This window comes from Vipera ursinii (assembly GCF_947247035.1).
Source record: "Vipera ursinii genome assembly, chromosome: 6".
Lineage (NCBI taxonomy): Eukaryota > Metazoa > Chordata > Lepidosauria > Squamata > Viperidae > Vipera > Vipera ursinii.
In genome coordinates, this window is record NC_139515.1 from 77,427,337 (window position 1) to 77,499,425 (window position 72,089).

General features: G+C 42.0%; 3 protein-coding genes across 9 annotated transcripts in view; 2 read left to right on the forward strand and 1 right to left on the reverse strand.

Annotated features, from left to right (window-relative positions):
* CALD1 (caldesmon 1) overlaps positions 1-5,875 on the forward strand; it is a 223,128-nt gene extending 217,253 nt beyond the window's left edge. For 6 of the 7 annotated variants that reach the window (XM_083365290.1, XM_083365291.1, XM_083365296.1 and 3 more), the window contains 2 exons: positions 774-807; positions 3,305-5,875. In XM_083365290.1, coding sequence (XP_083221416.1) covers positions 774-807; positions 3,305-3,336 — 66 coding nt within the window. In that variant the 3' untranslated portion in view covers positions 3,337-5,875. The remainder of the gene's footprint in view (positions 1-773; positions 808-3,304) is intronic. The other variant, XM_083365292.1, reaches the window with a different exon arrangement.
* Positions 5,876-13,381: 7,506 nt separating this feature from the next.
* LOC310642016 (perilipin-3-like) lies at positions 13,382-28,735 on the reverse strand (the record flags this gene model as incomplete). Its single annotated transcript, XM_083365393.1, has 6 exons — positions 13,382-13,807; positions 19,963-20,258; positions 22,920-23,184; positions 24,372-24,454; positions 26,823-27,018; positions 28,667-28,735. 6 exons carry the CDS (start codon positions 28,733-28,735, stop codon positions 13,382-13,384), a joined length of 1,335 nt encoding a protein of 444 aa, XP_083221519.1.
* Positions 28,736-50,464: 21,729 nt separating this feature from the next.
* On the forward strand, positions 50,465-55,991 carry LOC310642017 (perilipin-3-like; the record flags this gene model as incomplete). The annotated part of the gene is made up of 7 exons (XM_083365394.1): positions 50,465-50,488; positions 52,412-52,604; positions 53,499-53,581; positions 54,092-54,290; positions 54,499-54,686; positions 55,412-55,474; positions 55,590-55,991. 7 exons carry the CDS (start codon positions 50,465-50,467, stop codon positions 55,989-55,991), a joined length of 1,152 nt encoding a protein of 383 aa, XP_083221520.1.
* Positions 55,992-72,089: the final 16,098 nt, after the last annotated feature.

The following is a 72,089-nucleotide window of genomic DNA, read 5'->3' on the forward strand; positions in this document are numbered from 1 at the left end:
CCGCGCTGCCAATCCTCAACAGAAATGCTCACAACAATGAAATCTCGGATAGGAGGAAGAGTGCCGCCAGGCAGGCAGGCAGGCAGGTGTCTTGCTCGGCTGTGGCTTGGGGGGGGGTGTACCTTTTCAGTGCCATTGTAACTTCGAACAGTCACTAAGCAAACTGTTGTAAGTCGAGGACTTTCTGTACTTCATCACTTTTTTCCTTTTTTTTCCTTTTTTTTTGGTCATCAAGTTTTTGACACCTTGCTAGGCAACTGGTGGTACTCGGATGCTGCCATATCCTAAAAGTGGTACAATGGGTGAAAAGGTTGAAAAGCCCTGATCTAGGTGCCCCATTTTCATCAATTGCAACGTTTTCTTATTTTTCAAAGACAATCCTATGTAAAGTATATTGCAGTAGTCTAGCAAGATGAAATAAAGGCATAACTGTCCTCAGATGTGATAATTCACAAAGACACAGCTGTGCACTAGGTGGAATTGTGCAGACATGCTTCTCATCAGAGATGTCATCTATGAATCTAGTAACAACTGAGGATCCTCCAACTGTTTATTTACAAAGACATCCAGCCCACAAAGGGGAACTGATCAATAGACAGGCCTATTATGGTTTATTTTATCTCTCATTAATTGCATTCTTTGTACACCACATCCACGTCGTTAAGATCTACCAACCAAAAAAATAAAAATTAAAAAATTAAAAACCAGTATTTACTGCTAATAAACACTTTATGTTTCTGTAACCTTTTTTTATTTCTCTTTTTTTGAATCAGGTCACAGCAGCAGGAAGGAAGCTGGAGACCAATGGTAAGCCAAAGTGAGCATTTCAGTGTTTGGGATCAGATGTGGCATGAACACGGGGCCCAAGCCTCAATTTTGGAATAATATTAATAGGATTGTCAGACAGTCTCCCCTCCCCAGTGGCAAATGGGGCTCTTCGGCTGGAATCTGTAAGAGGCAAATAGCAGATAATTCAGTTTCCTGGCTAGTTTCAAAGCCTCTGAAGATGTGAGCTACCCATTGAATATTGTCTTGTTCTTCCTATGGTCCTCTTTATTGTTGCTGTATCTTGGACACATTTCCCCTTTTATGTAGTATTCCTGCTGTCTTTTCTTTCTTGCCCTCCAACATTGGGTAAATTTGCCTGTGAATTGGCTCACCTATCACGTGATCATTAGATGGGTTTGCTCAACAGGATCCAATGTCATAACCATGGTTTGCATACAGCAGTGTCTGGATCCATTTATAAACAAGAATCTAGCCAAGCACTTTATGGGTTAATGTAAGATATATCATGGTCTTTCTGTTCACATTCCTGGCCACTATGAAGAAACAATTACTTTTATTTCCTTCCTGTTTAGCACCTTGTTTGTCTAATTAAGCATCTCCAACTTCAGTAGGAATTAATGAGCCTTTTGAAATCTTTTAAATTTATTTATTTATTTATTTATTAAACTTATATACTGCCCTTCTCCCGTAGGACCCAGGGCGGTTCACAAGGCAATTAAAACAACATTACAATACAAAAATTAATAACAATTAAAATAGATTAAATTTAAATGGTCCTCTGCAGGATCCATTTCTTTTCAGGCATTATACCAGTACTGAGATATACTTACTTAACGAAGAATAAGCTGATTCAAACCCAATTTTGCAGCTCAATATATTAAAAGATTGCATTCCATGTGAATGAGGAGGTAAAATTTGAGCTGGGAGCAGTAAAAAGTATGGACCCTTTAAACACTAGGTTTAACTAATTTGTCTTTTGAAAAGAAGCTATCAGTGGGTATTCTTTTAAAGATAGTTAAGACTGAACCTATTGGAAATCAAAATCACATGAAATATTAGTACTACTTTATAAATCCTTAGTAAGACCACACCTGGAATACTGCATCCAGTTTTGGTCACCACATTACAAAAAGATGTTGAGACTTTGGGAAAAAGTTTAAAGAAGAGCAATTAAGATGACTAAGGTCCTGGAGAAAAAAAAACACATGAAGAACAATTGCAGGAATTAGGTATGTCTAGTCTAGGGAATGCGGTGGCTCAGTGGGTTAGGACGCTGAGCTTGTCGATCAGAAGGTCGGCAGTTTGGCGGGTCGAATCCTGAGTGCCGCGTAGCAGAGTGAGTGCCTGTTACTCGTCCCAGCTTCTGCCAACCTAGCAGTTCGAAAGCACGTAAAAATGCAAGTAGAAAAATAGGGACCACTACGGTGGGAAGGTAACAGCGTTCCGTGCGCCTTTGGCGTCTAGTCATGCCAGCCACATGACCACGGAGACGTCCTCGGACAAGCGCTGGCTCTTCGGCTTTGAAACGGAGATGAGCATCGGCCCCTGGAGTCGGAAACGACTAGCACACATGTGCGGGGGAACCTTTACCTTTACCTTTAGTCTAGGGAAAAGAAGGACTCAGGGTGACATGATAGCAGTATTCCAGTATCTGATGGGCTGCCACAAAGAAGAGAGAGTCAACCTATTCTCCAAAGCACCAGAAGGCAAGACAAGAAACAATGGGTGGAAACTAATCCAGGAGAGAAGCAATCAGGAATTAAGGAGAAACTTCCTAACAGTGAGAACACTTAACCAGTGGAACAGCTTCCCTTCAGACGTTGTGGGTCCTTCATTACTGGAGATTTTTAAGAAAAGACTCAACAGTCACCTGTCTGAAATAGTACAGAGTCTACTGCTTGAGCAGGAGGTTGGACTAAAAAACCCCCAAGGTCCCTTCCAGTTCTATTCTGGTTCTGATTCTTCTAGATTGTGTTTTCTGATTCTTCTAGATCAGACATGTCAAACACAAGGCCCGGGGGCCGGATCCGGCCCGCGAAGTGGTTTCATGTGGCCCGCGAAGCCATCCTGGAAACAGTGAGGGAACGGTCCCCGCTGCCTTGGCCCTGGCCCAGAGATCCTCCTCCTGCCAGAGACCCTCAGACCTGTCCCACTCCTGCCCGGGCCCCCATAGGCACCCTTGAGGCGAACGATGTAGAGCGGGCCACGCCCACCCAGTAGGCCATACGCACTCTAGCCACGCCCACCCAGTAGGCCACACCCACCCTGGCCATACCCACCCGGCCCCCTGAGGGCAACCACAATGCTGATGCGGCTCTCAATGAAATTGAGTTTGACACCCCTGTTCTAGATTGTGGAGAATGAGCAAGAAAGAAAGCTGGTATAGTCCTTAAAATCTGATTTTAGCATTGCAACCTAAGCAAATCCTTGGACAAGTATGTGTTTTCCAACTAACCCCCCAAATGATGACATTTCTGGTGATTTGAGGCAACTCCACCACTTTTCTTTCTTTTAGCAGGTTTGAGACAATTTGAAAAGGAGCCTTAAGGAAGCCGCCAATTACGCTGGACCAATTCGCTTTTCAAAAACAGAAGTGCTAAATTTGTCCTCTTCTTTTTATATATATTTATGTTTGTTTTTGTTGGTTTATTGAGGGGGGCGGGGGGTTGGCTGCATTATCCCAGTTTTTAAGGAAACCATGTATATTAGCACTGTATTTAATATTCAGTCTTAAAACATTTGTCTTAATAGTAGTGCCTTGTAACAAGAGCCTTATTCCTCAAAGAAATCCATGCTGTGAAAGAGAGACACTTCTACTGAAGAAGTCTAACAAACTGTGTCCAGACTAGAAACATTCAACATGTAGGAGAGGGACATATGCTGTGCACACCTTCCACTTGTGAGTCCTATCCCAAACACAGGGCCAGGATAGGCGGAACACAGGCTGGTTCATTCACAAGCAAAGCACCTGATCAGTGGGCCCTCAAGAGTCCAGGCAGAGTCAACCTCTTTGCTACTATTGACTTATTGTTGACTTGAGTGTAGAAAGGTTTGGTATAATTCCCTAAGCCTATCATGGTCCATAGAACACTATATGAAAGGTTCACCATCTTTGATGGTCCACCACCTTTGATAGAATGGTGGCCTTCTCCCCCTTTGCGTTCGGGCATCATATCACAGATTAAGAGGATGCCACATATGTTGTTTGTGGAGTGGCTAATCCATCGCTTACATTTTGCTTGGGACATACCTGTAAGTGGAGAGCATCTTCTCCATCCATAAGGTCATATGCAGAGCCAAGGAGCCTTACTTTCCATGAAAGGAAAGTATGGGAGATGCAAGGAATGGGGCTCTATGGATCCCACACAAATATCCTTCCCATACCTAAGTGAGATGGGCCCCATTTTTTTCCCTTTCAGCACTTTAGAGTAAGGCATGGAAGAAACATGCTGAGTTGGCCATTTCCTTCCGTAACTAGTCCATAATGAGTTAGCATCATCAGTACAACTTTCATAGTTTTAAGTAGCATTCCCCGCCCCCCTGCTCCCTTTGGTAACTTATAGTTAATACCTTGAATTTGGACAATGGCAATCAGCAGTGGTACTGATAATGTATCTCTCTCCTTTTTGTTTGTATTTTTTAAAAAAATAGTTAACAGTTTTAGAATATATACATTTCGCTTTTTCTAAATGTTATGTATAAGGCACTACTAATGATAGAAGGCTTTTAATACTTATTTACTTCATTTAGCTATAAACGTACATAACTAGCCAATATCACAACTTTGTTTTTTTTAAAAAGAATACACACCTTTTATATTAATATTCCATAATTGCCATGAGGGACATGGCAAGAGAAGTATTAGATTTTTTTAAAAAAATAATAATAATAAGATGAGCGAATAAAATTATAGTTTTAAAGAGGGAAGAAAAAAAAGCTTTAGGTCATAGGTCACATGTATAAAACAATATAGCTAATTTATATAGAACTACCATAATTACCACACAAGAAATACATGCACACGCGCTGTTGGGTATCTTTCTTTCCACTTTGTTGCACACTGATTTTGCTTTTTATCAGGTCTGTATACACGTCTCACATTCTCGCTTAAAGGGCACCATCCTTCCTATAGCCATACAATTCTGTGCACAAGTATAGTAGCCCTTGGCCCTAGGTCAGGGGTAGGCAACCTTGGCTCTTTTTTGACTCGTGGACTTCAACTCCCAGAATTCCTCAGCCAGCTGAATTCTAGGAGTTGAAGTCCACGAGTCATAAAAGAGCCAAGGTTGCCTACCCCTGGGATAGGTGCACTAACCAAGGAGGGCAGAGGGTCACTTTCTCTAGCCCAGCTGGTATCTTCCAGATGCATTGGAAATCTGAGGAGTTACAATCCCAACACATCTGGAAAATCTCACGTTGGGAAGGGCTAGATGCCCTTCAGCCTTCTCCCTGCCTTCTCAAGGAGTCCAAAGCTAGAGAACAAGCACTTGCTGAATTCCAGGCAATGAGGAAGAAGGCTTCATTTGAACCCAAAAGCCTTTTCCAGAGAGGACTATCTGTTGTGTCTCAGTCACTTCACCCCAAGTCTTTAACATCCATATTATTTGATCTGTACATAGTAAACCATAAACTTTTTTTTAAGTAAGTTTGAATTTACAAATCACATGATGATTGGGTTTTTTGTTTTTTTTTACACCATACTTTGGGTGGAGTGAAGTGAGCTTTATTTAAAATTTATAGCCCACTCCAAATGCAACAATAGCTTGAGAATGGTTAATTTCTGTATACAGGTTTACATTTTTATTGCAGCTGTTTGTCCTTTTTAGTTGTTTTTTTTTTAAGCGGTTAAGATGGAATAGCGGTATCCAGGCTCCATTGCTTTTTGTGAATCATCAAGTTTACATAATGAATTTCACTGGGGCTTACCGGCTGGATCAGAATCATAAAAGAAGAAGTCTTGGGTCTGTTTGTGGTTTGGCTGTTTATTTTTTTTTAAATACACTTTGGAATCCTTACATCTGAATACCTACCATAAAACCAGTATGCTGAATTTGTAATTCACAATAAATGGAGTTTGTCTGCCAGATGGATGGAGTCATTTTCTTTCTCAACCAGGGCTTTTGCATGCCATTAGGCTCATGACATCACCTTCATGTTTGTCTTGCATCTTCAGTTACTCTGTCTGACAAAACCACCACTTCGGTGCAATTACGCTGTACTGTTCATTCACTTTGTGTTCAATTTTTATTCATTCAGGCCCATTCATACTTGTCTCCGTTCTTGTTTTTACCCACAAACAAGTAATAGCAATAGCACTTAGACTTATATACCGCTTCACAGTGCTTTATGACTGCAATTTCTGCCTGAAGCCCTTGCGGTCATAAGTCGAATCAGACCCAATTCTATGACAATTTTTATGGCATAAGGTCATTAAGTGAATCACAGCTGTTATCAAGCAAATCCAGCTTCCCCAATGGACATTTTTGCTAGAAATTTTTGCAAATCATGATCATACGATCATAGGATGGTACAATCAGTCATAAATGCGAACTGGCTGCCAAGCAACCAAACTACATTAATGTGACTGGGGGAGGGGGGAGGGAGGGTGATGCAACAGTTGTAAGTGCAAATACAGTTTGTAAGTCATTTTTCCCAAGGCCGTTTTAACTTTGAACCATTGTGAAACAAATGGTCACAAGTTGAGGACTACCTCTACCTCTTAAGTAACCCTTTCCTCCTGCATTCGATTTACTATCATGTTTCTCTTGATAGATTTGCCTCTTACTGGTGTACTGTAATGTAGGCCAGGACACTCATATGCAACCATTTTTGCTTCTTTCAGCATTCCTTCCTTCACTGTCTTCTATCAACATTTGCACATGCAGTATTAAACAGTTTCCAGTTCCCTCTTTTAAATTTTCTGCCAGAATACACAAATTCATTTCCTTGTTGTAGTACTTCACCACTTACGTATGCATTCATTGTTCCTATTTTTCTGGTCAAATGAAACTACCTGCGTCTTTAGGGCATTTATTTTCAGATTTACACTCTTTTTGCTATACATTATCTTGGAGGCCCACACAGTTTCCAGCATATCACCAAGTAGATATGCAGCCGCGCGAGTTGTGTTGGGAGTCTCCCAATACTCCCATGTTACACCTTTGCTCCACGAGCTGCATTGGCTGCTGGTTGCCCTCCGGGTGAGATTCAAGGTGTTGGAAATGACTTACAAAGCCCTACATGGCATGGGTCCGGATTACCTACGGCAACACCTGCGGCCGGCGTCAACTTCCCTCCGTCCAGTGTGCTCCCACAGAAAGGGCCTCCTCAGGGTGCCTCCGATCAAGGAATGTCGACTGGTGGCCCCCAGGGGGAGGGCGTTCTCTGTGGGCGCGCCAGACCTGTGGAACCGCTTGCCGGTTGAGCTCCGGATGGCCCCCGACCTTCGCTCCTTCCGGCAGGATCTAAAAACTTATTTATTTGAGCAATCCGGCCTGGTTTGATGGGTTTGGGGGTTGGGGTTTTAACATGGTTTTTAATTATTGTATATATCGGGCATAATATTTGTTTTTTAACTTTTGTATTTTGTTTTTAATATTTATTGCCCTGTACACCGCCCTGAGTCCTTCGGGAGAAGGGCGGTATAAAAATTTAATAAATATAAATATAAATATATAGAAGGCGCATGCACAAGACTAACTAGCGACCTTCTTTTGCCAAGGATGAAATTCTGTATGGGGAAGCAAGCAAGGCTTAAAGTGGCAAAGCTGAGGCCTGCAACCAGTTAGGAACCACACCCCATTTGTAGCAATAAATAGGCATCTAAATCAGCTTGACAAACACATGACTGTTTCCCCAGAGTGAAGGTGGATGGTTCTAGGTCAGGGGCAGGCAACCTTGGCTCTTTTATGACTCATGGCCTTCAACTCCCAGAATTCCTGAGCCAGCATGGCTCAGCTTGGAAACCTCTCCCTTTCCCCTCAGCATGGCTGGCTCAGGAATTCTGGGAGCTGAAGGCCATGAGTCATAAAAGAGCCAAGGTTGCCTACCCCGACCTAGAACCATCCACCTTCACTCTGGGGAAACAGTCATGCGTTTGTCAAGCTGATTTAGATGCCTATTTATTGCTACAAATGGGGTGTGGTTCCATTCTACATGAATGGAATTCCTACATTTTGGGGGCCAATTATCCAATATCTTAGTAACTGAATTTAAATGTGTAATCTTATGTTTGATGGCAACCGCAAGAATAAGACAAGGAAAATGCATTAGAACTTACATTTTTTATTTTTTAAAAATAGCACAATATCCATTTCCAACAGGTACGAATTCAAGCAAGCACATTCAAATAAATTCTGCACCATAAAGCCACCAACCAATGAGAATGACAATTGGATACTTTTAAAATTTCACTGTGGAAAATGTAGATATGACATGGAGTTTCAGGGGGCAATTAAGCGCAGACTTCCATTCATCCCTCTTCCTTATTCTCCCGCAAGTCTAGTTTGGAGAAAATATTTCCTTTTGAATGCACCTAACAAATGATAATAGAAAAAATTTCCTTGTTCCAAAGGCATAGGTCTCCAATGTCCTATTTTATTTACAACTTGGTGCTCTTTCCAGAAACTCAACAGTGTATGTGACTATTCTAGTTCTAATTCTTACATCTCGAAAGTTGTGGGTTACACTTGAATTATTAGCAACTGGTTGGTCTGGCTCTTAAGACGATTATAATCATAACCAAGATATAATCATATATGTTTTATATTAGTGCACGTTAATCATAATATAATCATACTTTTACAGCCTATTTGGAATCCAAATCTTTCTTCTCTATGCATGTAATCTTTCTCCTTGCTGTATCTTTACAAGCTGGTTTCACAGAATCTGGAAGTGCTGTTTAAAATATTATTTAAACATCATTTATTGAAAAAGCACTAGCTGAGTTCTTACACCATACTAAATCAACTGTAATTTATAACCCACGGTGGGTGAGCAAATACAACATGCTAAGCTTCGAACAATCAAGCTACGTTATTACTTAACACAGGGGTGGCCAATCTTGACTGGGAGTAGGTCATGCTTAATGTGTTTTGGGTACGAGGGTTACGATGGATGATGTCATTATACAAAGAAGATGGGGACTATGTTTTCTCCTCCCCCCTTTTGTGTTTTGCATTGGATATGGACTCATTCTCTTTATTTAAAAAATACTATATTAGGTGTACAGTGTTTAAGATTTCCTCTATAGTATATGGTGCTGCAGCACTTAAAATTCAGTTCCAAAAAGATGCACGGGAGATGGTGTAGTTGCAACATAGCTGTGAAGAGCCACAGAAATGGCCCCGGGCAGTGGGCCCTTGCAAGTACCTGCCCCTGACAGCTCCAAGACTGACACCTTACCTTTGCTGACCAGCCACTCTGTGTGTGCTGTCCCTTTCTGCCTCCTAGGAAGATGGTTTAGTCAAGTTTTGCCAAGGCCGCTCCAGCCGCTCTTGGGCCCCGTTGAAGGAACGAACTGAAGTGCCACTCTCCGATTCTCGTTCTCTATGCTGGGCAAACTCCCATCGCCTCTCGTGGAGGCATAGCGGGCGGCTCTGGTGTTCCCCAGCTTGTATTCTTTTGGCTCTGACATGCCTTAACTGGGCTTGTTTCGACGCCCGGATAAGTACAAAAGATGCAGGGCTGCACAACCACGTGAGCGATCGGGTCACTTTGGAAAAGCATGGGCTTGCTGGTTTATGGAAGATAAACCAGTGGAAAGGGCTTCCTTCAAAGGGCTCAGAGCAGAGGCAAGGAAAGCCGGTGCTTGCTAGAAGGGGTTAGACCTGGACAGAGGTAGATTGAGTTCAAGGCCTGGCTTGGCCCCTCTGGCAGTTCACATTGTTTCCGAGGCTAACCTTGGAGGCTTTCCGGGTGGCTCAGAAAAGGCGGCCTATGAATACAATTAACAGAGTGTTCCTCATTCACACAGCGGCTATGGCCATTGGGAGACTTGAGATAACAGGTTAGGGATCAATCTGATGGGGAAAATCGATCTAGTGGGGGCTAGGAGTCGGAAACGTCTTGGTGACTGGACGTCAATCAATCAGTCCTGGTTCACCCATAAGAAGCTAATGAGGTCAGTTAAGGCAGGAGGACTCCCCCGCTGATTGACATGATTTATGGTTAAGTCTCCAGGGGTTCAGTGGCCTCCAAATAATGCTTTTCTGATGGCCACTTAATTGAAGCTTTAAAGATGCATGTGCATTTAAAAAATAGAGCCTCAGTTTTTGGATTGTGCTACAGGTTTTCTGAAGAAAGAAAAAAAAACAAAAGTTGGCTTAGCTGGATCGCCATCCAAGAGATGAATACAGGTAGTCCTCGATTTACAGCCACTCACTTAGTGACTTTTCGAAGTTACAACGGCGTTGGAAAAAGTGACCTACGATGAGTTTTCACACTTAATGACGGTTGCAGCATCCCCATGGTGAGGTGATCAAAATTCAGACGTATAGCAACTGGTGTGTATTTTTGACAGCTGCAGTGTCCTTGGATAATGTGATCACCATTTGCCACCTTCCCAGCCAGCTTCTGACAAGCAAAGCCAACGGGGGAAGTCAGGTTTGCTTAACGGCTGATTCACTTAACAACTATAGAAAGGAAGGTCGTCAAATGGGGCAAAACTCACCTAACAACTATCTTGTTCAGCAACAGAAATTTTGGGCTCAATTGTGGTTGTAAGTTGAGAACTCCCTATAGCAAAAAGGCCATTTATAAAGGTAATTGTGTCATAATCTTGCTCTTCTTAGTAGAGTAATAAATAGGAAGTGCAGAATTCTTTTCAAGCTGTTTGAAGCCTCTCTGTGTGAAGCACCCAGATAATACAGAAGTTCTGACAATAATTATTGATAAATCTTTGCGGTTAGTGCTTGGGTGGTAATTCGCTTTATCCTGATTTCTGAAATTGCTTTGCTCATTAACTCAAATTGCCCATTCATGACAACGTAACAATAAACATTTTAGAGTATGAATGGATGAGTGTGAAAATTCTTTCCAGAGACAGTGGGATGGATAGGAGTCAGGCAAAAAAAACTGCAAAAAAAAATGGGGTCAGCTGAGAAGTGGAAAATCAAAAAAGGCTGCCAAGAAGCCTCCATGGGGTGTTGTGACCTCTAAATGTGTTAAACATAAATGTAAATGTGCTAAGTTTGCTAAAAGTTGCAAGTTTTAACAACCTGCAGGAATCAGGGAGAGATTTGGCACACTTGACTTTTCTTACTGGATTTTTAAATTCCAGTCTCCAGATTTTTGAGAAGTTTCCTCTTTTGAATTAACTGTGACTGTATTAGATCCAGCTGGCATTTTGTGTTTCCCTGTGGAGGTGTCTGAAATTAACATTAATTATGGTCCTTTCCAGTTTCTTCCATAAGAATTACTTCTTGCAATTCATTTTAGTACTATTTAGGATTAAATCTAGGATTAACTCCCTCTGGATGGTTCCAAAATGAACTCTTCTAAGGAGCAATCATTGTAGGTGTTTGGTACCAATGTACAAATGTCAATTATAAATCAAGCATTTTGTATTTGTACCCTGGCATCAAACTTAAGTATGCCAGATGACTTATGTTGTGATGTTCTAGCCATGCATTTCATCGTTTGCCCCATTTAACAATAATCGTTTAGGGTTTCCAGAAATCTGGTTTCGTTGTTGTTGTTGTTGTTGTTGTTGTTGTTATTATTATTATTATTAATTTGGTTTATATACTGCCCTATTCCCGAAGGACTCAGGGCGGTTTACAGGGCAAAATTTAAAAACAATACAGTATAAAATTAAAATAAAATAAAATTAAGTATAGCCCCAAAAAATTAAAATCACAATTTAAAATCATTAAAACCCCTCAGTCCAGGCCAGATAGCTCAAAGAGCCAGGTTTTTAGGTCCCGGCGAAACGAACGAAGGTCAGGGGCAGTCCAGAGTTCCGTTGGCAGTTGATTCCATAGGGCAGGCGCGCCCACAGAGAATGCCCTCTCCCTGGGGATTGCCCGCTGGCAATCCTTGACCGGCGGTACCCCGAGGAGGCCCTCCCTGTGGGAGTGCACAGGACGATGGGAAATTGACGCTGGCAGCAGGTGCTCCCTCAGATAATCCGGACCCATGTTGTGACGTTTGCCTGAATATCCAAGTCAGGATAATTGAAAGCCCCATTATTATATTAAAAAAATTCTTTCCTGATTTTTTTTCTCCATTTGAAGATTACCTTCAAGTCTGCTGATACAAAGGTGTTAAATAGTGGGTTCTTTGGTGCAGGAATGAAGACGCGGAACAGAGTACAGGATAACTCATTGTTTATTTTGTGCTGGAACTGTACTGAGGAAATGTCTGCAACTAGCCGCAATATATAGTCTAGCCCCTAGGCGGCAGCCAATAGGTTTGAATCAACCATTGCTGCCTGGAGATAGCCAACTGCAGCACAGGAGACTTGTAGTCTGGGTTGCTGGAGTACATAAACCCAGTACATAACAAGAGGTATCAGCTGATACAGTTCTACAGATAAATTATTGAGTCTGTCATTTATACTTCAGTAACTGTCTGCTTTGGCACGGCAAACAAACAGGACAGGTACAGACTCCAATGAATAGTAAGGACTGCAGAAAAAAACAATTGCATCCAGCCTGCCTTCCATTGAGGACCGGTATATTGCATGGGTCAGAAAGAGAGCCGAGAAGACAGCTTCAGACCCCTAGCATCCTGGACATAAACTATTTCAACTTCTCCCCTCAGGATGACGCTATAGAGCATTGCATGCCAAAACAACTAGACAGGGACAGTATTTCCTCCTCAGGCCATCAATCTGCTGAACACCTAATTTTCACAGCACCGGCTTATGCGTAAACATAATTATCCATGTAGTAGGATTGTATTGCTTTTATCCTTCTCATCTTCTCATCTTTCCTGCTACCTTCTCCTATCGGTATTTTATGATTTATCACTTGTTTGTATCTTATGATTTATGATTGCCTTATGATTTATGATCTATGGCTGTTTATATGTGCATTGAGAGCTTATGCACCGGAGACAAATTCCTTGTGTGTCCAGTCACACGTGGCCAATAAAGAATATTCCAATTCCAATTCTATTGAGTCAGAGAGGTAGAAATGTATCCTACGTCTAATTTACTTTTGTGGTTTTGCTTTAATTCCTTCATAATTAAGCCTCCACTTTGCAGAGGTTGCCTGGATTCAGTGGGGATTCAGCCTCACAAGATAGCGGTGGATAGGTCAGTTTGCATAACTATAACATCCATGAAAATAACTGAGCATGCTTGCAATGTGCAATTTGGGAAGGATTGGATGGAAACACCCTTCAGCCTTACAGTAATATGAGGACTTTGGGATTCTGGTACTGTTCTCCTATCCCTTTCCATCTTCACCTAGTGGGTTGTATGGGATTTAGAATAAGAAAAACACACATGAGCATATCAGATAGTCAATTTCCTATTTTACTGTAAGCTTGCAGTTGCCCTGGGATTTTGGTTAAGAGCCGACTCCTTAATATGTCCAAACCCCTGCATCTCACTTTTTGCTTCCCCACGGGTGACCAGATGCGGTGTTCAAGTGGCCGCAACTATTGAGGAGATTCCGCTTCCCTCCAGTGCAAGAAGACTGTCCCTAGATGCCTGCACCCTCTGGATGGCCTTTAAAGCTTTTGCTGTGCTGTCCGTGGAGGTCGTACATTTGCAGTGGTTGGCAAAGAAACAGAAGGGAAGCGTTTGCACGATATAGTTCAAGAGAGTGTTGAGGTTTTCTTCCTCCGACATTTTTTCCCAGACACGGGCAAAGATTTTCCAGCAGAGTTCCTGAAGGCAAGTGAGAGCAGACAGGATCAACTTGAGGTCTTCTAGGATGTAAGAAGCTTGGGGAACGTTCTCATTAAATTTGGCAGACAGTTCTTCAACAGTGAAGATGAGGATCAAGTAGACAGTCCTCAGGGGAAGTGTTATGGTGTAGTACAAGGCTATTAGCCAACCTTTCCATTCCTAGGGGTATAAAAAACACACACACTGGGTATTATTAGAATTGGAAATGTCCTATAGTTAAACCACTGTTCCATTGTCTTCAGATTTTCTAAGCTGCTCTTCAAAAGCTGCTTTACAGAGTATCAGACATGAATCTTACTCATCTTGACAAAACAGGCCTTTTGTCACAGAGATACAGCCTCTGTTTAAAAATAGATTTCAGTGTGACATCTCTTGTGACAAGACTGTTGACTTTTTCACTACAGGTAGTCCTCACCTTATGACCATTTATTTCAAAGTTACGTTGAAGCTGAAAACAGTGACATGACCAGTTTATGACTGCCACACTGCTGTCTGCGGTCACGTGATCATGATTTGGGCACTTGGTAACCGGCTCTGATTTGTGATGGTTGCAGCATCCTGCAGTTAACATGATCACGATTTGCAATCTTCCCAGTGCCCTCCAACAAACAAAATCAATAGGGGAAGCTGGGTTTGCTTAATGACTTATGTGATCCGCTTAAGGACTGCGGTAAAAATCATAAAATCAGGGCCAGTAATGTGATGATGATTTGCTTAATGACTGTATTGCTTAGTGATTGAAATTCACGTCCCAACCGTGGTTGTAAGTCAAGGACTACCTGTAGTTCTTACGTTTTTAACAATAGCTTGATATATGCTAATAGTTACCTTCTGTTCTAACCTGAAAGACAATTTAACCCCCTTTTCCCAGGAATTCTTCAGCAAAAGTTAATTAGGACAAACCCAATCTCCTCAGTTTAACTGGGAGGGGGGTGTCTTTAACCCTCCTAGTAAGGAGTTTCTCTTAGGCCCAGTTCTAGAAAAATATATAAAGGAAGGTACTTTGGATCTTCCTACCTGAAGTGAACAATTCAAAACTGAAATTATTCTTGAAACACAAGGGGGCGCTGTACAATCATGCAGTTTTGCATAGGGGCAGGCTTTCGGAAGAACTGCACTTATCTGCCTTTTCTGAACCCGTGAAGCCAAATCTCTAGATTTTTTTTCAAAAAGGGAGTTATTGGGAAAAGTAAAACAAGAGTAGCCAATAATCATTCACACAACATTCCAAATAAGATCAGTTTAGGCAGGCAAATTACATGAGTTCTATAAAGGTTCCCCCGCACATGCGTGCTAGTCGTTTCCAACTCTAGGGGCTGGTGCTCATTTCCGTTTCAAAGCCGAAGAGCCAGCGCTTGTCCGAGGACGTCTCCGTGGTCACGTGGCCGGCATGACTAGACGCCAAAGGTGCACGGAATGCTGTTACCTTCCCACTGTAGTGGTTCCTATTTTTCTACTTGCATTTTTTACGTGCTTTCGAACTGCTAGGTTGGCAGAAGCTGGGACGAGTAACAGGCGCTCACTCTGCTACGTGGCACTCGGGATTTGACTGGCCAAACTGCCAACCTTCTGATCGACAGGCTCAGCATCCTAACCCACTGAGCCACCGCGTCCCTTATGAGTTCTAGAGTAGCTGCTTTAAGGGAATTGCTCAAAGTTTATTATTACTGTATGATGGAGAGAGATTAAATGACTCTCCACTTATTCTGTTTGGATACAGTTAGGCAAGACTTTGGGGGGGTTCCTTCTCCACTCCCATTTCTGCTCCCCTTAGTTTTCTAACTTTGCCCTCCCTTTGGAGCACAATCTTCCCAGTTTGGGAAGGAATAAAATCACTGAGAGACTGGCGGTTGCTTCGTCCATACAAAATATAGTTAAAATTTTCATGCTGCCCCATCTCCCTTACAAGGTGATCTGTCAACATTTTTGCATCTTTCCAACAGATGAAGACAACCATAATGACTGAACCTCCCTTTTTAACAGCCCTGGTTGAAACACTAAAAGGTGCAAGGTTGTGTAAATGTAGTTTACAATAAAGTAGAATTAACTCATCTGGTTGTGATGCCTGATGGTGTAGCCAACAACAATCTTGCAATTCTGAAAGTACAATTCTCCCCTCGACTCCTTTACAGCCTGAGGGAGAGTCTCTTCTGAGTCTTACAACTAGGGCAGCAATCTTCAAACTCGGCCCTTTTATGGGTTGTGGACTTCAACTCCCAGAATTCCCCAGCCAGTCTGCCTGGTTGAAGAATTCTGGGAGTTGAAGTCCACAACTCATAAAAGGGCCGAGTTTGAAGACCCCTTGAACTACGGAGAGTCTCTTCTGAGTTTCTTGTCCCATCCATTATACAGCTGCAGACCATTATACAGCTGCAGTGTCTCTTGGCTCCATCTCACAAGGCCTTTCTCACATACCTTTAGAGGATGTTCCCCTTTAGCCATACACTTCTTTTCAGTTTATGCCCTTAACTGAGTGACTCAATCAAACGAACAAGCACAGTAAAATTATCTGACTAAAAAAATAATTCAGAAGGGGAGAAGTGTGGTTAGAGCATATAACTATCTCCTTCTTTAAGACTGTCCAGAGCAGAAGATGTGTGCTTAGTGGATTTTTACAGGCCTGAAGAACAACTCTGAGCCATGATTGTGGACCTGAGCAAGGGCCCTTTAAGAAAGTGGATAAATCTTCCAAGGGGTGGGATTAAATCTTCCAAGGGACAGGATGGGATTAATAGCAGCTTCAGCCTTTTAGAACACGGGTGTCAAACTCGCCACGTCACGTGACGTGTCGCAACGTATCGCAACTCTTTTTGCATTGCCGGCAATGGGGTGGGCGCGGCTTCGGTATGATGACACTGGTCCGTGGGCCGGCAGTTTGACACCCCTGCTTCAGAAGATCTTCCTCTACTTTCCTTGGGTGAGTTCCAGCTAACCCTGGTTGCAAAGAATACTTCAGCCCCTGACAGAATTGGTTTTATCTTCTTTCCCTGTGATCCTGCAGAACCAGGTGTGACTCTGTCCTTCCGTGAGCTTCCTTAGGGAGTACCTTAGGGAGCACCTGCTGCCAGCATCAACTTCCCTCCGCCCTGTGCGCTTCCACAGAGAGGGCCTCCTCAGGGTGCCACCGATCAGAGAATGTCGATTGGTGGCCCCCAGGGGGAGGTCCTTCTCTGTGGGCGCCCTGGAGCTATGGAATTGGTTGCCGGTTGAGCTCCGGATGGCACCCGACCTTCGCTCCTTCCGTCACGATCTGAAGACATTCTTATTTGAACAAGCCGGCCTGGCCTGAAGAGGGATGGGTTGGGTTTTTATGTCATTTTTAATATCTGTATTTATTGTTTTTAGCTGGGCATATGTTTAATTTTCTTTTAACTTTTGTATTTTTGTATTTTTTATATATCTGCCCTGTTCACCGCCCTGAGTCCTTCGGGAGAAGGGCGGTATATAAATAAAATTATTATTATTATTATTATTATTATTATTATTATTATTATTATTATTATTATTATTATTATTATTATTATTATTATTATTATTCCTGTACTTTAGACAATAACTCCCTTGACTATTGCGGTTGCAAATAGGTCAACAAATTTATCATGTCAGAAGCTACTTGGCTGAGGCTATTACTCAACCTGGTTTAAGCAACCTTGAATGGAGGCAAATATATTTGCTCATGGAAAAATCAGTTTTCAAAGATGAGGAGCCACTGGAATGGAGATCTGGGTCTATATACTTGCTTCTTGTAAGGGGTTCATAGCTCAGTTGTGATAAGATGTCTGTTGTACGTACAGTACATCAGTGGTGGGCAATTAATTTTACCAAGGGGCTACATGAGAAACTGGGATTGTGGAGTGCTGAACCAATGTAATCGTATTTGATTTCCCCAAACATCTCGAGCAGCTCCAGGTGAGGGCCAAGCACTGCAAAGGTGCAGAAAACCACTTTCTCTCCCCCATCCTGCCACAGCCACCAGCTGACTGAAGGAGCCAACTTGGGTTCTTCTTCTTCTGCCCCGTGGCACGGGTCTGTAAAATGCCCCAGTTTAGTATATGGTCCAAGGTTTCAAAACAAATTAATTTCATTAAAACATTTGAACAATCGTCTATAATTTGACACTTTCTGGAGGTTTGGAATGGAGCACCCAGCCTGCAAATTAGGGATCCTGGGAGTTATAGTTTCATATTCAAAGGGCACCAAGTTTTGGAAAATGTTTCTTCTCTAAAAGAAACTGTAGAATCATCTTAGCTTCCAGTCTCATTTCTAGGTTCTTGAGACAGCCCAAATTATACTGCCATTCTCTCTCAGGGTGATTTTTCTTTTTAAAAATCTTTTCATTTAAAGATGAAATATGGAGGCACCTGGTAGGGACTGATGTTAGTTAAAATGGGGGAAGAGAAGCAAGGAAAGAATAAAATCCAAGAATTTTGGTCTTATGTTTTTTTGGTTGATGTCATTGCTATATATACAGATTAGGTCCAGATAATGTTAAACCTGGCTAAAAAAAACCCACAGTTGTGTTCACATAACACTCTCTGCTCCTCCCAAATTTAACCTTATTATGATTTAAAGCAGTGGCCTACATCATACAATATGTTAAGAGAATAGTTGGGTTTCCACATCAATGAATTACAAACTACTAATCCTAGTTAGTCTAATGCAGTATTGTCCAACCTTGATCATTTAAAGATGTGTGCACTTCAATTTCTAATGCTGGCTGGGGAATTCTGGGAGTTGAAGTCCACACATCTTCAAATGACCAAGATTGGAAAATACTGCATTAGTCTATTATGTTGTGTAAATTTAACCATGCTCCATCTTTCTTTCTCACTTTCCGGGTACATCCAGATGGACTCTCTGAAGAGCAACTACCACACATTGAGCCAATAATGAATATGTAAGGGTGAACCATCTCGCTCATAAACGTTCACAAATGTATAATGAAGATAATTCAGTAATTATTTCCATTTTGTTCAAGATTTTTTAAAAACATTCTGGGACATCGAGGGTCTGAACAATCAAGATAGCTGAAGCTGCTCCCTCACGCTTGTGCCTCACAACCATTCAGTATCAGCTGCCATGAATTCAAGGGGGGGGGCTGGATGGGAGGGGGGATGCTTCGAGGGTAACGAAACTTCACTGTATCTCTCTGAGATGGGCTTCAAGGACAACCGTCTGAGAACAGAATGCAGCTGAATGCAAAACCTACATCTGAAGTAACCGTTCTGAAAACATCTTGCTTGAATTTCATTGGACATGGGGGAGGGGGCAATAATGGGAGGTGAGTAAGGGAGGGAAAATTTAGACTTGGGGATTTTGGCATGTGATTCTCACTTCTAGCTATGCATTACTGCAATTCACTTGAATAATAATAATAATAATAATAATAATAATAATAATAATAATAATAATAATAATAAGTTGGAAGGGACCTTGGAGGTCATCTAGTCCAACCCCCTGCTAAGGCAGGAAACCCTATACCATTTCAGACAAATGGCTGTCCAGTCTCTTCTTAAAAACTTCCAGTGTTGGAGCATTCACCACTTCCGGAGGCAGGTTGTTCCATTGATTAATTGTTCTAACTGTCAGGAAATTTCTCCTTAGTTCTAGGTTGCTTCTCTCCTTGACTAGTTTCCATCCATTGCTTCTTGTCCTGCTCTCAGGTGCTCTGGAGAACAGCCTGGCTCCCTCTTCTTTGTGGCAGCCCCTGAGATATTGGAACACTGCTATCATGTCACCCCTCACCCTTCTCTTCATTAAACTACACATACCCAATTCCAGCAACCGTTCCCTATATGTTTTAGCCTCCAGTCCCCCAATCATCTTTGTTGCTCTTCTCTGTACTCTTTCTAGAGTCTCGACATCTTTTTTACATCATCGTGACCAAAACTGGATGCAGTATTCCAGGTGTGGCCTTACCAAGGCATTGTAAAGTGGTATTAGTACTTCACGTGATCTTGATTCTATCCCTCTGTTAATGCAGCCTAGCACTGTGTTGGCTTTTTTGGCAGCTGCAGCACACTGCTGGCTCATATTGAAGTGATTGTCCACTAGGCCTCCGAGATCCCTCTCACAGTTACTACTATCGAGCAAGGTACCACCTACACTATACCTGTATAATAAACTGCACGTTTCTAATAAACTGCACGTTTCTCAATAAAAGGAGTTAAGGATGGTTCTCATTTAAACTTCAAGCTGAGGCAGCTCTGAAAATGGCTGCTCTGAGTTTGCAGGACTGGGTGCCATTTTGGGGTTTTTTGACCCCGCCCCCCTTCCCTCATAGGTGCAGGAATAGGTGTACAAATGCGTTAAACAAATATGGATGTGATTGTTTTCTTCCAAGGACAGGCAAACGTAGAAGTGAGAGGAATCGCACTTACCGAAAAGGTGTTTTCAAGGGCTATTTGGAGACTCTCATTAGCATGCCTAAGATGGCACCAGGATTGCTTGGATATATAACGTTGGAATTTGTTCAAGAGAGAAAGCATGCAGGCCAAATAACCTTTACACTTAATCTGTGTCTGCACTTCCTGCACTGGATCCATCTCTGTCCCTTCAGAACATGTTTTCAGATCCACTGAAAGGAGGAAGGCAGTGTAAATAACAGGCTCTAAAAGTAAGAGGAAAGGATACAGGTAGTCCTCAATTTAGAACCCTTTGTTTAGTGACCATTCAAAGTTACCACAGCACTGAAGAAAGTACACTTATAACTGTTTTTCACACTTGCAACCATTGCACTATCTCCATGGTCACACAATCAAAATTTGGGTGCTTGGCAACTTGCATATGACAGTTGCACCATCCTGGAGTCCCGTGATTCCCCATTTGAAACCTTCCCAATTGGCTTCCGACAAGCAAAGTCAATGGGGAAAGCCAGATTTATTTAATGAAGGTATGATTCATTTAACAAGTGCAGTGATTTGCTTAACATGCAAAAAAAAAGGTCATGGGGGTAAAACGTATTTAACAACTGGCTAGTGTAGCAACAGAAATTTTACGCTCAATTGTGTTCTTAAGTCGAGGACTCCCTCTTTAGTAAGTACCTTACAAAACTCTTCTCATCTTCGCAGTTCTTAAATGAAGGAGAGTTTTGTTGGACTCCATTGTCAGAAGATATGTCCATGTCTTTGGATGGTATTTTATTTATTGTTGCCACTTTATGCTACCTTTGTGGCCCCTGTGTCCAAGCAGGTGTGTCAGTTGTTGGTGTTCACAAAGAGTACATCAAGAGACTTTTTCTTTCTTTTCTTCTTTCCAATTTCATTCTTACATTTGCCTGATTGCCCCAGGGTAGGTTATTATTATCTACACAACAATGTGAAAACACAACTGACAGTTCTTTAGCTGGGGTTAGCCTTCATTTGCACTGAATCCTTCCCAAGAAGCTGGGATGTTGTAATGTATCAGTGTATTATATGTACAGATCCAAGCAGGATGGCTTTTTGTAACTTTTAAAATGTTGTCAACATGCAACTTTTCTAAGTATTATTATTGTCATTAGATGATTAATTAATGACTTTATAAGCTGCCCAAATCCCAGTGATGCTTGGAAGGCATATGAGAAGAATGATAATCATACGAATGAAGGCAAATATATATTCCTTAGAGAGAAGTTCCCTGAGAATGGGCTCCAGCACAACTCTGAAGCTTGGAAGAGTAAGTCTCTGATCCCAGTGACCGATCCAGATTGGATCTTGAATTATCATCATGTCCAAAGAAACAAATACGTTAACAACTACTTTGATAACATCTCTTCAAGTGAAATATCTAAAGCAGGGGTGTCAAACTGCTGGCCCATAGACCGGATGCGTCACACCAAAACTGTGCCCACCTCATTGCCAGCAATGGGGAAAAAGTTGCGATACCTGTCATGTGACGTTGTGAGTTTGACACCCCTGATCTAAAGAATTCTGAAGAAAGTCAAAACAACTTTGACAGGACTATCATTGTTAGGATGTTGATGACTAACAGATGCAAATGAGGGGATTACGTTGAAATTGAGATCTTCATTATTTATGCTGTTCCCAAATAAAAAACAGTAAGTATAATTTAGGAGCTACCTCACTGAACTTTCGTGATATATAAGTTCACCAAACGTAAAATCTGCTTGTTAAATGCTTCGTTTTTCTACCTCATTTCTCCGGGTGCTTGAGAATTTCTTTTAAATCTCTCTTGGTGGCATTTTGACTTATTGTTAGAGATAGCTAACAATGCCCTTTGGTGTTCTAAGGCTTCCCTGGCTATTTAGACTTGCAAAATTAAAAGATTTTAAGGGGAGATGTCCTCTCATAATATCTTCCCTCAGAACTGATTAAGTTTGGAAAACCAGGGAATCTGCCAATCACTAGCAAACTGATTGTACCTTACAAGCAGAACATTCACATGGCTTTGTTGCTCAAGTGCAAGACCCCTTGCATCACAGACAAGCATTTCATCGAAATTCTGTCTTGATATACAGCACAGGTTGTCCTTGACTTATGACAGTTCATTTAGTGACCAATCGAGGTCACAACAGCACTGAAAAAAGTGACTTACGACTATTTTTCACCCTTGTGATTGTTGCAGCCAGCCCATGGTCATATGATTTACATTTGAATGCTTGACAACTGGTTCATATTTATGACGGTTGCAGTGACCCAGGATCATGTAATCACCTTTTGCGACCATCTGATAAGCAAAGTCAATGGGGAAGCCAGATTCACTTTAATAACCATGTTACTAATTCAACAACTGAAGTGATTCACTTTACAAATGTGGCAAGAAAAGTCACAGAATGGGGTAAAGCTCACTTAACAAATTTCTCAGTGAGCAACATGAATTTTGGTCTCAATTGTGGTCATAAACAAATTCTCTTTCTTCTAAGTGGAAAAAAAATGCAAGAGAATTTTTCTGCATAGTGAGAACTTTTGCTGTGATAACATGTTCAGCATTACCATTCAGCCTTTGTTTAGCAACCTCTAAAGCAGGGGCCTTCACACTTGGCCCTTTTATGACTTGTGGACTTCAACTCCCAGAATTCTTCAGCCAGGCACGTTGGCTGAGGAATTCTGGGAGCTGAAGTCCACAAGTCATAAAAGGGCCAGGTTTGAAGACCCCTGCTCTACAGAATGAAAAGAGTGTCTTTCTACAGCATGTGTCCCACCGCTGAAGATCTTGTCCTACCTAACCTTTAATCTGAATTCTCTTTCGGTGGTGCTTCCTCATTTGCCCAAATCATTAACATCCAGAACCATTCTAAGACATATGCTTAGGCTTTCTAGTAGGCGCTTACTCAGGTCTTCATCACTGATAAGAAGGTAGTGATCTATAAATGCATGGGACCGGCCCAGCACGGTTTCCACACTGTTCTTGGCCATCTTTCCCATTCTTGTTCCCATCACTACAGTCATGCTGCTGCTGACAAGGGAGGCCGTGGTTTTGACACCATTCTGAACCACATCTTTGGTCATGCCAACCATCCCTGACAATCTGCGAGTCACGGCGTTCTTGGCATTAGTGACTTTAGAAGTCATCAGTTCTTTTGTCCCAGACACAACCTGTCGAAGACAGAGGAGAGGTCATTTTGGATTAAGCTGTCTTTATTACCTCAGGAGGTAGGACTCACATTTAAGGGTGATTCACAGAATGATGTTCACTTTGACTCTTTTTAAACTGTACAACTCCAATTCCCTGGCATCTGTTGGGGAGAGTGTAAATGTCGGCAAGATGGCAGCTGTGATTTCCCAGTAATGGCTGCCATCTTGATTTAAAACAAAAAAACAAAAAAACAAACATCCTTCTATGGATGCCCTTGGTCCACTTCGTGCAGCAAAGCGGTGGGAGATAAAGCTGCACAGAAGATGAAATTTTAGAACCTATAGCTTAATATGCAAAGATGAGAGCAGATATCCCAATGTTATTTATTTAAAATCCCCATCTCCTTCTACACAAAATATAAAAGGGATGGAATTGTTTTTCTTTGCAATTGGTTACTCTCTTTAAAAAAATCTTTCGTTTTTTTAATATTTCAAAGGTTTTTTTAAAAAATGTTTGTTCAGTACACTGTCCAGAAAATTTAGTGTTAATTGGCAAGATAGACAGATAGATATAGATTTTAAATCTTGTGCCTGTTATTGTCTTAGCCAGCCTACCTCCTGAGTGAAGAAAGCTGAGCTATATGTGCAATAATATTTTTCTTTTAAAGCAGGTAGGTAACAAAGGAAGTGCGTAGCTCAGCAAAGCATAGAATACACTTCCACCATGTCTCTGCTGTTTCTGGTTCGTGCAGTCATTCCAGCTGTAAGTTGCTCTGAACAAACAAAGGATCTGAAACTGTAAATAATCTCCATTGAACTAGTGTTAAATACTAGGCTTCACCTACTGTTATTTAAAATGGTCTTTACAGAAACAGAAGATATTACCTAAAGTAGCCTTCCATACCTTTGTGCTTTCCAGTATGCTGAAGTAAAGCCTATCTGGAAGACTCAGGCGTCTGGCTATGGAAGGCTAATCTAATGTCTCATCCATCCATCCATCCATCCATCCATCCATCCATCCATCCATCCATTATACATACATACATACATACATACATACATACATACATACATACATACGGACCACCTGACTCCAAAGTAACTCTCAGCTCTCATTTAGCATGGCATACTAAAACTAGAGTTGGGCCAAAATTGGTTTATGCTTTCTTCCTTCATACCAGGATATTTTTTAAAGTTAAAAAAGCTACCTGATCAGCTCTCTGTTGAAGAATTGGCACCTTCTGTTCCACTGTATCCAGGCCACGACATACATACTTGTTTGCTGTTGCAACTAATGAAAGACAAGAAAAAGTTAGGGATTTGTGTTAGGGAAAAGGTAGGGGAAGATATATACTAAATATGGGTTCTTACTTTCTTCAATAAAATAATTGACTTAATAAATATATGTAGCTAAATTGTAAAACAGATGAAGTATCTCTTTCTGCATTCCTGGTATCCTTTATAATTTGCCGAGTTACTGCTTGGCTCCTGATTCGAAGCTGCAAATTTTAAAAATTGCCACTTGATTCTAGTTAATCTAGTTAAATTGTGTGCATAAATGCCAAAGGAGCTTAACTGATTATACTGCTGAAAGCAAGATCATTGTACAAAGAAGGATTTGTGGCTGAATTGTTCAGTAACTGTTTTATATTGTGAATTTGAACTAAAGCAAAGACAGAACGTCAAAAGATCCAAATGTTCTAAGTTTCATTTCAAACGTGGCGATAAGGCCTTCATAAGGGGATTTTCCATTTGTACATACATGCTCAAAAGAACAGGAATGGGCTCAAAACAGCTAAGGCAAGCTTTCAAGAACCATTGATTCCTCAAATCTGTGAGTAATGGATTCCTGGAAACTCTGAGGTTTGCACAGGACATGTATTTTAGGGGAAGAAAGAAATTCTACCTCATTCAACTTTCTTAGTAAGCCAGCTTTTATTTCTAGAGGAATTTTACACAGTCAATTATATTGTAGAGCTATACAATTGGACATGCATTGAAAACGATTTGGAAGATTAGCTATGGGTACTGCTGAAGTGGTGCAAACTGGCTGAATCCCACCATTGACTCCAGTGTAATAAATGCCTATTAACTTTTCTTTTTCATTTTTATCTTTTATAATCTTTATGGTTTTAATAATTACTGTTTTTTGCTTTGTTGTACACTCCCAAGAATCCCATTTGTGAGATGGGCAGCCACAGAAATGTGACAAATAAATGCATAAATAAGTAAATTTTGGTCTCTTTTGTGACCATTCAGAAGCTACAATTGAATATTACAGTTTGGATTCTTCCTGAAATTCTTACATTCTGTAGATTTCTTTGTAGAAGAATAGAATAGAATAGAATAGAATAGAATAGAATAGAATAGAATAGAATAGAATAGAATAGAATAGAATAGAATAGAATAGAATAGAATAGAATAGAATAGAAGCTGGAAGGGACTTTGGAGGTCTTCTAGTCCAGCCCCCAGCTCAAGCAGGAGAACCTATACCATTTCAGACAAGTGACTGTCCAGTCTCTTCTTAAAGATCTCCAGTGATGGAGCGCCCATGATTTCTGAGGGCAAGCTGTTCCACTGGTTAATTGTCCTCACTGTGAGGAAGTTTCTCCTTAATTCCAGGTTGCTTCTCTCTCTGATCAGTTTCCAACCATTGTTTCTTGTCCTGCCCTCTGGTACTTTGGAGAATAATTTGACCCCCTCTTCTTTGTGGCAGTCTCTCAAATAGTGGAATACTGCTATCATATTATCCCTTTTTCTTCTTTTCTTTAGACTAGCCAATCCCAAGTCCTGCAGCCATTCTTCATAAATTTTAATCTCCAGGCCTTGGATCATCTTAGTTGCTCTTCTCTGAACCTTTTCCAACATCTCAACATCTTTTTTGTAGTATGACGACCAAAACTGATTGCAGTATTCCAGGTGTGGCCCCCCTAGGGCAGGGGTAGGCAACCTCAGCTCTTTTATGACTCATGGACTTCAACTCCCAGAATTCCTGAGTCAGCATAGCTGTCAGGAATTCTGGGAGTTGAAGTCCATGAGCCATAAAAGAGCCGATGTTGCCTACCCCTGCCCTAGGGTTTTATAAAGCAGTACTAATACTTCATGTGATCTTGATTCTATGCCTCTATATATGCAACCCAGGATTGTGTTAGCTTTTTTGGCTGCTGCTGCACACTGCTGGCTCATAGTCAAATGATCATCCACTAGGACTCCAAGGTCCCTCTCACAGTTACTGTTTCTGAGCCAGGTCTCACCTAATCTGTACTTGATTTTTCCTGCCTAAATGTAAAACTTTGCCTTTCTCCACATTAAAACTTATTGTTGGATAGGATGATAGCCATGCAGAATGGTGATTTGATTTATGCCACCAGAGTTTTTAAAAAACAGCAGTAGGACCCCCCTTTCTTCACCCAAAGCTTCAAGGCAGGATGACAGGAAATTTATTAACCATTTTGTTTTGGTACATCAGTTAAATCTACTGGCAGTTTTATGATATTGCAGAGTGTCTACACTCCATATACCGGCAGGGGTGTTTGACTTTTATGAGAAATTATTGGCTGGCTTGCCCAAAATGATCCCTTTCCATTCTTCAATCAATTCCAAAGTACCCATTTGATACCCATAGAAATGCCAATTTTTCCTGTTATAATTTTACTCACATTGAGGTTCAAAACTGTTCAGAAGCGGTTGTGCCCGGCTAACAGCAGCACCTGTGAGAGTCTTCACACCTTTCTCTGCCCCATCGCACACTGTCTGAAGGTAGGAATTTTTTCGCTTAATGGAGGTGTAGTTTGAGGAAACCAAGTCACAGACGGAGCAAACCAAGGGCAGACTGCTAACTCTCTTCAAGATATTCTGATATTGAAAACCAAGAGAAACCAGATCACTGATGCATTCCTGATCGATTAAGAACCAATGTTGACAAATGGAATAAAAGCCATGCCATTTTCCTGAGTCTTGGTGGCTCAGTGGTTAAGATGCTGGGCTTGGTGGCTGGAAAGCCGGCTGCCTAGGTTAGAGAACTGAGCACCATGAAATGGGGTAAGCCCCTGTCCTTGCACCAGCTCCTGCCAACCTAGCAGTTCAAAAGCATGCAAATGTGAGTAGATAAATAGGTACCACTCTGGTGGGAAAGTAACAGTGCTCCATGACGTCATGCTGACCATATGACCACAGAAATGTCTTTGGATGGCACTGGCTCAATGGCCTTGAAACAGAGATGGGCACCACCCCCTATAGTCAGCAACGACTAGCGGAATAAAATTTGCAGGGACTCCTTTACCTTTTTACCATTTTCCTTACTAAATCCCTCATCCACAGGAATTATGTTTTCTCTTTAAGGAATAAATGTCCAGCTACTGTCTTCCGGGTGAGATTCAAGGTACTGGTAATGGTGTTTAAGGCCCTACATGGCATGGGTCCGGAGTACCTTAGGGAGCACCTGCTGCCAGCATCAACTTCCCTCCGCCCTGTACGCTCCCACAGAGAGGGCCTCCTCAGGGTGCCTCCGGTCAGAGAATGTCAGCTGGTGGCCCCCAGGGGGAGGGCCTTCTCTGTGGGTGCTCCGGCTTTATGGAATCAGTTGCCGGTCGAGCTCTGGATGGCACCTGACCTTCGCTCCTTCCAACGCGGTCTGAAGACCCATCTATTTGAACAAGCCGGCCTGGCCTATGTATTTACTGTTTTTAGCTTGGGCATATGTTTAATTCTTTTTAACTTTTGTATGTTTGTATTTTTTATATGTCTGCCCTGTTCACCGACCTGAGTCCTTCGGGAGAAGGGCGGTATATAAATAAAATTATTATTATTATTATTATTATTATTATTATTATTATTATTATTATTATTATTATTATTATTATTATTATTATTATTATTACTGTACTTTTGTTTCCATAGAAAAAACAACAGACCCATGTGTATGTGTGACTGATCAAAACAGAGACAGAAGTATGTGATATATTCTGGGATATATTTTTTAATGCAAAAATCACATTTATTTCCTCTAATTTGGTCCCAAGTCAATCTTTTCAGAAATTAAAAATTATCTTGTAATTAACACACACAGTTTTTGGACACAGGTTTGTGGGGAAATAAATAAAATCAAATTATTATAAATTATGATATGTATTAATTTCACATCATAGGGATTACTTCTCTTGATCATTTGTTTTTTTTTGTTTGTTGTTGTTTTAAAGATAGAGCTCCTATGCAATCCACTGTTTAAAAAAATACCCGTAAAGTCTGCATGGCCTCAAATCAGATTCTTGTTGAACACTGCCATATCTCCCTATCATTTTTAAAGGAAATGTAGCTGTAGGCTCTATTCTTCCAGCACCCTTTTTTTTCCTGTCACTTTTCTTAAATCTCTTTGCAGCATACGATAACAATTTGAATGAAATGAAAGATGTAAGGTCAAACTTTCCTTCCTTGGACTATGTTGGAAATGTCTCACATATCAAAAAACAAAATATAACTTCTGTCCTTGACAAGAAAAAGCTACCTCCTCTTCAAGGCTTTCGTCAGAGGTGTCCGAAGACATGGTACTATGGTCTGGTTTCATGGAAGACATGGTGGTGGGTTCTCTGTTGACTGGAAAGGAAGATATATTGTTACCTAAAATGACAAGTAAGGATCATATAATAGCAGCCAATTGGTCCAAAGGCAGCAGACAAATGTCACCTTCTCAGGCTAATGATGAAAAATCCATCCATACATTTTCACTCAAACCATGAAATGTCCTGGCTAGACTTTGAATTGTTCGCTACAACTTATCCTGAACCGACTTAGGAGGCCTTTCTAAATACAGAATGAGAAAGCATGCACTGAGTCTCTTGTAGGAATAGTAAGACATAAACGTAGCAAATTAATCAATAAGGAATATTTTTTTAATAGCTGGGCCTTTTCATTTATGGAAATCCTTCCAAAGTTGAAAATAAAACATTTCTGGCACTACTGAAGACATAGACAGATGAAGCTTAGCTCGCTTCTGTGGCCCAGTTCCTAATGGGCTGCAGCCCAGTACCTGACTGTGGCTCAGAGGTTGGGGACCCCTGCTCTAAGTGACCCTTTGTAGGAGAAGAGAAGGCAGAGCTGGGTGGGGGCAAAGTTAAATGTATTAATATCAGGCACAAGAATCAGGATAACCATTAGGCTGCAGCATAGAAAATTTATTCAAGTCTATACACAAACATCTGGTCAACTAAAGTTTAACACTATATTGGTGCCACATAAGGGGTTGAACTTGGAGCACTTGTGGGAATGCAATGACTCTAAGTTGATGATGCCCCTTCTGCAATATAATGTCAATATAACCATAATGACAGCTGTCATAGGCCGCATTTACGCGGCCGCACTGACAGCTGTCAAAGTTAGCACATGCGCAGACGCTCCCGCGGCCTACTAGTACACGCGGCCGTTTGACAGCTGTCAAATGCCGCGCATGCGCATTAAGCCGCGAGCTGTCAAAACCGCGGCTATCCCACAGCGGCAGCCGCGAGCTGTCAAATACTGACGCATGCGCAGTACCGGCGGCTAGCTGTCAAAGCTCCGGCCGCCCGCCAAAATCAGCTGAAGGGATTCCCTCCCTAGCTAAAGCACTCGCACTGTCACTAGGGAGATTCTGACCTAAAAGCTGACCCATTGGCCCTGCTCCTTGGCGGGAAAAACGCCCACTATTGATTCGCTGCCCCGTTTGACAGCTACCTATATAAGGCATGTTTCTCCGTTCTGTGTTTGTCCGGGCTGACTAAATAAACCTGTTAACGAAGACGCGTCTCCCTTGTCCTTCCTGCCAATAATCCACCTGGCGACGAAGGTGGGATCCCGGTACTAGCTGAAGTCACGGGCCAGGAGCGTTGCTGTCCGGTCAACCGCTGAAGTCACTAGCTAAGTCACCGACCGGACAAGCCAACCTTCTAGGTGCCCGAAGTACCGCGGACCCGGAATGGCAAACCTAGGACACATAAGGGAGTTTGACGTCCGGCACCCTGAAGGATGGGAGTCGCATTTGGGCCAGGTCGAGGGGTACCTCCTTGTGAATAAAATCACGGAGGACCGCCACAAGGCCGCCGCGCTCCTATGCCTGAGCGGGCCAGCGGTATACGATGTCGCCGTTGGCCTCTGCAGCCCGGACCCGGTCGCCACCATTCCGTATGCCGAACTCACAGACCGCCTCAGCAAACACTTCATGCCAAGGCGGTCAGAACTGTATTGGCGGCTCTATTTCGCCCGACGGAAGCAGCAGCCTGGTGAAACCTCCACCGCTTTCATCGCAACCGTCAGGCACGCCGCCCGCAAGTGCCATTTCCCCGACCTGGAGGACCGGATCCGCGATCAAGTTATCGCCGGTCTCCAGAACGCGCGTCTGCAGAGGAAGCTTGTGGCAAAGCCCACAATGGACCTCGCAGAGCTCACGCTGGAGATAATGGCGTTCGAAGACAGCCATCGCGACGAAACCGAGACGTTTGGTGAAAACTCAGGCAACTCTGTCCATCAGGCCAGGGAGCTCGACCAAGGGCCGCCGGAGCCCGAATCCGGGGTCGATGCTATCCTCTCCCGTTTCAACCGGATGACCGTCGGCCGGGAAAGGAACCGCAACCAAGACCGACAGACGGGCCCCAACACGAAGAAACTGCAGACCAACGCCAGGGCGAAGTGTGCAAGCTGCGGCGGAAGCCATGCCAGAGCCACCTGCAGGTTTAGGAACGCGAAGTGCCACGGCTGTGGCAAGACCGGCCACATCCGATCAGCTTGTCGCAGCCTAAACCGGGAGACCCTCCACGACCTTGACGAGATCCCCGCAGGTAGGACCGCCCCTCCCCGCCCTCCCCAGGGGGTTGTAGGGTCCGTATGCTCCCTAACAAAAACTCTCGCTAACAACATCCCCAGAGCCAAGGTTAGAACGTGGGTCAAAATACAGGGAATCCCCTGTGAAATGGAGGTTGACTCAGGATCCTCCGTTTCCATCCTGTCAGGGGACACCCTCCAGAAAATAGCCAACAGAACAAATCACCGCATTCCCATCCAACCCTCCAGGGTCATGCTGGCAGATTTTCAAGGGGCGCAGATAGATTTAAAGGGACAGGCCGTCCTGAAAGTCGAATTTAAAAAATTTTCAGGCCACTTAAAAGCCCAAATAACAAAGCAACCAAGAACTAGCCTAATAGGATTAGATTGGTTTGAGGCATTAGGCATTCGCCTCGAAGGGACAAACCGCATCCAAACCAATTCTTTAGAAAATATCTACAAAAAATTTGCGGATGTGTTTGACGGCTCACTGGGCAAATATAACGGCCCCCCCATCGACCTCAAATTCAAACCGGAGGTCGGACCAATTAGAATTAAAGCCAGGAAAGTCCCCTTCGCCCTAAAACCAAAAATAGACAGGGAATTAGACCGCTTGCTCAAACTAGGAGTCCTAGAACCCACTGACAGCGGAACTTGGGAAACCCCCATAGTGACACCTGTCAAACCCAATGGTGAAGTGAGAATCTGCGCGGACTATAAAGCGACCCTCAACCGCGCACTCAATCCCCATGCATACCCAGTCCCATCAGTTAGAGATGTTCTTTCAGAAATAGGGTCTGGCTCCATTTTTGCCAAATTAGACTTGGCACATGCCTTCCTGCAACTCCCTGTAACCAGGGAAACCGCAGAAGCCCAAACCATAGTGACGCACAGAGGGGCGTTCAAAGTGAACCGCCTCCAATTTGGCATCTCCGTGGCACCTGGAATATTCCAGGAAGTCATGGAACGAACTCTCAAAGGCATCCCTGGAGTCTGCCCGTATTTTGATGACGTCCTCATCGCGGGCGACTCCACCCACTCCCTAGCAACCAGGCTGCACAAAGTCCTCTCAAGATTCCGCGCAGCTGGATTAAAATTAAAACGGGAGAAGTGCTCAATCGGAGTACCCTCCGCAGAGTTCCTGGGGTACAAAATAGACGGCAAAGGCATTCACCCCACCAATGCAAAAATACAAGCAATACAAGCCGCACCCCCCAAAAAAAATAAAACGGAGCTCCAGGCATTCCTAGGGCTCCTAAATTTTTACCATTCATTTTTGCCCGGAAAAGCCACAATAGCGGAACCTCTCCATAGACTCCTGGACAAAGGGGCTCCCTGGCAGTGGACCCCACTTCATAATAACAGCTTCAAACAGCTAAAACAATTACTCTCCAGCGATACAACCATATCGCACTACAACGAAACCAAACCACTATGCATCGCCTGCGATGCTTCACCTTATGGCATCGGGGCAGTCCTCAGCCACTCCCTTAACGATGGCACGCAAGCCCCAATCGCATACTACTCTAGGACACTTTCAAAAACCGAGCGCAACTACGCGCAAATAGATAAGGAAGCCCTGGCTATAGTAGCTGGAATTAAGAAATTCCACGATTACCTCTATGGCAGACCTTTTACAATCTATACAGATCACAAACCTCTCCTGGGCATATTCACATGGGACCGCCAAACCCCGCAAATTTTATCCCCACGAATGCTTCGCTGGACGACATTCCTATCTGCTTACTCTTATCAACTAATCTACAAGCCTGGAAAGGAAATGTCCCACGCAGACGGCCTCAGCAGGCTCCCACTGCCTCAAATAGACCCTGACCCAGCCCCAGCCGGCCAAGTCCTGGCCATACAAGAACTCGCGGAATGCCCAGTAACAGCAAAGGACATCGCACACGCCACAACCAGGGATCCCACCCTCAGCAGGGTACTCTCATGGGTCACATCAGGATGGCAATCATCCTGCCCCTCTCCCCCCATCCAACCATATTTTGCAAAACGACACGAGCTTTCAACACATTTAGGCTGCATCCTCTGGGGGTGCAGAGTAATAGTCCCTCCATGCCACAGGGCCAGGGTTCTCCAAACTTACATGAGGGCCACCCTGGCATTTCAAAAATGAAGGCCCTGGCACGCAGTTATGTCTGGTGGCCATCCCTAGACAGGGACATCGAGCAGCATGTAGCCGGCTGCTATCTCTGCCAGCAAACCAGACCCTCCCCTCCACACGCCCCAGTTCACAAATGGGAAACCACTTCCAATCCTTGGTCCCGTATCCACCTCGATTACGCAGGACCATTCCAGGGACAAACCTTTTTAATCATTGTAGATAGTTACTCTAAATGGCTGGAGGTTCTCCCGGTTTCAAGCACCACATCAGAGGCCACCATTCAAGCATTAAGGGGAGTCTTTGCCACCCACGATCTTCCAGATGTCATAATCACTGACAATGGGCCTCAATTTACCTCCCGTGACTTCCAGATCTTCACGAGGAGGAACTGTATTAGACACGCAACATCGGCCCCGTTCCACCCGTCCAGTAATGGCCTCGCAGAGGTCATGGTGAAGACCACCAAGGACTCTCTGCGCAGAATGATCGTCGGAAACTGGCACCGTCGACTCGCCCGCTTCCTCCTCGCACACCACACCACTCCCGTGTCCACCACCGGAAAATCTCCAGCAGAACTAAGATAGGGTCGCCGACTGGTCACTCGACTTGACAGACTGCACCCAGACAGGCCAGCGGCCGAAAAAACCAACAACTTGCCACACAAAACATTCTCTAAGGGACAAAATGTCTGGGCCCGAAATTATGGGGGAAGGGATAAATGGACCCAGGGGGTGGTTCTCGATCAAACCGGCCCCCTGTCATACACCATCAATGCTGGCAGGGGACTCACACTACGGAGACACGCAGATCAACTCCGACCCAGGTCACCCCCCAACACCTCCACGCCAGAAACAGCGGCGGAAACACCTGCACCCCCCAGCACCGTTCACCCAGAGAATGTCCCCGCTCCAGCCGATCTTCCTCCAATCACTCCCGAGGAAGCCCCCGCAACAATAGAAAAACCTTCACCTCGCAGATCCACGCGACAGAAGAGGCCGCCAGCATACTTACTGGACTTCGAATGGGCCGGAAGTGCGCCAACAAGTTCCAACACCAGTTAAAAGTTAATTCAAATTACTTGTTCAGTTCAAGGGGGGGGGAAAGGGGTGCAATATACTGCAAACCATAATGACAGCTGTCATAGGCCGCATTTACGCGGCCGCACTGACAGCTGTCAAAGTTAGCACATGCGCAGACGCTCCCGCGGCCTACTAGTACACGCGGCCGTTTGACAGCTGTCAAACGCCACGCATGCGCATTAAGCCACGAGCTGTCAAAACCGCGGCTATCCCACAGCGGCAGCCGCGAGCTGTCAAATACTGACGCATGCGCAGTACCGGCGGCTAGCTGTCAAAGCTCCGGCCGCCCGCCAAAATCAGCTGAAGGGATTCCCTCCCTAGCTAAAGCACTCGCACTGTCACTAGGGAGATTCTGACCTACAAGCTGACCCATTGGCCCTGCTCCTTGGCGGGAAAAACGCCCACTATTGATTCGCTGCCCCGTTTGATAGCTACCTATATAAGGCATGTTTCTCCGTTCTGTGTTTGTCCGGGCTGACTAAATAAACCTGTTAACGAAGACGCGTCTCCCTTGTCCTTCCTGCCAATAATCCACCTTCCAGCTCTGCCTGCTCCTACACCCTTTTTGACATTAGTGGGTTTGCTTGCTAAGTGGTGAGAGCCCTAGAAATCCATTTCAGTTTCCCACAATGGAGTAGTATAGCGCTCAAGAACCAGCAATGTTTAAACTCAACAATGAAGCTCTTATTCCCCAGTCTAGAATGGGAGATCTTTGAATTACTCCAGTAAGCTTAATCATCACACTTAACAACTCACAGTGTTAACATTTTGGAATGTTTCCCATTGGCGAGGGCTTTATCGGCTCTCAGGATGATACGTCCTGTGACATGTTTCCAAACTTTATCCCCAGAGTGTACTAAGCTGGGTTGAAGTAAGACAACACTATTTTGTCATGGGCTAATCAGTGTCAAGTGGAGAAAACCACCAATAGGACAAGCTAAGGAATTTCCATTGTTTCTTCAGTATGATAAGCACTCATGCAGGACATGTTTTCAACCAATCAGACTGCATATGTAAATTGATATCATTATGAGTTCTTCCCCAAATGGTTAGAGCAGAAGTTCAGTCTATAATTTTACGTCCATTATTTGGGAAATGAACCTCTATGAATCCAATAGAACATGCATAAAATCAGGGCTTGAAAGCTATAAAATCTTGAGTCTGTTAAAGAAGATTTATCGCTATCCTTTCAAGGCAATGACTGCTGGATGAACAGTTTTAGTAGCTCTAAACATTGATGGCCAACATCAAATCCGTAATCACCATTTTAAAGAAAGATGTTAGTGAGCAGATCATTCTAGGCAAAGGAACCTAAATCTTTAACAGTTGTGTTCCATGGTCACAATGGAAATATTAGTGCACATTAATTTCCCGATTTCTTAAAGGATCAAGAATCTCTAAACTTGGTGACTTTAAGACTTGTGGACTTCAGCTCCCAGAATTCCCCAGCATGGCTGGCTGAGGAATTCTGACAGTTGAAGCCCACAAGTCTTAAAGTTGCCAAGTTTGGAGAACCCTGTCCCAAGGTGATACCTTGAACAAAGAGACTCCAGTTATGTAGTTAAAAGTGCATGATACGACCTGGTTGTGTGCAGAGGTATGTTCGCACTCATAAAATTGTAAGTGGGATTGCAAATGAGATGGACTATCCAAAAAAGTTGAATTAAAAAGGGCACAGAGGGCCCTGGAAAACCATATCTACTCAATTGTCTTTAGACATGATAGGATTCACAGCATGATCCCAATGAGCTGAATGCAAGGGAAGCAAAGTGCTTGTTTGAAAAGGCTGGATTACAATTCCAAGAATTTCCACCCAAAGTAATCTATAGGACTGTAAACTATCTTTTTGTTTTGAAAGACAAGGATGTGGTGATTTTCCTTTTCTTAATTCGGGATTTAAATTTCTCGGGGGGGGGGGATAACCTGCTGTGAGTCTTTAGCTCCATCAACCGAACTGATATGTTTTTGCTGCATATGGCAATAGAAACACCGCAAATCCTGCCTTACACATGTTGTACATGGTATTTATGTGTACAGCTTGAAGAAATTTTGAATTGTATATGCATCTCACTTTTGTCTCTTTCTGTGTACAGTATATTAGAGAGGAATATTGTACTTAAGGTCTGTACGACACTAACATTTGCTTATCCTTGATTTATTTGATCCTGCTGTTCTTCTCATGAATTTAGGGTTCTTTACATGTTTTCCTTCTACTTTAAAAAAATGTTTATAAAAAAGATGATAGACTGATTTGTGGGAGATACACTGCCCAGTCCGTAGTGTTTTCCATGGGTAACTAACTGCATCAACCATCACAACAGGTTGAAATTGGAGGCCCAGCTAAGTTGCTGTCCCTAGTTAATCTTGTCTGATATCAAAAAAAGCTAATCAAGTTAGCCATCAGAAGATCCCAAGACTGGAAATTAAAATAGGAACATCCCAGAAGGAGGCAGTGTCTAACCGTGCTTGTCTTGTTGCTAAGAAAATGACATGGATACATCATCAAGAATAAAGCGTGATTCCAGAGAGACTTTACTTTTTAAAATAATAACAGATGTAGCTTCCTGATGCAGGGAAATGTATTCTGCTCGTGTTCACCTTATTCTTATACCCATTTCTGCAAAACAGGCCAAATCTTAGCAAAGTTGGTTTAAAGAAAGTCTTGTTTACAGGAGCAACATTATATTAAGCACTTGACAATGAAATGAGGTTAAACTCTTTTATAACTCTTTCAATGCAGTCTTTGCTTCTAAACCCATTGTAGTCTTTGAGTACAGTCCTTGGATTCTAAGTGATGTGCAGTGTGTGCGTGCGTGTGTGTGTGTGTATACATACACACACATATATATACATGCATATACACACACACACACAAACACACACATGCATATATGTGTGTGTGTGTGTGTGTGTCTTGGTGTATTCAGGTCTTTTCCCGTGTAAGATTGAGGGTGTCTTGGCGATGTTTCGATGAGGTCCCACTTGTCATCTTCAGGCTGGTGTCTTCGGCTTCATGCTTGTGTGAACACGAAGCCGAAGACACCAGCCTGAAGATGATGAGTGGGACCTCATTGAAACGTCGCCAAGACACCCTCAGTCTTACACAGGAAAAGACCCGAATATGCCAAGACCTATATACCTGTACTCATGAAAATCTACGAATATATATATATATGCTTGCCAAACTTATTAAAGGTCACGAACAATGCCATTTGCATAATTATATCATTTCAGAACTAAGAGAACGATGAATCATCTATTTCCCACAGAGACATGAGAAAACAGCTTGATATTCACCTCAGAACCCCTCCATATTAATATGGAAGGTAATGGTGCATCTGTTCAGAAGTCCATCAAGAGGGCTCTGAACATATTTCTTCATTATTGCATTCAAATGACACCACTGACATTTGTCTACCATTTTCCCTCACTTGTTTTGATACCCAATAGTTTACCTAATGTCCTGGGAGGGGTGAGTAATCATGCCTCTGTTAAAAACTGGCAAATGGAAGTAGACAAAACTTTCCATGAATGGGGAATTGGCTTGTTCCTAAGTCTTGTGGAGTTCTAGCATTGCAAATCATAAAATATCTGCAAGAAAATAACCTCAGCCAATGATCTAAGGAAGAGAACATTGTGAAAATGAAACAACACAGAGGGGTGAATGCCACATCAAACACTTCAGGAGTAGAGTCTCCCGGTGGAATTTAAAATGCATCTGAAGGCTTTTGAATTGATTGGGAATCAAGTGGTTTTAGGACCTCATCACAGCTCAATTTCAAAATCATTTTTTTCTACAAGAGTAATTTGGTGCAATCATGAATTCTGGATTGCTTTTTTTAAATGATCCAGCTAGAGTGATGGTACTTAAAATAAATTCCTTTTATTAGTAGATTTTTAATTATTAGATGGTTTCCAGTTCTGCATGACTTGTGAACCTCCTAGAAAGATATAGTTGGCTATGGGTAGAGTGGGGGCATTTGGGAGAGATGAAGTTGCGGGCAGTTCTTATGATATTATTTGTTCATGTAAGCTAGGAGTCATATTTAGGAATCATACTTAGGATCTCAGCCTGATAACACAGGGTGTCATCTCAAAGTTATTTCAATGGGCAAATAATTTTGGAGGATGAGAGGGCACATTTGAAAGACTGAGGCAACACTTGGAACTCTGAGGTTGCACACATTTCTGTCCTCCCTGTAGAAACATAATATATTCCTAAAAAACTTGGGAGTAGACCCAGCTGAATGTAATGTTGGGAAAGGGAGGGGGCAGAACAGTCAGAATCTTATAAATGCAATCCAATGCTGTTAACTCAGAAGTAAATCCTACAATCTCCATTAAGATGTACTCCCAGGGAGATGTGTATAGTAGCCTCCTGTGGGAGTGATTTTGGGATACTGGGCCCAAAAATGCTGCCTAGGGCAGGGGTAGGAAACCTTGGCTCTTTTATGATTCGTCGACTTCAACTCCCAGAATTCCTGAGCCAGCATGGCTCAGCTTGGAAACCTTTCCCTTTCCCCTCAGCATGGCTAGCTCAGGAATTCTGGGAGTTGAAGTCCACAAGTCATAAAAGAGCCAAGGTTGCCTATACCCCTGGCCTAGAGAATGGTTAGATAAGCAACAGCTTAGTCCACAGTTGGATAATGGGCCAGGCAAGAGGCTCAGATGAGACCCTCCCTAATTTTTCAGGGTGTAAAGGAGACAGGGAAGAATTGCACTTCAGATTTGCAAGATCCTGGTAATGTAGCTTTACAATAAAGTAGCATTAACACATCTGGTCTTGTTTCCTATCTGATCTACCTGTTAAGCTTGACAGTTCCAGATCAGCATTTCTCAAACTTGTCAACTTTAAGATGTGTGGACATCAACTCCCAGATTCCCCAGCCAGCATGAGTTGATATAAATAAGTTTTAAAGTTGACAAGTTTGAAAAAAAAACATCGCTGCAAACTGATTGACGTGGCCTCTTCCAGAATTACCAGTCAAGGGGGCTTTGGGCTAAAAATTCAATGAATTACAATCTCAATACATTTGGAGGCAGCAGGGCTAAGAATAATTCACAGTTGCGTCTAAGAATAAACAGGTTAAAAATCCCCAGGAATATTTTCAGTGACATTCGTTTATCATGCATGAGTATGGATATGATTCTTTGAAATATTTTTTACTCAAGCCTCGCAAAGAAAAACCTCTAAGGCATCTAACAAATTCAAAATAATCCTAATGAAAAATACAGAAAAGTAGAACAGTTAAGCAGGTAAGATGTTAAAAACAACAGCAGAATAAGAATGATTAATTTTCCAAGCCTAGTTTTCACCAAGTGCCTTAAGATCAGTCAGTTGGGAATTCACAAAATATTCCACATCATCACAAGTGAGAACACTGATTCTGGGCCATTTGCGACCACAGATGTGATGACATCACAGCTTTTATATCACCTACCTGATGGGGAGCTATTGGAGAAAGCAAACTTCTCAGGTGCAATCATCATAGCAAAGGCCCTACGGAGTTTATATAACGTTGATTCTAGTAATAAAGATTGTAAAAAGGAAAAATAGGTTACACAACTCCTCCCAACTATTTTATACAAAGGCCTTTGCAAATAGCTTGTACCTTTTAAACATCAAAAAAGAACTAAGCTCTTGAGATTTTTTTGTTGGTCCTTCTGACCTTCTTTGGGGAAAAAAGACATTGATGAGAACATCAGAACATCTTCACTTGAAAAAATGCTTTATTGGGCCAGAGCAGAGCGAAAACTGCGATCTAAAAGTTTGATAGTTATTAGGTCAAGTCAATTGATGAATCTGGTCAAAATCTAGTACCCTCATAGTCAGATATGTCAAACACAAGGCCAGATCTGGCCCACAAAGTGGTTTCATGTGGCCCACGAAGCCATCCTGGAAACAGTGAGGGAACGGCCCCCACTGCCTTGGCCCTGGCCCAGAGACCCTCCTTCTGCCAGAGACCCTCAGATCTCTCCCACTCCTGCCCAGGCCCCCATAGGCACCCTTGAGGCGAGCGATGTAGAGCTGGCCACCCAGTAGGCCACGGCCACCCTGGCCATACCCACCCGGCCCCCTGAGGGCAACCGCAATGCTGATGCGGCCCTCAATGAAATTGAGTTTGACACCCCTGCTCATAGTGGTTGACTAATGCAAGTCTTATATTTATTCGGTGGACAAGTGAGAAATTGACATGATTTTCTCACTGGTTATACCATTCCAAAAGAATTAACCTGGAGTTGAGAGCAGTCTTAATGATTGCTTTAACAATAACAGAGGGATAGAATCAAGATCATGTGAAGGGTTAATACTACTTTATAATGCCTTGGTAAGACCACACGTGGAGTATGACATCCAGTTTTAGTCACCACTGTATAAAAAAGACATTGAGATTTAGAGTGCAGAGAGGAGCAACAAAAATGATTAGTTACTGGAGGCTATGCAGAATGGTTGAAGGAACTGGGTTTGTCTAGAAAAGAAGGACAAGGGATGATATGATAGTAGCATTCCAATTTCTAAGGGGTTGCCACAAAGAAGAGGGGATCAACCTATTCTCCAAAGCACCTGAAGACAGAACAAGAAGCAATGGATACTAATCAAGGAGAGAAGCCACCAAGAACTAAGGAGAAATTTCTGGATAGAACAATCAGTGGAATGGCTTGCCTTCAGAAGTTGTAGGTGCTCCATCACTGATAGTTTTTAAGAATAGATTGGACAACCCATTGTCTAAAATAGTATAAGGTCTCCTGCCTGAGCAGGGGCTTGGAATAAAATACCTCCACAGTCCCTTCCAACCCTATTATCCAGTTATTTTGCTTTCAAGGGCAAATTATTAAGGGTCAAAAATAATGAGGCTTACAAGTTATGTAGGATGGGTACCCAGCAACAGAAATACAAATCCCGTCTCACTTTTTTTCCAAAACCTCTGTAACTTCAGGGAGGGGCGTCTCTCCTTTTCTGGCCCCCGAAGTGGCATTTCCCCTGCACAGAGAAGAGGAAGCTCTATGGTCAATAGAATTCTAAGCCCGCCCACCTCTTTCCTACCTCCTCACATGAACGCATCAACAATGCCCTGGTTGCCGTTTAGAATATTGGCAATATTCTCTGGAAGGCCTTCAAAACTTTTCCCTTGAAGGATCCTCCATTGACGTTGCCCTGAAATGCTATTGCCAGCACTTCAAAAACTGACATTTTATGGTTGACTGAAAAAGAAAATTGTAAAGAACTAAGACCATCCACCCAACTCTAAATCAAGTTACAGGGTGGGGCCTTTTATAGATTTAAGCAGAAAATTGACCTTGATGAAAACAGCTAGCAAATCTGAATGAATGTGCATCTGTTTGAATGAAGCTTCTCATTGGTGGTTTCTCTTCATTCACTTAATAGCTTCAGGCACAAAAAAATCAGGAGCACCCAATGAATTTTAGTTAAGCTCATGTAGGCTCATGCCTACATCCAAGAATCTAGTCAACTGAGATCAGCAATGAATTGGTGCTAGGTAAAAGTCAACAGAATTCAAGAGGGGTGGGACTTAGAGCTTTTCTGAGAATGTAATAACTCCAGGCTGATCCCTTTCTTGACTCTGCCCCCAGGCTCTGCTTGTCTTTCTCCTACATTTTCCCATGCAAGTTACTTTAAGTGCTGAATCCATTCCACTTGAATTTTCCAAAGTTTTGGGTGGACATAAAGGTAAAAAAGGGACGCGCTGGCTCAGTGGGTTAGGACGCTGAGCTTGTCGATCAGAAGGTCGGCAGTTTGGCGGGTCGAATCCTGAGTGCCGCGTAACAGAGTGAGCACCTGTTACTCGTCCCAGCTTCTGCCAACCTAGCAGTTCGAAAGCACGTAAAAATGCAAATAGAAAAATAGGGACCACTACAGTGGGAAGGTAACAGCGTTCCGTGCGCCTTTGGCGTCTAGTCATGCCGGCCACATGACCACGGAGACGTCCTCGGACAAGCGCTGGCTCTTCGGCTTTGAAACGGAGATGAGCACCGGCCCCTAGAGTTGGAAATGACTAGCACGCATGTGCGGGGGAAACTTTACCTTTACCTTTAAAGGTAAAAAACAGTGGTGTTGAAATATCACTCTATGTCCTCCAATAAAAGTGTTTGACATTTAGAGACTGAGGAAATGCAAATATTCCATTTACCCACTTATGCTTAGCACACTCTTTCCCATACTCAGTAGATGAGCAGTATTGTTTAGAGATAGCCATAGCTGTTGCGACTGTTATTGCCATTATTAATTCTAAAGCACAGCCCTGATATGAAAACCTGCTCCTTGAAACCTTTACCTGGGATTGGTTTTGACATTCATTGTACATTTTAAAAATGACCCACGAGCTTCTCTCAGATCAATAATGTTTTGAGCCAGAAAAGTATTGATCAGTGCTGCTATCACGACTAGCTGAGACATTTTTGTTTTTTGAGGCTCATTCTTCAACCTACATGGAACTGTGAGTCATCCACTTTAGATTTCCAAGCCAGGGGGGTGGTGGTGGTGGTGTAAAACAGAAAGGGGAAACAAAAGACCTTGAAGGTGTCTCAGCAGAGAAATACAGAGAATCGATTTTTCTTGGGGAGTGAAAATAATAAAAGAAATCAGGCATAATTGCAAGCAGCAATTTCTTCCTCTTTACTCATATCATTTATACAATTGTGTACAGCAAAATGCAGTGAAGATTGTAATCAGATCTTCCAAATAAGCTATTGAACTACATTTTTTCTTCAAAATTATGACAGCATAATTTTGGGGATGAATTTTACATTGTTCTTAGCTTATTCCCCCCCCCCCCCGCTTCTGTTAGTTATCTCTTTTTATTCATTTTGTTCCTACACAGGGATGGGAGTTATTTTTTTATTTATTTAGAGATTTCTGTATCTTGCCGCTGTCTGACTTATTTGAGCTTCTCACAGCTACGTCATAACCTGATAAGCTAACATCCAGAAGATTGTTGTTTGGTTTAGGCAGCTTTAAACACTGACAATCCTCACTCGCTCTCAAAAAAGAAAAAGAAAAAAGAAATGATAATGTTTGACAGTATACTTACTGTTTGACAGTAAGCTATCACATTGTATGAGGATACATTGACAATATATTGGACAACCAGGTCTGGTCCACAAAACTCTGGATGAGCTTTAGATGGCTGAAAAGCTACAAAGCCTTACATCAAAAACATTTTGGAAACAGTAGAACACAGCTTCCGAGATCTGCAATGTCTAGAGCAGGGCTTTTCAACCTTTTCACCCAAGGTAGCACTTTTAGGATATGGCAACATCCAAGTACCACCAGTCGCTTACCAAGGTGTCAAAAACGTGATGACAAAAAAAAAGGAAAAAAGTGATGACGTACAGGTAGTCCTCGACTTACAACAATTTGCTTAGTGACTGATTGAAGTTACAATGGCACTGAAAAAAGTGCCCCCCAAGCCACAGCCGAGCAAGACACCTGCCTGCCCGCCCGGCGGCGCTCTTCCTCCTGTCCGAGATTTTCACTGTTGTGAGCATTTCTGTTGAGGATTGGCAGTGGGGTTGGGGTGGGAGATATTTGGTTTTTATTCCCCTTGTCTGCTGGGTGGTTGCAGCAGCTTTTGGTCACCTCACATGACCCTGGGACACTGTGACCGTCATAAATATGAATCACTTGCCAAGCATCTGAATGTAAATCACAAGACCCTGGAGATGCTGCAAATTCCAGCTGATTGGCACTTCTTCTGGCCTCAGAAGCACCAGGATCAGCGCCAAGCTCCAGCTGGAGCCTGGTGCTGATCCTGGCACTTCCACTGAGCCCTGACAGCCCCAAAGAAGCACTGATCCTGGCGCCTCCGCTGAGCCCTGACAGCCCTGCAGCTCCAGCCATCTCCTCGCTCAGGCTTGTGAGGTGCTGCCAACGGTCCAGCTTATTCACCTCCCCCTGCCAGTTGCCAATGTACCACAGGTGGTACCCATACCACTGGTTGAAAAGCCCTGGTGTAGAGGCTACCATACGAGGACAAATTATGCATTGTAAAGATTGCTTGGAAGTGGGAGATACTTCCAATGTAATCTACCGGATCCCCTGCATGGATTGCCCCCATGACTATGCAGGACAGATGGGGAGGAAGCTAACCACCAGATTGCAAGAACACAAGCGAGCAGTCAAGATGAGGCGATTCAAACTTATTAGTAGCCTCATATTGCAATAAACAAGGACATAATTCAATTTTGCACTTACTAAGATTGTTAGACGAGCAGGCACAAAAACAGCCAGGGAAGTGATTGAAGTCTAGGAAACACGCCCCTTGTCAGCCAACAGGAGTTCTGATTTGCCACCAGCTTTTCAAAGGAGGCAAATCTTGGCAGCAGAAGGAAACAACAGCCAATGCCTTAATAGCTTAATCAACACCTCAATCAACATCTAAAAAGCCACACACAAGAAGCACCATGTAAATACCGCACAAGAATAGCCCAAAGCTCACATTCTGTTAGACGTTCGCTGAGGATAGGCTGCAACATGAGTTCAAAAGCTCAGAAGACAAAGCCTCTGGTCCCGGTGACCGACCCAGATTGAATCCTGCAAGTCTTAGTTCTTTTCCACATCTCTCTATGCCAGGGCTGTCAAATTCATCACATCACATGATGTGTCATAATGCATCATGACTTTTTTCCCCTTCCTGGATCTGGGCACAGCTTCCGCGTGACGCATCCAGCCTGTAGGCCGGCAGTTTGACACCCCTGCTTTATGGATTCTGGATTTTTGCAGACCTACTCTCAGACTGGGATTACTTTATATGTTTCATTGCTGTAAATATGAGGCTGCCTGCACGTTGCAAGTGATCTGATTTACTCTATGAATCAAGTACTTGGAAGTGATATATAATCAGAGACATACATAGAGAGGTAATGAAAGTCAAGCGTTGGTAGCCATGACTGCATAATGGAAACCATGGCCCTTTTTATTGTGCAGTTACATGTAAGATAGGAACAGGATCACCTCATGAGTTGTCTCACCACCTTGACTTTTCTGGCCTTATGAATGCCTGCACTCATATTTTTTTAAAAAAATATGTGTGCAATAAAAAACCTTGTAATTATTTGAGTACAAATCAGCTATTAACAAGCTCTGATGACAGCTGCTAATCCAGCAAAGGCTGAAGTGAGGGATAGTCAAAGTACAGATAGTCCTCAACATACAACTATTCATTTAATGACCATTGGAAGTTACAATGGCACTGAAAAAAGTGACTTTTGTCCATTTACGACAGTTGCAGCATCCTCATGACTATGTGATAAAAATTCAGATGCTTGGCAACTGGCATATATTTATGATAGTTACAGGCTCCCAGGGTCATGTGATCACCTTTTGGGAACTTCTGACAAGTATAGTCAATGGGGAAGCCAGATTCACTTACCAACTGTGTGACAACTTAACAGCTGCATTGATTCACTTAATAATTGTGGCAAGAATGGTTGTAAAATGGGCAAAGTTCAATTAACTGTGTAGGACAGGGGTAGGCAACCTTGGCTCTTTTATGACTCATGGACTATGCTGGCTCTGGAATTCTGGGAGTTGAAGTCCATGAGTCATAAAAGAGCCAAGGTTGCCTACCCCTGGTGTAGGAGACAAAAGAAGAGAATAAGGATAGCCGCTCCCTACATTCTCCCAGAGTATGTCTGTTAAGTTGAGAGTAGTAAAGGTTTAATCTGGCAAGATTCTGTTTATCTGATGTAAGCAAATAGAGAACTGAACATTTGCTTTGGTTTGAAGCTAGTATATGTGGTGAACTCAGGGAGTGTGGTCTATAAACTATACTTTGATTACTTATTACAAAAATCTGTTCATACTGCTCATGCGCACGATCCTGACAGTTTAAAGCAGGGGTGTCAAACTGCTGCCCCACCAGGCGGATGCATCACAGCAAAACCCTGCCCACCCCATTGCCGGCAATGGGGAAAAAGTCGCGATATGTCATGACACATCACGTGACGTTGCGAGTTTGACACCCCTGGTTTAGAGGAAGTGTAGAAGTGTGCCACAGCCCACATATTGACCAGAAAGAGATTTAACCATAGCAAAGATCTTATCACAACATTTTCCATCTTCATATCTTGCCTCATCTGCTCTGAGGTAATAATAATATAATAAACCTTTATTGTCAAAGGTTATCTGGGTGGAGTTCGATCCTGTGACTCCTGAAGACGTGGACAGGATCATGGGGAAGCTGAGCTCCACCACGTGTTTATTGGACCCGTGCCCCTCCTGGCTGGTTTATGCGGCCCGGGATGGGACACGAGGCTGGCTCCAGGCAGTGATAACTGCTTTCTTGAGTGAGGGTAGTTTTCCCGCCGCCTTGAAGGAGGCGGTGGTGAGACCCCTCCTCAAGAAGCCTGCCCTGGACCCAGCTGTATTAAACAACTTTCGTCCGGTTTCCAACCTTCGCTTTCTTACGAAGGTTGTTGAGAGCGTGGTGGCGCATCAGCTCCCTTTGTTCTTGGAGGAAGCTGATTATCTGGACCCGTACCAATCGGGTTTCAGGCCCGGGTACAGCACGGAGACGGCATTGGTCGCACTGGTGAATGATCTCTGGTGGGCGCAGGACAGGGGTTGTTCCTCTGTCCTAGTCCTATTAGACCTCTCAGCGGCTTTCGATACCATCGACCATGGTATCCTGCTGCGGCGTCTCAGGGGGTTGGGAGTGGGAGGCACGGTTTTTCAGTGGTTCTCCTCCTACCTTCTGGGACGTTCGCAGTCGGTGTTGGCAGGGGGGCAGAGGTCGACCTTGTGAACCAACTACACCACACACCGGCCTCCCAAGTCAATTCTGCATAAGTTCACAGAGATTATATCCCGTTTAAAAGCCTAACAGCCCATGGATAAAAGCTATTTTTCAGCCTGTTGGTACGGCTGGCTATACTCCTATATCTCCTACCGGATGGTAGGAGAGTAAAGAGATACCGTCCAGGGTGTGAGTCATCCCTGAGAATCTTCCTCACTCTTCCAAGGCAATGAGCCCTGGCGATGTCATCCAGTGGTGTCAGGGAAGAGCCCACAATGTCTTGTGCTGTGCTCACTACCCTCTGTAATACTTTCCTGTCCGCGGCTGTCAGACCAGCATACCAAACCACAATACCATACGAGAGGACGCTCTCTATAGTAGACCGGTAAAAGAGGGTTCATTAGCCGTTGTTCTACCCTGTTCTTCCGCAAGACCCTAAGAAAGTGAAGCCTCTGTTGGGCCTTTCTAGCCACCTGGTAAGGTAAAGATGGTAAAGGTAAAGATGAGGTCTAGCCAGAGACTGCATATACTGTATGCATCAGGCCCAAGATCACCCAGAAACCAATGGTTGCTATGGAGGCCATGAAACCCTAGTCAGTTTATCCTAAATGAACATAGCAACTAAGAAAACAGAAAACTCAACTTCTATTTCTTCCTTGTGTTTCCCCTTTTAGCCAGCATCAGTTTTGGGTTGCTTCCTTCCTCATTTCTCTAACTGGTTAATAAAGGTGAAATGGAGCACACATGATATGATCTGTGAATGAACTCAGTAGGATTTAATCTTGCACAATTACAAACAGCACTGACCTGGCAAATGTACCCTCAGCAGTAGCACAATATATAAACATGACTAGACAATAATCATTTTTCTCCTTGGTCTGAAGAACCTTGCTTGCTGATGTTGGTGCCAATGCAAGACAGAATGGTGGACCAGATCAGGTTTTTTTCAAACCAAGGAGAAAAATGATTCTTGCCTAGTCATGTTTATATACTGTGCTACTGCTGAAGGTATATTTCCCCCCTTTCTATTCCTTTGGCTTAAACCTACTAAGAAAATCAACTCCATCAATCAAAGACAAAAAATTCTCTGACCGATGCCTAAGTGTTTAAGGGATTAGACCCAAAAATAATCCATCCTTTTCAAAGTAAGCTGCTGTTAACTAAGTTAAATCCGGATTAGTGTACATCACTAGACCCACATGTGGTCTACTTCTCTTTGCTGCAGATTTTGCAGCCCTCGTATGGTAGGCCACAAGATCATGGGAATATCATGTTATTATTCAAAGCATTGGTTTACACCGAATACTAAGTTGTGAGTCCCTGCTGAGATAGCTATGGATGCCATTGTGCAGATATATTGTGGGCACCTGCTGAGCTCCATATCCAGCTGTGTTACCTTTTTGAAAGGATCTTTTATTAAAAATTGGGAAACTAGCATCCTGAAAAACAACGCTCGGTCTTGAATATAATCTTCATTTCCAAGAATAATTTCAGGCTCTGGGGACAATCTTGAAAGTAAAAGTGATAGCAAGCTTTGGAAACATGACTATTACATTAATGAGTGTTTGATGCTGATGGTGCCCACCATGGCATATCCAGAGCATGTATTTAACATCCAAGTGGTTCCAACCACCTCAGAGTTCAAAGATCCTTGTACTAAATCATTGTTTACTTTATTGGAATCTGGCTTAGCACATTGTGTGAAATTAGCTACTATGGTTTCTGAAACATGGTTTATAATTTACCTGAGATGTGGACAGACTAATTGTGACATATTCAACAAACCATGTCCAAACAAACCATGGCTGAAATTATCATGTCACCACATCAGATGAGACATAGTTTAAGCACGGCTTATTCAAACCAACCATTACTATCTGGCCTATATAGCATGTTGTTACAGACCATGTTTTATACACTAGGAAGATTGGCTTCACATAACATGTTAAACCCAAACTAAACAAACTGCATTATAATTAAAACCAATGTATGAACCCAACCCTTACTGCTTTTATTATGAGTTGTTCAGTTGATGGCATTGTCTGGAGAGGTCAGATTTTCTTGAAGAGACCTTCTCACCTTCTTGCTTTTTGCTGACTGATTGGTTATGAGAGAGCAAGCAATGTTCCCATTGGTCCTCTGTTCTGTCAATTGGAGGGCTTGGTCTTCACCTGATGTATAAATAAGCTGAAACTGGAGTTGGCTAATTTACACTACAAGATTTTCTGGGAAGAGCTGAAGACCATCTTGAAATTTCCTACTAAGAAAATGTAAGACTTTTTTAAAAAATATTTTTTAAAATAATTGTATTTATGTTGTTAATGTTGTATAATATTGGCTATGTGAACATGGAATGCTAGTTCCACTTTCTCTTTTATCTCCAGAGTTTCTAAGAGTGAATTCATAGAACATTTATAAGCCAACATGTAGTCTGCTTGTTAGTGTATTGTATGAATTCAACCTGTGAAATATATATACCTAAGTTTATGGGTTAGTAAAGTCAATTTTAATTTATTCAATAAACTTTTTTTTTAAAAAACCCAACTTTTACATGTTTGCATTTTATCATTAAGTTTTACCAGATTACATTTTTATCCTCTAGTGTAACATAAGACTACATGTATTTTAGATAACTTCTATATAGAACAATTAGTCCTATTTTAGCCTTGGGAATGTAAAAGCAATGTTGCTTAATCATAAAGGTTGCAACTCATTAAGGGAATTTCTCCTTAGATTCCTGCCTTGTGATAAGCCATTTTATTTAACCCTATAAAATAAGCCATAATTTCTAGATTCCTACCCAAAGCTAAATTATAAACCATGATTTCCATGGCACAATTGCAGGTTTATATAAGTCAAAACAAATTAAGGCTTAATATTATATTGCTTCCATTGTCTTATCTTGGCAGCTCAGCTCTTTGAGATTTGCTTTTTAACAATGACAAAAACATTAAATTGTTCTAGAAATAAATTCAATGCTTGCATGATGGCAAAACAGGGAAAGTCAGGTTATCTGTTGTACCTTAAAATGCAGCTAAAACCAAGCACAGCTCATCTGGATGTAGAATAACATAAGATTAAGCTGAGTTTGACCCCCTGGGAATTACATGGGCACCCCCATGTATATTCCTTGGTAGCTATCTTTGTTCTTTCCACTCTAGACTCCAAATCTCAACCATTTCTGATATTGCTCAGACTTTCTTCTCAAGAATTTATTTAGTTTCCAAAGTCGCTGAAAAGAAAATTCTCCTAAAAAGTTATGGCAAAAAAGTGTGACGTGCAATAATAAGCTTGTCACTTGTTCTCCTTTAGCAGGTCTCCCATACAGCTGTAAGGTAACCCCACAATCATGGTTTTCCTTTCTCTGCATCTGATGCTTGGGAAAAGCCACACATGAGCTGTTGCCTATTGCAATGGATGCGAAGTGGAAGCAAGAGCTATAGAGAAATGTTCTTCAGCTGCAGGTATCTTGAGAGTTACTAAGGGATATATATATATTTCCTTCTAGGCCAGAATATTCAGTGGCTCCCAGAAATAATGAGGAACAGACTTCAGCTATGGAGAATAATGAAACACCACAGGTAGGCTTGTCCTTGGTGGCTATAAACTAATGAATACCAGTAGACACCTGTATATAATTTTGATAGGATAATAAAATTGCAGGGTCAATTTAGATTTTAATGCCAAGTTAATAGTTAATGTGATAGAAACAGGATGTTTCATGTAGACAGCCCAACTGTGCTATTTGATTTTAATGAAAGATAATTAATTTTCTCAGCCCAGTTAGTTTTTTTAAGCAGCATTCCTCAGTCCATCGTTCAAAAGCCAGGTCTTTTTGCACCAAAGGCTCTACGAACGTGAAGCGCTTCCAAAGCATATGAAACGGCCTATTCCGCTCTTGAAATAATTGAAACGCAATTGATTGCTAAGTTTCTTATGGTTTGAAATGTAGGGCTAGAACCATTTTGGTGTGCTGGTTAAGGCACCAATATAGAAACCAGAATATCAAGAATTTTAGTCCTGATTTATCCACAAAGCAGGGAGGCAGTGGGAGGTGGGGGCGAACCTTGCTTTGCACTTCCAAAATCTTGCCAAGAAAACTCCAGGGAAATTAATCTAGGTCAGGGGTGGGGAACCTGGGCTGTTTTGGGGAGTTGAAGTCCACAAGTCATAAGGTTCCCCAACCCTGATCTAGGTGGTCACCAGGAGTTTATACTGATTCAAATATGCCGTCCCACACACAAGTGGGCTGCAAAAATTAAGGCAACTAGTAGATGGCAATGAAAAGAGATGACTTTTAAGTCTTTTGAAGTCGGTATCTTGGAAACCCTGAAATATGCAAGGCAGAAGAGATGGCCTGTCCTAAGTGTCTTTCTGATCTGGAATGCCAGCAGTTTTTTCCATAAGATTTCTCTGCTATTTCTCTTCCATTCTGCAATGAGAATTTTCCTAAGTGCCAAAACATACTAAACTTAACACTAGCAATCAAGGCTTATTTGAATCCCTGGTATTGCCATTTAATGGGGGCGTTTTCTCCTTGGAACAGGTAGTTCAGCTTGTGGGTTGGGGTCATATTTTAGCATGTTGAGAACAAGGAATGGGGACACTCACAAAAATGGCTGCCACCAGAAGATTGCCTAGTCATTAAATGCCTGTTATGGGGTGGGTGTGACCAGTTGCAAAACATCCATGGTTCAAAAGCTGCATAGTTCCTTCAGGAAACTCATTCCCCTCTGTAGAGTATGTTTATATGATGCAAAAGAGTACTTCATAACAGTAATGGTAGAGTTTTCTTGTGGAATGCCAGCTTTCTATTTTACTCTTATTTTCTGTTTAACTCTCTAAATCTCTTATCTTTTTTTTTTAATCCTGTGGACAAAAAACCTCATAGATACCAAGCATGGTATCTGAAGGCATATTGATTCCAGTGGGTATTATGTGACCTCTCTGTGTCACAGTGTTTTGTGCAGTGTTTTGTGCTAATCTATATTGAGTATTGAGACAACAATTGGTTGGCTGGTTGCGGTTTAATTTACGAATTCCAAAGCATAATACATTAGATAGCTGCTTGCTATAATAATCTACATATTGTATGTTTTTGGTGCCTAGACCAACAAATGCTAAAATGTTGTGAATGACCCAGTGTGGTTGGAGGGAAATATTGTCTAAAGCAGAGATCCCCAACCTTGGCCATTTTATGACTTGTGGACTTCAACTCCTAGAATTCCTCAGCCAGCCATGGCCAAAGTTGGGGATCCCTGGTCTAAAGGAACTGCTAACACAATTGTGTCCAAACCTGTGTGTCAGTTGTGTGCCTTTATGGTTTTCAAATGACAATTTCCAGAATTTTCTGCTAAAAGGGTAACTGATTATACAGGCTGGATGTAATAGTCCCAACACAGGTGGAGGATATTCAAGTAAAACTTGTCTTTATAGATATTAGCCACAGATACAGCTGAGTACTGGATTTATTTTCTAACACTATTTCCTATCATATCCCAAAGGATGTTCTTTCAAGAGCCAGCAACCTACCTCTTGTTAGCTCCACTTATGAAATGGCAGCTTCCGTTTATACCTCAACTAAAGAGAACCACCCCTATGTTAAAGTAGTCCTGGATTTGGCAGAGAGTGTGAAGCAAGTCTCTGAGATGGCTATGAATAGTGCTCAACCTTTTCTGAGTAAACTTGAGCCCCAAGGTAAGATACTGCCCTCATTCTCGAGATTTTTTTTGTACGAAGAGACAGCAAGTCTTTGGGGCACCTCACAGGCTTATTATTACTGTAGATTTTGGGACTGGTTTACTTATGTAATGTGAGGGATTCTATCTATTGGTATATATGCATTGTTGAAATCCTGCATATATCTCAACAGTGAAACCAATAACTCAGAAAAGTGGTTGACTCCTCTTCAGTGGGGCATCCTCCAGGGCAGATTAGATGTTGTTGTTGTTAGCTGCAAATCATGTCTGACCCATCGTGACCCTATGGACAATGTTCCTCCAGGCCTTCCTGTCCTCTACCATCTTCTGGAGATTAGATAGCCCCCTTTAATGTGGATTTCTGCATTGAGCAGAAAGATTTGAGCGATCCTTCCCAACTCCAGGAATTGGTTATCTCTTCCTCTCTTCTCCTACTGAGTATGGGGTTTCCCCAGAGAATCTGTATTTACTCATGGGTGTTGTAATTTCTGTCCTTTCAGTAATGCTTTTGATAGTTTCCGAATTGTAGGAATTGTGTGTCAGGGTACAACATTTCTTGAAAGGATGGAAATAGGGCTCTGAGGTCCACATTAATGTTTGTAAGCCATCCAGAGTCACCTCTTTGTGGGGTGGGCAACATATAAATCTAAAAACAAAGGAATGAATAAATGAATGTACTCCTGGAATCATTCTTCTGTAAAGTGCAACACATTTTAATTTGCAGAAATTTATACCATGAGAAATTTAAGTGGAACATAATAAATAGGGAAAAAGGAAGATTCAGTTGGAGCAAACAATTATTTAGTGATCAGAATTCTAAAAATAGTTAATACTTTTTGGATGTTATGGCAAAAGACTTGCAACCTATAAGCTAAAGTCTGCATCTCTGTAGTTTCAGCAGCGAGCCACTATGCCTCTAAGGGTTTGGATAAACTGGAGGAGAACCTTCCTTTCCTCCACCAAACAGCTGACCAGGTAAACTGACTATCTTATTTTTACTTCCGTCTTTTAAGATCATCTTTGATTGGGTGATAAATCTAGTGCCCTCTAGAGGTTTGGGAGTGCAACTCCAACATGTCTTAAAATTGCCTTACGTTGGGGATTCTGGGTATAGTAATCCAATGTTCTTATTTCCGATCAAGAGCATGAAGAAAAGATTCAAAAATGCACTTGGATATAAAATTAGAAGCCGCTTGCTCAGGGGATGAGAACTTGTGTGAAATCTGATTTCAGCATTGTCTTGATTGATTTGATTGGATCTGATAGCTTGGAACAGAGTAGCAGCTGGTGGAGTTAACTATAAAGTAAATTGAGTCCAAAAAGCAATAGAGGAACATATTGCTTGCTTTCCAGATATAGCATTCTGACAATGATGATTTTTTTTTGCCTACACAGAGTAATTCTTAAGCAAATAATGGTTAGTATTTCATTAGTCCAGTTCCCAAGACACTGAATGTTGCTGTTTGTTTAATGGTATCTCCGTAGGTTATTACTGAGACACAGGAACTTGTGTCCTCCAAAGTAGCGGATGTAAAAGAAGCAGTAGCCAAAGTTGTACAAGATGGCAAAGAGATGATCATAGAGACAAGAATGGGTAAACTCGCCATAAGTGGGGTAGAAGCAGTACTGGAGAAATCGGAAGAGTTGTTGGATCACTATCTACCAATGACCGATGAAGAACTTGGTAAGCCAGGAGTTTTACTCCAACATCTCTAATCTTAGTTCTCTGGGATCAGTTTTGCTCATAGGAAGTCAGCATTTGCAATACTCCCAGCCTCACTCTGTTATCTTTTGTGAATATTGCTCTTTTCAAAAGAAAAGAAAATGGCTTCCGTGTGTTGAAGCCTGAGCAGACGTTTCAGAGAAGTAACGTGTTTAACTCTACTCCGCAGCTAAAATAGCACAATCTACAGCAGAAGGGATAGAGCTACCACCTAAATCCCAAGGTTATTTTGTGCAGCTTGGTTCCCTGTCAACTAAACTCCAGCATCGTGCCTACAAGTATGCTGTCGTGAAAATGGAAGCTGCCAGGCAAAACATCCAAAATACATTCAGCCAATTACATCAAGTCATTGGGCAGGTAGGAGAATTCAGCTCCATACCCCAATTTTTTTTATTGAATATGGAATGAAATGTTCTTCAGCCCCACCCCTCCTTAACTATGTTTCGTTTGTGGTATAAGCTGTTGGGGCACAGGGACAGTAAATACACAAAAAGTACAGGTTTTTCTGCCAGATCAATAGAACGTTGAACTTTGTGTGACACACCTGGAAAGGAGCTTAGACATTTTGGGATGTGCCGAGACATAAACTAGCCTATAAGCTAGCTATAAGACATAAGCTTACCCTGCTATGTACATGGGAATTGATTTATTCAATGGAAATAATAAAACAAAAAAGGAAGCTGTACTAGAAAGATGGTGGAATACGAAGCTTAAGATTAGATATCTAAACTTGACTTTTTGTACAACAAAATGATTCGCCTTTTTTTTTCATTTGGAAAGTAGTGGCCCTGTTTTGTCTTTAACCCCAAAATTGGTATTTTTCTGAATTGTTCAAGGCAAATCATGGCTGCCAGATTCCATTCAAAGAGAAAAAGCAGAAAAATGGCTGAAAAATTATATGTTTGCATTTGTTTAAGTTTGAAGTGGAGACTCCAACTGATAAACATTTGTATTTATTTAGCGCTTTGAGATATTTGCAAGGGGATGGATAGCTTGCTCTGGTCATTATCTTTCTGATGGCAAAGTAAATTGTATTGCTCTAAAGAAAGCTGTATTAAAACAATTCCTTTTTTGTCCACTAGATACAGCATAAAAAGCAAGATATCCTTCAGATACCCCAGGAAGAAAAGGAGAAGCTCCAGCAGGTACAGCTGGATTTAAAGGCATAGTTGAGACCAAGAAAACCTGAGCTCTTGATGTAATAATTGTAAGGCCATCCTTGAGAAGCTAAAATATCTATTGGTTCATTTCTTTTCACAGATGGAATCTCATACCTTGGCCATGAGTTTCCACATCACTGAACAGTTGCAGATGGCATACATGAACTTGATAGGAAGCATCCAAGGTCTGCCTGGTATCTTTCAGCAGAATATTGAGTTGGCTCTCCACAGTATTGAGGAACTCCAAGCTACATTTACTGGTGTTCATTCTTTCAAAGAGCTTTCTAGCAACATTTTGATTCAAAACAAGAAAACGGCCAGCATGGCCCTGAAGTATGTAGATGATATCTTGGACTATGTGCTGCAGAACACTCCATTGTCCTGGCTTGTGGGACCCTTTGTTCCTGCACTCAAGAATACCTCAGATGACCTGGAGCCTGCAAAACCTGATGAAAGGGAACTGGAAACTCTGAAACCAGAAGCTCCAAAGGAAACTCAGTGACTTAAGTATTTAGTACAGATGGTGGCATGCTATTCCTGAAATACAAAGGGAGTGTACAAAACCGGTTGTGGTTTCTGGGGGTGGTGGTGGAGGGGGGTAAAACTGAAGCTAACATGACTGAAATGTTCCTGTCTCCCAAGTTGTATCACAGTGGCGTTGGGAGCTCAATTATTCCAAAGGACAGTTACATGTTAGTTGATTTTCCTAAGGACTTCACTTTGAGAAATAAAACAACTGATTCATGTTGTACTACAACTTGGATTTGAAGCTTCTCGGGTATACTGAATGGGTACCACTGCAGCTTTTTGACTCTTTGATTTGAAATAAACATCACTGCACAAAAATAAAGGTAATTGTTTGAAGTCTGCTTCAAAGTCTTGCTATAGATAATCCATGCTACTGGGTAGTGATTCTTTTGTAGCATTCTACAATCTTGATTTCACAAGGACATTATATATTTATGTGCTGGAAGTGGAAGAGAAGAGACAGGTCCACGTTAATTGCGCTCTCTGTCAGAAAATTTCTCCTTGGTTCTAGGCTGAATTTCTCTTTGATAAATTGTAAAAAAATTTGTTGGAAACTTATCAAATCTCCTGGGAATCTTCAGTTCCCAAATCAGAACTGATTCTAGGCAGTGATTTCCATATCTAGTTGGGTCAAAAGAGCTTCCTTTTCTCATATTTTAATATTAAGTCTCAGTTGAAAGTCCAGCTTGTTTTAGAATCCTACATTCTAAGGTTAAAGGGATTAATTTGGATTAATAAGGAGGGGTGGAGGTTGACTCAACCGAACATTAAATTCAACTTCTGAATTTAAATATCTGGATGCCTGGTAACCATGAGGGAGAAATTACTTTCTGGGCAGGAAGAAATCATCAGTGCTATTGTCTCAAAAGAATTGTAGCCAAATTTCTCAACTGCTCTGCAGATTTTAAGATAATTTCCGTTTTCTTCCAACTGATTGCAAGCTTTGCTTTTACTGCCTTGATATGTAGGTAGGATACATAGGTACGGAGAGGTTTTTCCGAGTCTGTAACCTGTAAATTAAGTGGACTGGTGATTCTGAGACTCTGGCAGATGTTTTAATATATCCAAAGCATCCCACCTTAAGCCATGTGTAAATAACGGGAAAAACGTTTGTGAAGACCTAAGCATTTGCCACCCAAAGGTCAACTGCATGCTGGAATTTTTAAAGTCCATCATTGCCTCTAGTCAAAAAGCCACTTCTAAGTTCTCCAAGCCTTCATTTAACACAGCATGCAGTTTAGCCAAGGCTATGTTAGTTGAGGTTCTTCTAAGCAGTTTCCTTTATTGTTCCTCACCCAACAGTAGGCAAAAATCTTGCCAAACCAAAACAGACTACTAGACCATTAAACATGCATGAGAACTACTGGGGGGGAGCCATCTTAATGCTCTTTTTCCTACACAAATTATCTAGACTTCACTGTTGTTTGCTCCTCTGGAATGCGCTTCTTCCCTCCTGGCAATCTGGACTGCATCACAAAACCATACATACAAACCAAAAAAGAAGAGATTGATATCCCAAAGATGCTTTTTCAAAAGGCAACTGGACTTTGTTTTTCCTTGAAGGTGTTTCACTTCTCCTCCAAGAAGCTTCCTCAGTTCTGAGAAGTTCAGAAGCTTCTTGGATGAGAATTGAAATGTCTGCAAAGAAAAAAAAAATCCAGTTACCTTTTGAAAAAGCACCTTTGGCACAACCATGTTCTGGATGGCTGAGATTTTCCATAGATGAGAAGAGATTGATGTTCCAAATGGCCAATTAGGATAAGCTAATACAAGCAGCCCCAGAGGAAACCTTCCTGCTTCCTGACCTATTGTCACTTAAATTCCAAAAGATCCTTCAAAGATTGGGAGTTTGATTCAGATTGAGGCATGAATCAAGCATTTTTGTGAGGTATTTAACATAGTACCTAGTGAATAGGGTCCATCAAGGATCACAGTTCACTCTCTCCCTAACCATTCTCCTGTCTTTGCATATTTTGGAGACCATTGAGCTCATTGCTTAACTCAAAAAAAAAAAAGGTTAAGTTGCCAAGGAGACTCAATTCCTGTGAAATTCCTAGATTCATACTTTTACAGATGCCTAAAAAGCAGGGAGGCTTTATAACCGTGGTGGTGAACCTATGGCACGTATGCCACAGGTGGCACACAGAGTCCTCTTTGTACGCACGCGTGCCATCACCCCAGTCCTAGCCCTTCAGCTGAGTTTTATAAAACCTTTTCGATTTAGGCCTTCGCTGCCATATGCAAAAAAAAAGGTTCAATCAATCAATCAATTTCAACTTCTCACGGAAAAAAAAGATCTCGCAAAGTTGGAATTGATTGATTAAACCTTTTAGTCCCACCCAGTCTGCTGTTACCACCGCAGCCATGCCTACCCAATGGGCTACACCCACCCAATGGACCATGCCCAGCCAATAGACCACACCTACCCGTCACCTGACGATACATAAGTGGGTTTTGGGTTGCAGTTTGGGCACTCGGTCTCCAAAAGGTTCGCCAACACTGCTCTATAACAATTCCAACCTTTTTCCCCTGCTGGAGTTGGGCTGTGCCTCTTTGGAGAATCATATGAGAATTTTCTTGGTTGGCTTCATGGTCTACTCTTTCCTGAGTCTTCACTTGAAGGAGGCATAACTTTGTCCATAAAGCAATCAGAATGGAAAATTACACTCTCCTTTATAAACCTCCAGTTTGGTCTAGTTTTTAAGGCATCAGGTTAAAAACCAGGAGACTGTAAATCCCGCCTTAGGCATGAAAGCTGACTGGGTGACTTTGGGCCTATCACTCACTCTCAACTTAACCCACCTTACAGGGTGGTGGTTATGAGAAAAATAGAAGGAGGAAGGAGCTAGTTTGAGTTATTTATAAAAAATAGGCAGGATAATAAATAAACGCCCTGAGATAACATGGCCTCAACATTTCAGAAGCCCTCCCTTACCCAAAATTTATAGATAGATATAGAGATATAGATGAAAATCCACTTTAAGAAAGTTGAAACTAGGAAGAACATGGATTATGCCTGCTGTGTCCTCTTATTCTCCATGTGTGATCAAGATATATCTACATTTCAAAACCAGGAGAGACATTTTCTTGGTAAAAAAGAGTGATGCCTTAAAGCAGATGTTCCAGAAAGAATCTTTTATTTATTTCTCTATGTTGAACATGCTTATATCAATGATTTTCTAAACACATACCAAGTCACAGTGGTAGGCTTGGAAAAGAACCATGAGAAAGAATGAAATGTTCCTCAAAGCCTGGTGTGCCAACTCATTCAGGTTGGGTGGAGAGCTGAAGAGAGAGAGATCTCTTGAGGAAACAACACAAGATTACAAACTCTACCCAGGGGCAGTACTTGCTTGTTTATAGGGTTGGGTTTTCCCTGCTTTTCATGAAATGTTTTAGAATCACCAAACCTATCATATTGTAGGGGAAGAAGGGACAGAGCCTGGAGGGAGGGGTGTAATGTATTGGGCCTTTGACTTGAACTATTTTCACGTGTCTTTGAATGCTGCTTGAGATTGCTTAATTAGGGTGTCTGTGTAACGGTCGCTGGCTGCCCAGACCTACAGTCTCCAGGACGATCATTGGTTGGCTCTGGGGTGGAAATAGGTTCCTTTAAATCTATTGGCTGCCACCTAGTGGCCAACCGTATAAGTAGCTGTGTAGAAGCCTCTGTTCTCAGTTCTGTTCCTGTTACTACAATAAAGTAATGTTCCTGTTTGAACCCTCTCGGCTTGCCTCCTGCTTCCAAGAAACCCACTACACAACACAGAGTTAAGAGAGTTATCAGTCTGGGGTCATTATATTGCCACAAGCATTCAAGTCCAGGCCTCCCCCCCACATCCTTGAGAATTCTGTTGACTCTTATCCAGCACTAATTTAGTGCTGACCTTAACTTGTGTTCCTGATTCCTTGTACTTGACACATCAGGTCTCATATACAGAAAATGGTTGAAAGGGGCAGATTTTTATTTTTTCTGTAATCTAACACAGAGTCCCCCAGCGTTTCAGGCTTTGTGGACCAGTGGTGGGGAGAAGGGAGAGGGATGGTTAGGCATGAGGGGTTATAATTATTAGGTTATCATTCCACAAGACACATCTAAAAATGGGAGAGACTTCGGTTGCACAGTCATCGGCTTTATCTTGATGTTTTAGGATCCCCTACTTCAATGTCCCTGCTCAGTCCTAATGTGGACGTAAGAAAAGAAATTGAACGACTTACATAATGGATCTGTAATCCAGGTTTCCCAAACTGTCCTATGCAATAGTTTAACGGCACTTTAATACAGAGTGGGATTGCTGTGGTGCGGAAGGTGTTTTCAAAACTTCATTTACCTCTGCCATTGCCCTAATTTACTGGTAACACTTCCCCAAAACTGCTGGCTTCCTGTCAGGGAAATACAAAGATATACTTTGGTGTGCTTTCTTCTCCAGGAAAGGTGTGGGTGTGTATGTGTAACAAGGTATACAGAGGAATATGATTGAGCGGTAACTAGTATTTAACATTCTGGCATTATTCTTCTCTCCATACTTCTTTTCCCCCCCTCTCTCCACCTGCTTTGAAGTAATAATACCCAGGCACTGTGAGATAAAGAGGTATTTCCAACTTCCTGGAAAGGAGATTTTCGTTCCCATGGAATACAATATAATGAGACGGAGGAGGTTGCTGACAAGAGGTTAAAATGGAAAAGCCAAGGAAACCTTGAGGATGGGGCCAGCAAAGGGTTAATGGCTTCAATCAGAGCTCTCCAAAAGTTGACAAAGTCAAGGGATGAAGGAACCTCCTCTTCTCAAAGACAGAAGGATGATGTCTGTTCTGAACTTATTAATGTGCTGATCAGCAGTCCCGCAGAATGATGTAAAAAAAAAACCACAAACTGACATTTTTAGCTCTTCCTACTCCTGAGGGTGAAGGTTCGTTCTCCAAGCTTGTGGGTTGGTTTCTGAATGTTTCATTACCAGGCTAGGTAACATCTTCAGTGGCGTTTAGGGGATGTCAGCGTCAGTGTTCTTCTGTTTATAAGGGCTTTGTGTTATAAATGGAAATGTTGGGCAAAATTGTGGCCATAAGTCGAGGACTATCTGTAGCTGCAACCTGGCCATAGTTATGGCCCTTTGTAGTGTCCCACAATTACATGACCACATTTTATAACGGTTTTGCTGAAAACCAGCACTTCAGGTTTTCATCAAAACCACTCCAAGGAAATAAATGACTGTGGCATTTGCACTTATAACTGCGGTGTATGATTAACGACTGCTCGAAGAAAGTTGTAAAATATCGATCCATTTTACGACCGTTACAATTTACAACTGTAAAGGGCAATCTCCATTACAGTCATAACTTAAGGACAAACTATATTTTTTCTGCTGCTATTTTTTCAAATTTGCTTGAGCCTTTGCTTGTCGAGGCTCAAGTCCTTTTACTAGTTTGAATAAAAGATCCATCTCTCCCTCCCAAAACAGCATTTGTTAAAATGTGTTGCTTTTTCAAAGGAAGACAACCTGCCTGCTCTGAGCAGAGCTGAATGTACAGTGATGTTACACGGAACATAAGCCTCAGATCCCATGCTGTCAAAAACACAGAGCTGACAACTTCGGAAATAGCATACTGTGAACATCAGATGCTCTGCTCTAAAAAGCATCTGCACTTTTGGAGAACTGCAAAGAGTTACCATATGGATACCGGCTGATGCAGAATTTCCTCAAGCAGTGGATCATTGACAGAATGCATATCTCTGCACGCACACCTACAAACCAGCCATCCATTAAAAGTGCAGTTTTATAGATATCTGTTCAAAAGTAAATTCCACTGAGTTCACTGGGGCCTCTTTTTCATCAAGAGGGCATAGGATACCAGTCTAAACCAGCCCTTTTGGGCTTATTAAATCTAGCTTGCTGTGTTTCTTAGGGCAAGGGCATCATTTATGATTGTTTTTAAAACAAATCGATGGCTTTACTGTTTCTCAAGTTTCCTTTAAAAAAAATTATTAAAGAAATTGTTATGGAATAAAAAAAATTCAAAGGGGAAAGAAATGGAAAAGTGGTGAAAAATAAATGAAAAAAGGAGATAAATAGAAAAAAGAAAAAAAAGACAAAATATGTAACTTCCGATCTTTTTTGTAACAACTATAAATGCATTTGACTTTTATACTTTCTCTCTCTAGGGGTTACATCATAACTCCCATCTTTCCATAGAAAGTTGAAACTGGAGCTCTTTTCTCCTTATATTGAATTTTCATAAGGGCTTTTACGCACGATGTATATCCTCATGAATAATTAAACTTCCAGGACATTTGGATTCCTTCTGACTTTCACATTTTTTGTCAAAGGATGACACAATGTTGTTCAGTCTCTGCAAATAGTGTCATACCACCTACAGAATCTGTACAGATAGTCCTCAACTTATGACCAAAATTGAGCCCCAAATCTCCACTGCTAGATGGAATAGTAGTTGAGTTTTACCTCATTTTATGACCTTCCTTGCCACAGTATTTATACAAGTGAATTACTGCAGTTGTTAAGTTATTAACATGGCTGTTAAGTGAATCTGGCTTCTTCATTGACTTTGCTTGCCAGAAGGTCACAAAAAGTGATCACATGACCCCAGCACACTGCAACTGCCATAAATACATGGCAGTTGCCAAGTATGCCAAATGTGAAAAAAAATCATGTCACTTTTTCAGTGCTGTTGCAATTCCAAATGGTGACTAAACAAACGATTGTAACTTCAGGATTACCATTTAGGAAGCAAGAATTATACTAACCTCATTCATGTGTCTTTAATACCAGCATTAGGTTTAAGTACAAAAACTTAGAAACTGCAAAAGATATTTCCAACTCTTTTTATTAGAAAAGTTCATGAATTTAGGGACTCTTGGGAATTTTAACTAGATTTTTCCTAAGCTTCTTACCATCTGAATATAGTTGCTGTTTATGAGATAAGCTACCAACAAACTTCCTTCCTATCTCCTTACTGCTTATGTCTAACATTCCTTTCATTTCTCTTCCAGGCTTCCACAATCTCTCACTCATTGCTATATAAAGCATGCTGGCAGGGGAATTTTGGGAATTGCCGTCCACACAACTTTAAGTTGCCAACCTTGAGAAATACTGCTATAAAGAGTCTTTGTTAAGATGTTTAATAGCTGGAACAGTAAAGAGTAAAATGGGCCAGAACACACAGACGTAGTTGATTGGTTGGAAAGTGTGGGCTTCTGCATGAGGCAATCTATATTATGATTGGTTGCTGGGTGTAAAGGGGGAGTTTCCCTCTTTCCCGCCTTTTTCTTCTGTGTGCTCTCTATGCTTTTCTGTGATTTACCTGACAATTTACCTCATGATGTTAGTGCGTTCCTGACCTCTTATTTACTGTAAATATAGATGTAAAATACCCTGACCTTCTTCCAGTTGCTTCAACCTGTGGTTTCCATCTTGGACCAAATATGTGTTTTGGAATCTCTCCATTTTGAAATTGAATGAGGAATTTGTGGCTGTTTAGATGTTCCTGAGGTCTAGCAAATTGAACTATGACCCAATTAAATGACATCATTTCTTAGTTCTCCTCATGGAGCCTTTCACCCATTTAAATTTCAACCCAATCATGAAAACTTAAGGTCGGTTGTAAAATGATTGGGTGAACATCCATCATGATACTTTTATGTGTAGTGGCCTCCTCACCTTGATCCCAAACATAGCGTTTGAAATTATCATATGGTTTCTGTAGTTCTGGGTTAGAATGTGATGAGATATGTACAGTTACTGTGGCTTATGAACCTTTGTGTATGATATGTAGCATAAGCTAATCAGTATAGCCCTTTTAAAAGAAATCCTGAGCCTGCAGTCATCAAATTAATATAAAAAATAGGTCAATTTGCATGAGAAAGATGGGTGAGAACATGCCATCCACTTATACTTCAAGGGGGAATGCTGCTGCTAAGTCAACAAATTAAAGCTTTGCAAGCAGTGAAGGGGCAAACTTTGGCACTTGAGAATTTCAAATATGTTCCAGTTTCTCCTCTTACTGCATATAGTCTAGGATGGAAAGTAGAGTGGGATAAGAAAGCATAGAAAAGATACTTCCACATAAATGTGGACTGCTGGCTGGGGAATTCTGGGAGTTGAAGTCCACAGGACTTAAAGTTGCCAAGCTTGGACCCCTCTGTGTAAACATGTTCAATTTCTGTAAAGTATCCAAACCAAAAATATTGCAAGCAAATTAGTTAAAATCATTGAAATTTAAATAAACATCCCCTGGTGTGTATCCCCACAATCCTACATACTTTGGAAGTAGAAACAGGTTTTCAGAGGTCCCAAAGATGCTTTTTTCAAGAGACAACTGGACTTTCTTGTTTTTCCTTGAAGACGTTTCACTTCTCATCCAAGAAGCTTCTTCAGTTCAGCATGGATGACAAGTGAAAAGTCTTCCAAGAAAAAACAAAGTCCAGTTGCCTCTTGAAAAAGCACCTTTGAGACAACCATGACTTGGATGACTGAGAATAGCAGTAGTAATAGCAGACTTATATACCACTTCATAGTGGTTTACAGCCCTCTCTAAGTGGTTTACAGAGTCAGCATATTGCCCCCAACAATCTGAGTCCTCATTTTACTGACTTTGGAAGGATGGAAAGCTGAGTCAACCTTGAACCTTTCAGAATTGAACTCTTGGAGTGAACAGTGAGTTAGCCTAAAGTACTGCGTTCTAACCATTGCACCTCCATGGGTCTATGTAAATCAAAGACTACATGTACTTATTTATTTTATTTATTTTATTTTTAATTCCATTTATATCCCACCCTTCTCCAAAGACTCAGGGCGGCTTACAAGCTTAGCAGTAGCCTTCATTCTATGTATGCTTGTTAGGGCTTTCACACACACCCCAAGCGGCATTATTACAAAGTCAGCTTAATTGCCCCCAACAATCTGGGTCCTACTTAAAATTTAAGAGAATTTCAAAAGGCTCCCTTTTGATGGGATGTTCCTAGGACTTTCTGGAACATATGAGTGGTAACTAAACTTTAACAATTTTTGCAGATTTCCTTCAAAGAGGGGACATCCAGCAGACGGCAGCAATTAGATGATACCGTATGGGCTAATCTTAAAAAGCTAACCAGGATGGGACCTGGTTAGAACTCACTTGGGAGACCACTGTAGAATTCTAAAGCTGGTGGAATCTAGGAAATTGTCTTCCAATATTTCCTTTCAAGTTGGGTTTAATCAAATCATACCAGGCAGCTTGTCTAAAGAAACAACGATGCTATTTATATTTATTAAAACTGATGGGTCTTGTACCTACAGTTGGCTTATCTGGGGCAAAGAAAGGTTTAATGCATTATGGGAACTCCACAACTGGGTCATCTGAGGCAGTCAACTAAATTCTCAAAACCTTACATTAACCAAAAACAAGCCTAGTCCTGCAAATAACGGTTAGTACACGTATCCCAGGATAACATTGCAGGAACCAATCTAACTTGGATCACTGGACCAAAAGTTTATTCTTCCAAATTTTCAGGCTCATACTGGAGCCCATCATTAGGGAATAGTCCTGTCCAAAGTTAAATTAGCTACCCTAATTAGCATCCAGAAGATTTAGAGAAAATGTAACAGTGTCCTAGGCTTTGATCACATCATAATGTTGGTCCTCTTGACTTTTTTGACCATATCTTCTGGAAAATTTTTTGACTACTTCTGAGTTTAAAGTGGCAAACTCTGGGCTCAGACCAAGTGAATCCAATAGGGATGTTTCAGAGATAATTGCTGCTGGAAAAACATTTTGATTTAGTTGCGATGCAATTTTGTTGCTATTTAAAATATGCCCATTTGTATGAATTGCCCCTGGAGTGTTTAACTGAGTATATATTAATTAGTAATTAAGGATGATTAGCATTTTGGTGGAGTGAGTTTTGATTTGTCTCTTCATATTTACATGACTATTTGAATGTTTATCGGATAACATAGAGCAGGGCTTTTCAACCTTTTCACCCATTGTACCACTTTTAAGACATGGCAACATCCGAGTACCACCAGTCGCCTACCAAGGTGTCAAAAACTTGATGTCCCCCCCCCCAAAAAGGAAAAAAGTGATGAAATACAGGTAGTCCTCAACTTACAACAGTTCGCTTAGTGACTGTTCGAAGTTACAATGGCACTGAAAAAAGTGCCCCCCAAGCCACAGCCAAGCAAGACACCTGCCTGCCTGCCTGGCAATGCTCTTCCTCCTGTCTGTGGTTTTCATAGTTGTGAGCATTTCTGTTGAGGATTGGCAGCGGGGGTGGTGGTGGAGGGTGTTTGGTTTTATTCCCCCTGTCTGCTGGGTGTTTGCAGCAGGTTTTGGTCACTTCACATGACCCTGGGACATTTTGACCGTCATAAATATGAAAATTGCCAAGGATCTGAATGTAAATCAGAAGACCCTGGAGATGCTGCAACATTCCAGCTGATCGGCGCTTCTTCTGGGCTCAGAAGCACCAGGATCAGTGCTGCTTTCCAGCTGGAGCCTGGCGCTGATCCTGGTGCTTCCACTGAGCCCTGACAGCCCCGAAGAAGTGCTGATCCTGGTGCTTCCGCTGAGACCTGACAGCCCTGCAGCTCCAGCCATCTCTCGCTCAGGCTTGTGCGGTGCTGCCACCGGTTCAGCTCATTCCCCTCCCCCGCTAGTTTTCTAGGATGGTAGCCTCAAAAGGTAATTGCAAAAGGTGGATGTTCCCAAAGTGCTGTTTCAAAGCACATTAATAGAAAGTTATGTGGAAGGGAAAAGTGTGGAAGAAAAAGGTGCACAAGCAGCAGGGATGACTGCAGCCTGGAGAGGATTGTCAGGAAAAGGCCATTCAAAAGTGTTGGGGACTTTCACAAGGAGTGGACTGAGGCTGGAGTCAGTGCATCAAGAGCCACCACACACAGACGGATCCTGGACATGGGCTTCAAATGTCGTATTCCTCTTGTCAAGCCGCTCCTGAACAACAAACAACGTCAGAAGCGTCTTACCTGGGCTAAAGAAAAACAGACCTGGTCTGTTGCTCAGTGGTCCAAAGTCCTCTTTTCTGATGAGAGCAACTTTTGCATCTCATTTGGAAACCAAGGACCCAGAATCTGGAAGAAGAATGGAGAGGCACACACTGCAAGATGCTTGAAGTCCAGTGTGAAGTTTCCACAGTCTGTGTTGATTTGGGGAGCCATGTCATCTGCTGGTGTTGGTCCACTGTGCTTCATTAAGTCCAGGGTCAATGCAGCCGTCTACCAGGAGGATTTGGAGCACTTCATGCTTCCTTCCACAGATGAGCTTTATGGGGATGCTGACTTCATTTTCCAGCAGGACCTGGCACGTGCCCACACTGCCAAAAGCACCAAAACCTGGTTCTATGACCGTGGGATTACTGTGCTTGATTGGCCAACAAACTCACCTGACCTGAACCCCATAGAGAATCTACAGGGCATTGCCAAGAGAAAGATGAGAGACATGAGAGCGAACAATGCAGAAGAGCTGAAGGCTGCTATTGAAGCATCCTGGTCTTCCATAACACCTCAGCAGTGCCACAGACTGATAGCTTCCATGCCACACCGCATTTAGGCAGTAATTGCTGCAAAAGGGGCCCAAACCAAGTACTGAGTACATATGCATGCTTATACTTTTCAGAGGTCCGATATTGTTCTATGTACACTCCTTGTTTTATTGACTGCATGTAATATTCTAATTTTCTGAGATTGTGGATTTGGGGTTTTCATGACCTGTACGCCATAATCATCACAATTACGACAAATCACGGCTTGAACTATCTTGCTTTGCATGTAATGAGTCTATCTAATATATTAGTTTCCCCTTTTAAGTTGCATTACTGAAATAAATGAACTTTTGCACGATATTCTAATTTTTCGAGTTTCACCTGTATTTCAGCCCTGAGCTACAAATATTTTCCCTTTTGCTAGGAAAAGCCAGGATCCAAAGGAATGGAGAAAAACATGAAAACCATCAATGAACCAGGAAAAAAAGAAGACCAAAGTCATTAATTCACCTTATCCTGAATCTGGCTGTAAGCATTTCAAGCAGCTGACTCAGTTAAGTAGGGGAGAAAGGTTACACAGTGGAGGGAAAACTCATTGTTCCCTGTGTATTTATTGCATTTCAATGAGAATTTTAAGACACAGCTGGAGGCTCTTGATTTTTCCTGGATATTTGGATGGAATTGATGATCTGTGGCTTTAATAATCATAATGTATCAGGGGTTCTTTTTTTAAGCACATACATAATAAATGGCAATTACAGGAAGCTAAGTGGGAGGGAACAGCACATTGTGTCTTGTGTCAGGTGTCTTTGGAAACTTTCCATGGCTCAAAGTCATTTTTGGACTGAAGTTTATTCGTAAGCAAGAGCATCTCCCAGCCTCAGTGCAATCAATTAGTTTTAAGAATGTGCAAATTGGATTTAGGAAATGATTGTGGGCTTATCTGCAGCATCATCCATTAACAGGTAGGAAGAGTAAATGATACTTGTTAGTGGCTCATGGTGCATTGCTTTGAATTTGGGATATGAAAGAATCATGGCTACCAAACACGATGATGAAGCAGACCAACAAAATGCTTATTTACAGGATGCCTCTCTTAGTGCAATGCACTAACCACAATATAAAAAATTAACAGAACCAAGTTAAAAGGAAACAAAAAAGAACAAAATAGGATTATTTTCATAGTAATTGTAAATACAGGTAGTCTTCGACGTATGACCACAATACAGCCCAACATTTCTGTTGTTAAGTGAGAAAGTTGTTAAATGAATTTTGCCCCAGTTTATGATTTTTCTTACCACAGTTGTTAAGTGAATCACTGCAGGGGTTAGGTTAGTAACAAAGTTGTTAAGTGAATCATGCTTCCCCATTAGCTTTGCTTGTCAGAAGGTTGCAAAAGGTGATCACATGACCTCTGGACACTGCAACTGTCATAAATCTGAACCAGTTGCCAAATCACCCAGTTTAAATCATGTGACCATGGGGATGCTACAACGGTTGTAAGATTGAAAAATGGTCAATCACATTTTTCAGTGCTATTGTAACTTTGAAAGATCACTAAACAAATGGTTATAAGTCGAGGACTACCTGTATATTGTGCTATGTACATGCTCATTCTCAGCATCTGTTCAGCACCATCTCCACTTGTGTGCATGTGGGCTAAGAGAGGAGAGCACCAATGTACAGAAACTTGGAACCCTGAATTCAAAAAGGCTACCTTGTCTGGTTGGTGCAGGAAACACTGCAAAGCTTTGGATGAAAATTTATGCTGCAATAAAGACAACTTCCCCCCAGTTAATGCTTGCCTAGATACACAAGACCTGAAGGTGATCACATGTGTTTTTAAATCCTGCCTTCTTTATCAGAGAAAACTGAGGGTTTAAGTGAATCTAGTTCCCAGGAAACTGCTATCTGAAGATACCATAGGTAAAGGTAAAGGTTCCCCCGCACATGCGTGCTAGTCGTTTCTGACTCTAGGGGCCGGTGCTCATCTCCGTTTCAAAGCCGAAGAGCCAGCGCTTGTCCGAGGACGTCTCCGTGGTCATGTGGCCAGCATGACTAGACGCCAGAGGCACACGGAACGCTGTTACCTTCCCACCGGAGTGGTCCCTATTTTTCTACTTGCATTTTTTACGTGCTTTCGAACTGCTAGGTTGGCAGAAGCTGGGACGAGTAACAGGCGCTCACTCTGTTACGCGGCACTCGGGATTCGACCCGCCAAACTGCCGACCTTCTGATCGACAAGCTCAGCATCCTAACCCACTGAGCCACCGCGTCCCTTCGAAGATACCATAGAAGCCTTTAAATTCAGGATCTGTGATGATGAAAGCAAAAACTACATGGGCTTTATTAACTAATTATATGCCAAAAAGTTGATGTCAACTTACGAGCAAGTACATCAATATATTCTTCTCCATCATAATCTGTAGCCAACTTGGTCCTTTAAGTCTTCCAACAGGGTATCCATCATCCACCATGCTGTTGGTTGTCCTCTTCTCTTTCCTTCTATCTTTTCTAACATTATGGATTTCTCCAGAGAACCAGGTCTTTACATCATATGCTCAAAGTATGATGATTTGAATCTGGCCATTTTTGCTTCACATGAGAACTCTGGGTTGCTTTGTTCAGTGACTTCTTGGGATTGTAATTCATGATCTCAGAACCACTGAACCTAATCTTGCAGCGCTCCTGAGGCACGGGGAAATTACCAGAGGTGTGGAAAAGAGCTGATGTGGTTCCAATCTACACAAAAGGGAAAAAGTGGATCCAAGGAACTACAGACCAATCAGTCTGATATCAATATCTGGGAAGATCTTAGAAAAATCAAGCAGCACATTTGTGAGCATAGATACCAAAGAAGGAAGACTTAAAGACGGTTTCAGGACCAAAACAAACAGCATCATGTTTATTTAAATTACTTACAGCACTAGTGACCCTTCCTTAATTGCCATGGTGAGCCCAAGTGGCAACTACAGTAATTTGACTCACAAAGGGGTTGCTTTTGTTGGGCAGATTTTATACTTCTGCAATGTATCTTTTCTGTTCTGCCCACTTACTTTGTTTAGGCATCAGCAAAGGAAGTTATATATTAATGAGGATTAAATGTCTAGCAGGCATTGGATGTCTGCTTCAACAAAAGCAGGAAATAATGATCTAATTAAGCTCAGAATTGGACATTTGTCATCTCACAATTCACAAAAGTAAATACAGCTACCTTGTCCAAACAGCCTCTCTTCCAAATGTTAATTAAAATACGCAGGTCAGGGATAGGACAGATGAGGTTTGTGATCTGCTCTTTTATAACCTTACATATCTTTCTGAAATGTAATGGATGGAAATAAATACAGGCTTATCTTTTCCTGAATCTATCTGATGCTTGTATTTCTATATCCAAGCCAAATGTAAAAAAAAAAATCATTGGAAAAACTGAAAGGTTAATCCATTCTTAATCTGATCATCTAGCCTAAAGTGAAAAGTCATCTCTATGCCATCATTTTCCTTGGAGATTTTTTCAATATCAGGACGTGCTTTCCTTGGCAACTTCTTCAGCATTCTACTGAATGATCTGTCCAGCTTGATATGATGAAAAAGACAAGGCAGGTGACAGGATGGCCAGCAGGCTTGCATCCTCCTCAGTGGAGATGGCCCACAGCTTTTAGAGCAAATCCCTTTTTGTAATCTCCATAGAGACCTCTCTACCCCCCCCCCCACAATTCAATGGCATTTCCCACAGCAACTTAACAGAATAATAGAGTTAGAAGGGAACTTGGTGGTCTTATAGTCCAATCCACAGCTCAACCAGGAAACCGTATACCATTTCAGACAAATGGTTGTCCAACCTTAAAAACCTCCAGTGTTGGAGCATCCACAACTTCTGGAGGCAAGTCATTCCCTTGATTAACTGTTCTAACTGTCAGAAAATTTTATTTCTTAGTTCTAGGTTTGTTCTCGCCTTCCATCCATTGCTTCTTGTTCTGCCTTCAGGTGCTTTGGAGAATAGGTTGACCCACTCAACCACTTTATGCCAGCTCCTTTGTGCCCACTATCTTATCACCCTTAGTCCTTCTTTCTTTAAACTAGACATACCCAATTCCTGCAACCATTTTTCATATGTTTTATCCTCCAGTCCCCTAATCATCTTTGTTGCTCTTCTCTACACTCTCTCTAGAATGTCAACATCTTTTTTATATTGTGGTGATCTAAAGTGAATGCAATATTCCAGGTGTGGTCTTACTAAGGCATTATAAAATGGAATTAAAACATCACATGATCTTTATTCTATCCCTTTATTAACACAGCCTAGGCCTCTGTTGGCTTTTTTGGCAGCTGCAGCTCACTGCTGGCTCGTATTTAAGTGATTGTCCACTAGCACTTTATTATGTACCATAAAAACAAAGATACTCTATCCCTATTCCCTCATAAAACTCAGAAAAAATAAATCCTTGAGTGCCTTCCCATTTTGCTTCCTTACCCATGTCTTGTGATCTTCTAGTTCCTGCCCCCAAATCTTCCACTGTAGTCTGAATCCTTGAAAGTTTGCCCAACGAGACATTGGGGAACGACTGAAGCTTGAAATACAGT